Genomic DNA, 72,089 nt, shown 5'->3' on the forward strand with positions numbered 1-72,089 from the left:
AATTTTCAATACTTATGGAGAGGCATCATCTTTAGTTTTCCCTATGTGGGACTAAAGGTTCATTCACAAATAGTAAAAATGATCTAGTGTCCTTAGTGACCAATAGATCCTAAGTTCCAATCCCACCAAGACCAAAAACCAAACTATTTTATAAACTCATTTTCTCTAACGATCCCCCACATGAATGAAATACCGATAAAAAAAATCAGAAAACGGAAAGCGAGAAATACCACTTAGGCAAGAGGTGTCCATGAGGTCTTGAACCTTTTCTTAGTGAGAAATTGCCGGAACTACTTGATGGACAGTGAACGCGATGTCTTGAACTACCATCTTTGGTGTAATCCGCGATAATAACCACGCGTGATATCTCTCTAGGTGCTGTCGAGTTCGTGCCGTTGTGTCCTTTTTGGCCCTGGACAAATCCCGTTTCTCCGAATGCTCTAGAGAATCAGCTCTCTTCTCATAGGAAGCGACCCACTTCCACATTCAGATAGGTGAGTTCTATCAAGAGTGTTTACTGCTACACCCCACTTAATCTAAAATTGAAACTATAGAACTCATTAAGACTTAATAGAAAGTCATCCTCACATGCAGTCACACTATCACGTCTACACCATAGGGAAGGGGCAGAGAATGAATTCTCTGATAGTGTTTACCTTGACCCGCCACAAATTAGTTTCTCATTCGAAACCTTGATCTTGGGATCTCCAGTCAAGGTTGAGTATCCTTCATGGCAAGTTTATTTAATGAGCCTAAGCCCCATCCCCTTAGATGCATTACTAACTATCTCCTTGGACAAACCTTTCGTCAAAGGGTCCGCGATATTCTCCTTGGACTTAACCCAATCAATGGAAATAACGCCTTTTGAGATTAGTTGTTTTAGGGTATCGTGTTCTTTTTATATGTATAGACTTCCCATTATAGTAGCTGTTTTTAGCTTTAGCTATGGCAGCTTGATTATCAAATGTATAGATATAGCGGCACAGGCCTATGCCAGAGAGGAATGTCTTCTAAAAAGCATCTTAGCCAAGCGGCTTCCTCTCCTGCTTTATCTAGCGCAATAAACTCAGATTCCATAGTGGATCGAGCTATGCAGGTCTGTTTGGAACTCTTCCAAGAAACAACCCCACATGCTAGAGTGAAAACATATCCACTCGTAGACTTAGAGTCCTCTGATGATATCCAGTTTGCATCACAAAATCCCTCAAGGACGGCAGGATACCTTTCATAATTCAAACAAAAGGTCAACGTGTATTTCAAATACCTCAACATCTAAAAAGTGCATCCCAGTGTTCCTGCCCTGGATTACAAGTATACCTACTTAACCTACTCACAGCATAAGCAATGTCTGGCCTAGTACAGTTCATCAAATACATCAGACTTCCTATAACTCGTGAGTATTCGAGTTGTGATACTCCATTACCTATGTTCTTTTTGAGTTTACAACAAGGATCATACGGAGTATAAGCAGGTTTACAATCAAAATGATTGAATTTTCTAAGCACAGATTCAACATAATGAGATTGACTAAGACTATAACCGTTAGAATTTCTCCTAATTTTCATCCCTAAGATTACATCTGCAGGGCCTAAGTCTTTCATGTCAAAGTCTCATTAGCATGTTCTTAGTGGAATTAATTACATCCATGTTTGTACCAAGTATAAGCATATCATCAACATACAAGCATACAATCACACATGCATCATTTACAAGCTTAGTATATACACACTTGTCAGATTCATTGATTCTAAAACCACTAGAAAACATTACATGATCAATTTTTCATGCCATTGTTTAGGTGCTTGTTTCAATCCATACAAAGATTTTTTCAGTTTACAAACTTTGTTTTCACAACCTTTCACTACAAAGTCTGAGGATCAGACTCTGCTAGTGTTATGAAGTCAGGTCTAAAGGAGGTTTTGGTTCTAGCCCTTTTACTTCTCCTAGATCAAATTCTACTTCATCTCCTCTAAAGGTAAAGTCTGACTGGTTGAAGGGACATCTAGGGGATCAACACCTCTCTTACGAGAGTCAGATTTTAAAGAAAAAACACAGCATCCATAGACTCCATAATAGTATTTACACAAATTTCAGAAACATCAGAATTCACAACCATAAATCTATATGCAGGTGTATGCTCAGGATACCCTATGAAGACACAGTCAACAGTTTTGGATCCTATCTTGGTTGCTTTAGGTTTAGGGATCTGAACCTTAGCCAAACACCGCCACACTTTAAAGTATGCTAAATAAGGTTGTCTACCTTTCCACAATTCGTATGGAGTTTTATCTGATCCTTTAAAAGGTACTTTGTTCAGGATATAACAGGCTGAGAGGACAGCTTCCCCCCACAAGTTCGAAGGTAATCCTGAACTAATTAACATTGCATTCATCATCTCCTTAAGGGTGCGGTTCTTACGTTCAGCTACTCCATTCGATTGAGGTGAATAAGAAGGGGTAACCTCGTGTATTATGCCATGTTCTACACAGAAATATCCTATAAGAGTTATGTACTCACCACCACCGTCAGACCTAATGGTTTTAATGGTAGTATTTAATTGGTTTTCAACTTCTAGTTTTTACCTCTTAAATTCTTCTAAGGAATCATCCTTACCTCTAAGCAAATATATATGACAGTACCTAGTACAGTCGTCTATAAAAGTAATAAACCATTTCTTACCACCTCTAGTTTGAACTGATTTCATGTCAACTAGGTCTGAGTGAATTAATTCTAAGGGTTTATAATTTTTATGAACATTTTTGCTAAAAGGTTTTCTAGCATACTTTGATTCTACGCATATTTCACATCTGTGTTCCTTTTCCAAACTAAATGCAGCCTACATTAGCTAGTTTAAGCATAGACTTATAATTTACATGTCCAAGTCTACCATGCCAAAGACTCACAAACATAAGCAGAAGAATCATAATTATTCATTACAACAGAGTTCATATTAAGCTTATATAGACCCTAAGTCCTATAACCGTTGCCTGAAAAGTCACCGCCCTTAGTTACGACAAGGTTTAATGATTAATTTAATATCTTAAATCTTTTACCATCTTCAGTAGAACAAGATACAAGATTCTAGCTTGCATATGCCCGGAGCATGAAAATTCATTTAATGTGAGAATGTTTTATATATGAGATTATGCTCGACCTTTCCCTTTTATGCAACCTCTGTCGCAAATGAGTTACTCATATAGAGTTTCTCAACATCCTTTATTCTCAAATAAGAGGTGAACAGGTCTTTGCTTTAACAAACATGCTTAGTGGCTTCAGAGTCCACTCCAGTCTCTCACATAGGTTATCATGCCACAAAGGTCGTTCTAGTTTGTTTTAACTAAATTATCATTATCTTTCTGCTTATTAAGGTTTTATGTTGTCTACATATTTTTTACAAACATAATAATCTCCCTTAATTAAAGTAATGCTAGATTTAGATATGTGAAATGTACCTTTCTTACGAGAGCTATGCGTAGTGTTCCATTTAACATTCTCACCTTTGCCATCTTTGGAAGATTTATTTTCAGCCACATGCGCCTATTAGCCATGTCCCTTGTAGATGACACCTTTATTCACAAACCACAATTCCGAATCAGAAACTAAAATATGAATTTTGAAGATAACATCTAGATTTACAAACTTCGTTTGGACCACCATTTCAAAAAACTCATGGTTGCCCCATAAATAATAATTTATTTAACAACAAATTTCTGCTCGTCAGAATTTTTCAGGAACATTTCTCTGTTTTGTAAAATATCGGAAAAATACTTTTACGACTCCAAAAATTCTGAAATTTTATGTGGGTAACTATCATGATGTCTATTACATTATTTCTAAAAGGGTTTATGAAAATTCTCTCTAGGTTAGGAGATAAACGCGAAACTTTACGGCTGACCCAAAAAATTAATTAATTTGTTTTCCACTCCACAAATTACATCCATGATTGTTGAGCGCAATAGTTAAATGCAAGGAACAATCAAATAAACAAATGTTATTATTACTTATCTTCTTTATGAGTTCCCCAGAAAGTTTTGCTGATCCATCAACATTGTTCTTACCCATTGTTGCAGATAGAAAAACAACTATCGTGTTAAGATTGTTGCGTCTGTAACAATAGAACACTCAAGAAAGATGTTAGAATAAAATTGATTAATTTCTGGAAAGTAAATGAACACTCAAATGGACAGCACACAGAAGACAGAGTCACGTGTTCAACACGCTGTCCTTAACACGATAGTTGACCGGTACGCCTCAAAAATGAGTGATGCTTATACCCTGTGGTCAAGTCGTATCCAGAATAAAACTGCCCATTGCAAGCACTGTTAGCACTACAGTACTTGCCCACTCTTACAACCTCAACAACAATTGCGCACAGAATGAAAACAAAGGACCACACAGGGGGAGAAGACGAAAAGAAGAGGATAGTAGCTCTTCTGGACACCAATTGAAATGAAAAAAATGATCGACTTATATAGGGTAGAGAGGTCTCACTAACGCGCATTAAAACAATTAGAATTAATTTCCAAACGGTTTAAAACGTTCATGCATCATAATGTCGATCTAAAACGTTCATGCATCATAATGTTGATATAAAACGTTCATGCATCATAAATATAAAACGTTCATGCATCATAATGTTGACGTAACGTTCATGCATAATAAATATAAAACATTCATGCATAGACATCATGTCGCCCAAATATTTATTTTGTTTGAAATCTTTTAAGTATTAATTCAAAAATTCAAAAGAAGTTTTTCCAAAAAAGATAAGTCTTGACCCACACCCACACCCACACCCAAACCCGAGCCCGAGCCCCGCCCGCCCGCACGCACGTAGGGACGGCGGCGGCGACGTGCGTGCTTCGATGCGAAGCACCGCGGGTGTGTGAAAATGTGTGATTGCACCAACTAGACCATTGCCTAAGTCCTCTCCCTGGCACAAAAGTGCTAATGACCCAAGGGCCACTCTAATATCAAAATTTTCAATACTTATGGAGAGGCATCATCTTTAGTTTTCCCTATGTGGGACTAAAGGTTCATTCACAAATAGTAAAAACGAGCTAGTGTCCTTAGTGACCAATAGATCCTAAGTTCCAATCCCACCAAGACCAAAAATCAAACTATTTTATAAACTCATTTTCTCTAACGATCCCCCACATGAATGAAATACCGATAAAAAAAATCAGAAAACGGAAAGCGAGAAATACCACTTAGGCAAGAGGTGTCCATGAGGTCTTGAACCTTTTCTTAGTGAGAAATTGCCGGAACTACTTGATGGACAGTGAACGCGATGTATTGAACTACCATCGTTTGGTGTAATCCGCGATAATAACCACGCGTGATATCTCTCTAGGTGCTGTCGAGTTCGTGCCGTTGTGTCCTTTTTGGCCCTGGACAAATCCCGTTTCTCCGAATGCTCTAGAGAATCAGCTCTCTTCTCATAGGAAGCGACCCACTTCCACATTCAGATAGGTGAGTTCTATCAAGAGTGTTTACTGCTACACCCCACTTAAATATAAAATTGAAACTATAGAACTCATTAAGACTTAATAGAAAGTCATCCTCACATGCAGTCACACTATCACGTCTACACCATAGGGAAGGGGCAGAGAATGAATTCTCTGATAGTGTTTACCTTGACCCGCCACAAATTAGTTTCTCATTCGAAACCTTGATCTTGGGATCTCCAGTGAGCAAGGTTGAGTATCCTTCATGGCAAGTTTATTTAATGAGCCTAAGCCCCATCCCCTTAGATGCATTACTAACTATCTCCTTGGACAAACCTTTCGTCAAAGGGTCCGCGATATTCTCCTTGGACTTAACCCAATCAATGGAAATAACGCCTTTTGAGATTAGTTGTTTTAGGGTATCGTGTCTTCTTTTTATATGTATAGACTTCCCATTATAGTAGCTGTTTTTAGCTTTAGCTATGGCAGCTTGATTATCAAAATGTATAGATATAGCTGGCACAGGCCTATGCCAGAGAGGAATGTCTTCTAAAAAGCATCTTAGCCAAGCGGCTTCCTCTCCTGCTTTATCTAGCGCAATAAACTCATATTCCATAGTGGATCGAGCTATGCAGGTCTGTTTGGAACTCTTCCAAGAAACAACCCCACATGCTAGAGTGAAAACATATCCACTCGTAGACTTAGAGTCCTCTAAGTATGATATCCAGTTTGCATCACAAAATCCCTCAAGGACGGCAGGATACCTTTCATAATTCAAACAAAAGGTCAACGTGTATTTCAAATACCTCAACATTCTAAAAAGTGCATCCCAGTGTTCCTGCCCTGGATTACAAGTATACCTACTTAACCTACTCACAGCATAAGCAATGTCTGGCCTAGTACAGTTCATCAAATACATCAGACTTCCTATAACTCGTGAGTATTCGAGTTGTGATACTCCATTACCTCTGTTCTTTTTGAGTTTACAACAAGGATCATACGGAGTATAAGCAGGTTTACAATCAAAATGATTGAATTTTCTAAGCACAGATTCAACTTAATGAGATTGACTAAGACTATAACCGTTAGAATTTCTCCTAATTTTCATCCCTAAGATTACATCTGCAGGGCCTAAGTCTTTCATGTCAAAGTACTCATTTAGCATGTTCTTAGTGGAATTAATTACATCCATGTTTGTACCAAGTATAAGCATATCATCAACATACAAGCATATAATCACACATGCATCATTTACAAGCTTAGTATATACACACTTGTCAGATTCATTGATTCTAAAACCACTAGAAAACATTACATGATCAAATTTTTCATGCCATTGTTTAGGTGCTTGTTTCAATCCATACAAAGATTTTTTCAGTTTACAAACTTTGTTTTCACAACCTTTCACTACAAAGTCTGAGGATCAGACTCTGATAGTGTTATGAAGTCAGGTCTAAAGGAGGTTTTGGTTCTAGCCCTTTTACATCTCCTAAGATCAAATTCTACTTCATCTCCCTCTAAAGGTAAAGTCTGACTGGTTGAAGGGACATCTAGGGGATCAACACCTCTCTTACGAGAGTCAGATTTTAAAGAAAAAACACAGCATCCATAGACTCCATAATAGTATTTACACAAATTTCAGAAACATCAGAATTCACAACCATAAATCTATATGCAGGTGTATGCTCAGGATACCCTATGAAGACACAGTCAACAGTTTTGGATCCTATCTTGGTTGCTTTAGGTTTAGGGATCTGAACCTTAGCCAAACACCGCCACACTTTAAAGTATGCTAAATAAGGTTGTCTACCTTTCCACAATTCGTATGGAGTTTTATCTGATCCTTTAAAAGGTACTTTGTTCAGGATATAACAGGCTGAGAGGACAGCTTCCCCCCACAAGTTCGAAGGTAATCCTGAACTAATTAACATTGCATTCATCATCTCCTTAAGGGTGCGGTTCTTACGTTCAGCTACTCCATTCGACTGAGGTGAATAAGGAGGGGTAACCTCGTGTATTATGCCATGTTCTACACAGAAATATCCTATAGGAGTTATGTACTCACCACCACCGTCAGACCTAATGGTTTTAATGGTAGTATTTAATTGGTTTTCAACTTCTAGTTTTTACCTCTTAAATTCTTCTAAGGCATCATCCTTACCTCTAAGAAAATATATATGACAGTACCTAGTACAGTCATCTATAAAAGTAATAAACCATTTCTTACCACCTCTAGTTTGAACTGATTTCATGTTAACTAGGTCTGAGTGAATTAATTCTAAGGGTTTATAATTTTTATGAACATTTTTGCTAAAAGGTTTTCTAGCATACTTTGATTCTACGCATATTTCACATTTGTGTTCCTTTTCCAAACTAAATGCAGCCTACATTAGCTAGTTTAAGCATAGACTTATAATTTACATGTCCAAGTCTACCATGCCAAAGACTCACAAACATAAGCAGAAGAATCATAATTATTCATTACAACAGAGTTCATATTAAGCTTATATAGACCCTAAGTCCTATAACCGTTGCCTGAAAAGTCACCGCCCTTAGTTACGACAAGTTTTACTGATTAATTTAATATCTTAAATCTTTTACCATCTTCAGTAGAACAAGATACAAGATTCTAGCTTGCATATGCCCGGAACATGAAAATTCATTTAATGTGAGAATGTTTTATATATGAGCTTCTGCTCGACCTTTCCCTTTTATGCAACCTCTGTCGCAAATGAGTTACTCATATAGAGTTTCTCAACATCCCTTATTCTCAGATAAGAGGTGAACAGGTCTTTGTTTTAACAAACATGCTTAGTGGCTTCAGAGTCCACTCCAGTCTCTCACATAGGTTATCATGCCACAAAGGTCGTTCTAGTTTGTTTTAACTAAATTAGCATTATCTTTCTGCTTATTAAGGTTTTATGTTGTCTACATTTTTTACAAACATAACAATCTCCCTTAATTAAAGTAATGCTAGATTTAGATATGCGAAACGTACCTTTCTTACGAGAGCTATGCGTAGTGTTCCATTTAACATTCTCACCTTTGCCATCTTTGGAAGATTTATTTTCAGCCACATGCGCCTATTAGCCATGTCCCTTGTAGATGACACCTTTATTCACAAACCACAATTCCTCGAATCAGAAACTAAAATATGAATTTTGAAGATAACATCTAGATTTACAAACTTCGTTTGAACCACCATTTCAAAAAACTCATGGTTCCCCATAAATAATAATTTATTTAACAACAAATTTCTGCTCGTCAGAATTTTTCAGGAACATTTCTCTGTTTTGTAAAATATCGGAAAAATACTTTTACGACTCCAAAAATTCTGAAATTTTACGTGGGTAACTATCATGATGTCTATTACATTATTTCTAAAAGGGTTTATGAAAATTCTCTCTAGGTTAGGAGATAAACTCGAAACTTTACGGCTGACCCAAATTTTTTTTTTTTTCACTCCACAAATTACATCCATGATTGTTGAGCGCAATAGTTAAATGCAAGGAACAATCAAATAAACAAATGTTATTATTACTTATCTTCTTTATGAGTTCCCCAGAAAATTTTGCTGATCCATCAACATTGTTCTTACCCATTGTTACAGATAGAAAAACAACTATCGTGTTAAGATTGTTGCGTCTGTAACAATAAAACACTCAAGAAAGATGTTAGAATAAAATGATTAATTTCTGGAAAGTAAATGAACACTCAAATGGACAGCACACAGAGGACAGAGTCACGTGTTCAACACGCTGTCCTTAACACGATATTTGACCGGTACGCCTCAAAATGAGTGATGCTTATACCTGTGGTCAAGTCGTATCCAGGATAAAACTGCCCGTTGCAAGCACTGTTAGCACTACAGTACTTGCCCACTCTTACGACCTCAACACAATTGCGCACAAATGAAAACAAAGGACCACACAGGGGGAGAAGACGAAAAGAAGAGGATAGTAGCTCTTCTGGACACAATTGAAATGAAAAAAATGATCGACTTATATAGGGTGAGAGAGGTCTCATTAACGCGCATTAAAACAATTAGAATTAATTTCCAAACGGTTTAAAACGTTCATGCATCATAATGTCGATCTAAAACGTTCATGCATCATAATGTTGATATAAAACGTTCATGCATCAAAATAAAAACGTTCATGCATCATAATGTTGAGTAACGTTCATGCATAATAAATATAAAACGTTCATGCATAGATCATGTCGCCCAAAGATTTATTTTGTTTGAAATCTTTTAAGTATTAATTCAAAAATTCAAAAGAAGTTTTGCCAAAAAAAGATAAGTCTTGACCCACACCCACACCCACCCCGAACCCGAGCCCGGCCCGCCCGCCCGCACGCACAGGGACGGCGGCGGCGCGTGCGTGCTTCGGTGCGAAGCACCGGCGTGTGTGAAAATGTGTGATTGCACCAACTACCATTGCCTAAGTCCTCTCCCTCGCACAAAAGTGCTAATGACCCAAGGGCCACTCTAATATCAAAATTTTCAATACTTATGGAGAGGTATCATCTTTAGTTTTCCTATGTGGGACTAAAGGTTCATTCACAAATAGTGAAAATGAGCTAGTGTCCTTAGTGACAAGATCCTAAGTTCCAATCACCACCAAGACCAAAAACCAAACTTTTATAAACTCATTTTCTCTAACAATCCCCCACATGAATGAAATACCGATAAAAAATCAGAAAACGGAAAGCGAGAAATACCACTTAGGCAAGAGGTGTCCATGAGGTCTTGAACCTTTGCTTAGTGAGAAATTGCCGGAACTACTTGATGGACAGTGAACGCGATGTCTTGAACTACCATCGTTTGGTGTAATCCGCGATAATAACCACGCGTGATATCTCTCTAGGTGCTGTCGAGTTCGTGCCGTTGTGTCCTTTTTGGCCCTGGACAAATCCCGTTTCTCCGAATGCTCTAGAGAATCAGCTCTCTTCTCATAGGAAGCGACCCACTTCCACATTCAGATAGGTGAGTTCTATCAAGAGTGTTTACTGCTACACACCCACTCCACTTAATCTAAAATTGAAACTATAGAACTCTTAAGACACTAAAGAAAGTCATCCTCACATGCAGTCACACTATCACGTCTACACCATAGGGAAGGGCGGTGTTTACCACCCGCCACTGTTTACCTTGACCCGCCACAAATTAGTTTCTCATTCGAAACCTTGATCTTGGGATCTCCAGTCAGCAAGGTTGAGTATCCTTCATGGCAAGTTTATTTAATGAGCCTAAGCCCCATCCCCTTAGATGCATTACTAACTATCTCCTTGGACAAACCTTTCGTCAAAGGGTCCGCGATATTCTCCTTGGACTTAACCCAATCAATGGAAATAACGCCTTTTGAGATTAGTTGTTTAGGGTATGTGTCTTCTTTTATATGTATAGACTTCCCATTATAGTAGCTGTTTTTAGCTTTAGCTATGGCAGCTTGATTATCAAATGTATAGATATAGCTGGCACAGGCCTATGCCAGAGAGGAATGTCTTCTAAAAAGCATCTTAGCCAAGCGGCTTCCTCTCCTGCTTTATCTAGCGCAATAAACTCAGATTCCATAGTGGATCGAGCTATGCAGGTCTGTTTGGAACTCTTCCAAGAAACAACCCCACATGCTAGAGTGAAAACATATCCACTCGTAGACTTAGAGTCCTCTGAGTCTGATATCCAGTTTGCATCACAAAATCCCTCAAGGACGGCAGGATACCTTTCATAATTCAAACAAAAGGTCAACGTGTATTTCAAATACCTCAACACTCTAAAAAGTGCATCCCAGTGTTCCTGCCCTGGATTACAAGTATACCTACTTAACCTACTCACAGCATAAGCAATGTCTGGCCTAGTACAGTTCATCAAATACATCATACTTCCTATAACTGTGAGTATTCGAGTTGTGATACTCCATTACCTCTGTTCTTTTTGAGTTTACAACAAGGATCATACGGAGTATAAGCAGGTTTACAATCAAAATGATTGAATTTTCTAAGCACAGATTCAACATAATGAGATTGACTAAGACTATAACCGTTAGAATTTCTCCTAATTTTCATCCCTAAGATTACATCTGCAGGGCCTAAGTTTTCATGTCAAAGTTCTCATTCAGCATGTTCTTAGTGGAATTAATTACATCCATGTTTGTACCAAGTATAAGCATATCATCAACATACAAGCATATAATCACACATGCATCATTTACAAGCTTAGTATATACACACTTGTCAGATTCATTGATTCTAAAACCACTAGAAAACATTACATGATCAAATTTTTCATGCCATTGTTTAGGTGCTTGTTTCAATCCATACAAAGATTTTTTCAGTTTACAAACTTTGTTTTCACAACCTTTCACTACAAAGTCTGAGGATCAGACTCTGATAGTGTTATGAAGTCAGGTCTAAAGGAGGTTTTGGTTCTAGCCCTTTTACATCTCCTAAGATCAAATTCTACTTCATCTCCCTCTAAAGGTAAAGTCTGACTGGTTGAAGGGACATCTAGGGGATCAACACCTCTCTTACGAGAGTCAGATTTTAAAGAAAAAACACAGCATCCATAGACTCCATAATAGTATTTACACAAATTTCAGAAACGCGCATTAAAACAATTAGAATATTTTATAATATCTACACACCGTACTCTTGAGTGGAGACCCGATCCACTGACAATTTAACAGAGAGTCATACTTTTAACCAACTGGACTAACTCCTGATGGTTGGTTAAACACTTCCTTCCATACATTGTTCTTTGGGCAACCAAAGTTTTTTTTTTATTGAATTGGGTACCCAAAGTTGGTGTGCATTTAGTATTCTCCAAAGTATTTATTCTCCTCAGACAAAGAAAAGAGAAAACAGACAGAAACCTCATTTAAAATTTAATTAGTCGGATTCCAAAAATTTCTTTCACTTTCTGACTTTCTGTCCAAAACCAAAACCCTAAAAAGAAAAGAAAAATAGGAAAAACCCTAAAATATCTTCCTTCTCTATGATCCAAAAAACTCCTCCTACACAGGTATGCACATCACTCTCAATCTCTTTCCATGGAGTTATATAAAACATCAGTTCCATTACTATTTTTGTATTTTCAAGTTTCATTTTTTATTTTTTGATTTCTGAATTTTCCCCTGTTTTTTTTTTTTGATTGATTGGAAATGGCGTGTAAATCACAGAACAAGAATTTCTGTGTAATGGAGGATGTTTATGGACAAATGGTTTTAGTATCTAATGAAATCGACCTCGATAAAGAAACCCCTTCTAATACTACTAGTAGTTCCGGTAGTAATAATGGTGTTGGGCAGCTTCAGTTTCAGTTTCCTGATGTTGGACGAGCCATGACTGTAAGTTTCTTCTTTTCCTTCGATTTATGATATGAGAACTGGTTGAATCGCATTCTGAGTTTTGCCCAAAGTTAGATTTTTTTTTTTTTTTTGACCCTCTTGTTGATGTGATTATGAATGAGTATCTATTTTATGTGGGAGATTGGATTTTCCTTGTTTAATTAAGAAGAGAATATATCAGATTGAGATTCTCAAAGGTTATTCATCCAAATGTTAGGTTGAATTTTGATGGACCATGGGAAGCACATAGGGGAATTTTGGGAAAAGATAAAGAAAGAAAGAATAAGAAAACCATTGCCTTTTTTGGTTTCAGTTTAGGCCTTTCCATGAGGCCTAAAGCAGTATTCAGAGTGAGGCGTAATTGATAGCTCTCTGCTAATCTCTGTTGAAATTCGAGGCAGAAAAGTTATCCGCTTCAAATGCCTCATAGTTGCATCTTTTGGATTGAAGAGAGTCTGAGGATCTCAATTGATGTGGCTGTCTATCCAGCATTTGGTAGACAGGGGTCAAATTATGGTTCTAAGACTGTCGTTTGGGTTACAGGATTGGGTTTGGAAAACCTCTGTGCTTTTTTTGATTTATATTTAGTAGGGGTTTCCACCAGGTTTGGATTATTAAATTGATCTGGAATTTATTTGTGATTCAGGGTTTTGTAAGGACTCGAGAGGTTGGGGAGTTTCTTAGCGGAGCCTTAGCAGGAGCTATGACTAAAGCTGTTCTTGCTCCCCTTGAAACCATAAGGTCTGAATTTCTCTTTCCATGTTCATTCTTTATGTTACCGATTCATGAAAAGACACTCAAAGCTCAGCTATAGTTAGGTTCTGCCTTTTCTCTAAAGAAGCTGTATGATAAAAACAGGCTGAGTGAATATGAGAGTTCCAAATGATTAGCTTTCTTTCTTCAGTATATATTCTTGAGAGCTGCTAAAGTATGCCGTGTTGTGGATTAATGCAGGACAAGAATGGTGGTTGGTGTGGGATCCAAAGATATTGCAGGAAGTTTCATTGAAGTCATGGAGCAACGGGGTTGGCAAGGTCTGTGGGCTGGCAACACGGTTAACATGCTTCGTATAGTTCCAACTCAGGCGATCGAGCTTGGCACGTTTGAGTGCGTTAAGAGAGCAGTGACATCGGCTAAGGAGGACTGGGAGAAGAACGGGTGCCCAAAAGTTCAAATTGGCCGAGTGAGGCTGAGCTTTTCTTTTTCATGGTTATCTCCAACTGCAGTTGGTGGTGCTGCGGCTGGCATTGTCAGTACCCTTGCCTGTCACCCACTTGAAGTCTTGAAGGTAATGACATTTATGGGGGCAGCAAACTTGTGTCTGTATTGCGTCGCATGGAAATATTTTTCTGTTACATTTTTTTATCCTGTGTGTTTCCCCTTTTCCTGTTTTTACCTGCCAATCACAATTTCGTAAGAGTAGTTTGGTTTAATGCCGAAATTGACCAATACGAGAAAGAAAGCCTCATTTTGTTCCTTTCTTTCTATTTACAGGATAGGTTGACGGTCAATCGTGAGGCATATCCTAGTATTATTCTGGGTCTAACCAAAATCTACAAGGAAGGTGGGATTGGTGCATTATATTCTGGCTTGTCCCCAACACTGATAGGCATGCTTCCGTACAGCACTTGTTACTATTTCATGTATGAGAAGTTAAAGAATAACTATTGCGAAAAACAAAAGAAGAAGTCTTTAAGCCGCCCAGAGATGCTTTTGATAGGTGCTATGTCAGGTGAGCTGTTAACATGATGAATGTCTTAAATACTATACCCTAACCTAGTGCAGCCATACAACGCCACTATCTGAATGTCTCATTTTCTGATGAAATAATTGCTATTTTGTCTCGAATTGTAGGTTTTACAGCAAGCACTATCAGCTTCCCGTTAGAAGTGGCGAGGAAAAGGCTAATGGTTGGAGCACTACAAGGAAAGTGTCCACCAAACATGGCAGCTGCCATAGCAGAAGTCATACAAGAACAAGGGTTCAAAGGTCTCTACAGAGGGTGGGGTGCAAGTTGTTTGAAAGTCATGCCATCCTCTGGTATTACCTGGATGTTTTATGAAGCATGGAAAGATATTTTGCTCATGGACAGAAGAATGCCTTTATAACAGCCTACAGCTGAGGCATTTTCAAGCCGGTTTGTCCCACCATTGAGCCAGGGGAACCCGCCATTGAGACATAGGATCCCACTATCTCCTTTGCATTTCAAGGTGATAATAGTTTATCTTGGCAGGGGAGGCTCATTTTTTGTACTAGTAATATGCAATGTTATAGCAATCACAAGATTCTTTAATCACATGGAAAGCTGGCGAAGCTTCACATTTTTATGCATCCTTTTTTCTTTTGTGTTTTATTCTTTCAGCTTCCACCAAAACAGTATAAAAACAAACTGGGAGGTCCTGGAGTGGAATATAAAAGTATTAGAAATTAAGATGATATAATTTCGAATAGGGTAGGTTTGTCTGTTTTGCTTACCAGAACTAATAAACCTTAAATGTTGTTCACCTGGTCAACTGCTCTACCAATTCCACCACCCATATCATAATCTTCATTTCTGGTTTGATCAGATGGGTTCTTCAGGTAAGCCCTTGTCTGTCAGTGACAATTCCGGTGATGGCTTTTGGCAGGATCTGTCAATGTTGTCTTCATCGGTAATAGCCAGCAATTGTGATATCTTGGAGCAGATTCTAATATTTTTGCCAGTGAAAACACTGCTTAAATTGAAATTGGTTTCGCAACAATGGTTCCGTCTCATCTCTGATCCAATTTTCATTCAAAATCATTTCCTTCCAAACTATCCTTCAGTTCCCCCAATTTTCTTACAAAAATTATCCTTCGTTGTCAACCCAGAATTTGAATTCATCTTCCTTGACAAAAACCTCAGCGGATCATCCACTGTGCCATTTCAAACCTTAACTTTTGTAAATGATCCTGCAGGTATAAAGATTGAACAATCTTGCAATGGTCTACTAATTTGCAGTAGCTTCAGAATGAACGGTATTGGGCGCACTTATTATGTCTACAATCCATCAACAAGGCGTAGCAAGAGTATTAGCGGGTCATCTCAAGTTGTAGGAGATGAGTTTCATTCTATCTGTAACGTTAGTTTAGCGTTCAATCCTCTCAAATCACCTCACTATGAAGTTGTTCGTATTTGGGGAAGTGACTCAAATAAATATCAAACGGAAATCTACTCGTCTAAAACAGGATCTTGGAGGGCTCCTGGAGTTATATTCTGTGCACCCAATGATGCATTTGGTAGGTCTGGTGTATATTGGAATGGTTGCTTGCACTGGATCAGTTTGAGAGAATCATCTCTTTATTACGATATCAATCAAGAAATGTTCAAAACATTGCCAATGCCACCGATTCCAAATGGGCGGGATAGGAGGAGGATTGAATACTTCGGAGAGTACAAAGGTCATATGCATCTCATTGAGATGTATGGTCCATTCAGTACAAGTTTCGATATTTTGCATATGGAAACTGATTATTCAGGATGGAATGTAAAATACCGCGTTAATTTGGAAGGACTGGCAACTGCATATCCGGGAATGGTTAGGGACATTGTTGATGTTTCAGAGTACTTTTATCTTCTTGATTTCTCCATATTGCTGGTAGCTGAAAATGAAGAAGAGAAAGAGGAGCCCTTGTCACCGTCGCTAGTTATAGTTGTACCGGATAATAAAGTTATTTCTTACAATCTCAGGGAAATGAGTTTCAAGAATATTCACACATTATCACCAGGCATTCATGCACGTTACCGGTGGTTTGACGCTTACCGACACATTGAAACACTAGCTCATGTTTGATTGATTATAAGCAGGTTCGCTTCTTGCCTCCTCTTGTGCATCTACTGTTTGTTGTGAAAAGTTTACCGGTCTTCCTTTTAACATATTTGAAGGTCCTGTAACTTGACATCTTTGAATGCTGTCTCCTATTATCTAGTATTGTATGCTGTTGTCAGGCATCTACTTAATACCTGAAATCTTGTTTCTAGTTCAACTATCTTATTTTGCTAATTGCGATGCTCTGAACGTTCGTCTTTACACCAATCTTTACAATGGTTGTACAAAGACAGAAACAAAATCTTTTGCAGGACAATTTCCAGCTGGCTCATTCAATATAGAGCTTCATTTCTGAACATTTATTGAGTTATCTAATCTAGTCAACACCAGACTATTTAATTGGTGGTCTGAATCAGCCTAGTTGTGCACTGGGCAGTGTGACATATCAAGGTGGACTATCATTTGAACTTTGAAATCCAATAATGGGAATGGGAAAATTAGTCCAACATCTACGCACAGATGAATATGGAATGCAAGTTGTTACAAAATGCATAAACCCCGTGCAGTTACTCTAGCATATATATATAAGTAAGGGACAACTCTGATCTCTTATCTTCTGAAATTTAATACAACTCCTTATCTTTTCACAACTTCTTCTCTCATTCTGTCAAAAACCAAGTACACCATGAGAATCCAGCACCAATTTCTTGTTTACTGCTCGCTATTTCTTTTCTGGATAGCTACTACTATCTTGATATCACCTTCTCATGGGGATTTAGGAAAATGCAATCCCAGTGACTACAAAGCTCTTATGAATGTCAAGAACTCTCTAAGCCCTCCCGAGTTCTCTTACGAGTTAACTTCATGGGTTCAAAATACAGACTGCTGCGACTGGCACGGAGTCACCTGTGATGACAAAACCAACCGTGTACAAGAACTCGGCATCTTCGCAGCTGATATCTCTGGCCGAATTTCATCCTCAGTAGGTGACCTTCCTTACCTCGTATCTTTAACTTTCAGGAACATCAAAAATATCACCGGTTCGATCCCGCGATCCATAATCCTTGATCTACAGCTTAAAAAGAGTTGTTTATTCTAGCATCAAGGAGTAATCCTCAGTTTTGTATAACAAATCTCAATAAAGGTAGCAGTAGCACTATACATTTTGGATCAAATGTAAGTTACGAGTCCTTTGATAGGAGGTCTACAGACGTTGGTAGGGCAAGGAGGTTTACAGCTACTCTGGAAATAAGATCTTTGGTTATAATCCATATTCAATAAAGCATTTATATTCAAATCACTCGACACATTGCTCCTTGCAACGGAACCTAAATTTTACTTTTTATTATAAGTAAATATATGTATTATTACTGTGTTGCCTGATAATTATAATAATGTTGGTTCGTAGAATCACTTTTTGTTGGAAAATGTCTAAACAAGGTAAATTGGGAAAAACTTTATCACAATGTATTAGTAGTGTCCAGCAGCAACATTAAAACATGAACTGGGTTGTGGTACCAACCATCAATTGATTGAATGGAAGCTCACTTTTGTACGTGGTAAAACGATGTGCCAAAATGAATAGGCGGTGGCACATGTCATGTCAATGAGACTAAACTAAGTCTTGGGAGGTTTCTTGAATTTGAAAAGTATTTTTTGCTGTTTTTAAAAGATTTTTACTGCACTTAATTATGTTTTAATTGCGCTAATTATGGCATGATTTATTTGCCCGTTTTTTTGACTATTTCGAATGGAATTTTAATTGCAGCAATTAATCCAATTTATTCTCCGTTAATCTGCATTGACTGCCTGGTTATAAAAACAGTTTTGAGAACAGAAAGAAGATACAAGTTTTTACACTATTGTTTTTCTGAGAATCAAGAGACCAAAAATACTGAGTAAGAATAGAGAGAGTAAAAGTGATCGATTTCTCATTGTGTGCGTGAGAGATCGAAAGAGAGTTTTTCTCGGCTGTTTTATCCTGGGGGCGTTGTGACGGAAAAGAACTGCTTGTAAAAAATTCAAGGCAGAGCCACGAAAGGTCCTAAAGAGAGCGACCTGGTCGTGACTCAGCCGTCACTTTGTTTTGTGTCTTAATCTCTGTTTTGCAGGTGTGAAATCGACAATTGTTCCAATGAAACTACCTACCGTAAGCATAATCCATGAATGCTAAATTGTTGAGAAATGATCTTCAGCAACAACTAAAGCTTCATCCATGTACCCGTGAAGACTCCACGGGGGCAGTTACTTTTGCTTTCCCAAGCTTTGGCAACCCGCTTTCGAAACCAAAAGGGGGCATACATACATCATACAAAATTACAGAGTTTGCAAAATACCATACCCCTTACATCCCAAGAGTACTTGCATACATTTTTATAAAATTCATATACAGAAGTATCATACATTTCTATGAGAATATTTCATACATTTTTATAAATTACATACATTTTGCAAATTCAGTACGTTTCATACATCCTAAATAACGCATACATTTCATTTCAAAAATGCAAACATTCCTAGAAGTTGCATACATTTTCAGATACTAATGCATACAACGGAGAACCAGGGAAAGCACCATCGGTCTCATATCATCATACTGGGGAAAGCACTTACGTGCAATCTCTCCGGACTCCCCCGTAAGCGTCTATGAGTGTATGACTAGGGGGAAGTGAAAAAGCGGGGGTCTAACAACACCACCCAATATTTCGCTTAGCAATCTGTATGGACAAATTCGAATATACTTTTGAGAGAATCAACAAGACTCAATCAATTAAAAGTACATCAACGAGTTTATATCTCTCTCTCTCTTGATTTGATTTCCTCAAAAAGAAACTTCGAGTACTAATCAAATGCAAGGAATAACTTGGATGATACCAAAGACCAATATCCAAGGATCAATCAATGACAATCAACAACCAAAGGTTGGATTACTCTAATTGATGATCTAACGCACAACCTGTATTATTTCAATTATAAAGATAAAACAATATAATGCGGAAACTGAAATAACACAGACACCAGAAATTTTGTTAACGAGGAAATCGCAAATGCAGAAAAACCTCGGGACCTAGTCCAGATTGAACAAACACTGTATTAAGCCGCTACAGACACTAGCATACTCCAAGCTAACTTCGGACTGGACTGTAGTTGAACTCCCAATCAGTCTCCCGCTGATCCAAGGTACAGTTGTACTCCTTACGCCTCTGATCCCAGCAGGATACTGCGCACTTGATTCCATTAACTGGTCTCACCCACAACTAAGAGTTGCTACGACCCAAAATCGCAGGCTTTGACAATAAACAAATCTGTCTCACACAGAGAAGTATATCAAAGGATCAATCTGTCTCCCACAGAAAAACCCTAAAGTTTTTATTCCGTCTTTTGATAATCATCAAGGTGAACATGAACCAATTGATAATCCGGTCTTATATTACCGAAGAACATCCTAGATAAATCAATCACCTCACAACAATCTTAATCGTACGGTAGCGAAACAAGATGTTGTGGAATCACAAGCAATGAGACGAAGATGTTTGTGACTACTTTTTATATCTTGCCTATCAGAGATATTAATCTCAAGAAAATAAATCTGATTGTACTCGTACGATATAAGATGCAAGATCAGATCACACAACTACGATAAAAGTAGTATCGATCTGGCTTCACAATCCCAATGAAGTCTTTAAGTCGTTAACCTGGTTTTAGAAGAAGAAAACCAAAGGTTAAAGGAAAATTGACTCTAGCACGCAAACTAGTATCACACATGAAGTGTGGGGATTAGTTTTGCACAATACTAGATGTCTCCTTTATATAGTCTTTCAAATCAGGGTTTCGCCTTGGTCACAAAGCAAAAAATATCCGCCGTTAGATGAAAACCTGATTTAGATTAAAACTAATATTTCTCAACCGTTAGATCGAAAACTTAGCTTGTTATACACAAATGAAATGCACGCTTCTAGGTTTGTTAACCGTACCCAAACGTGTACGTTTGTTGGTTCAACAATAGTTAACCAAAAGGTTAGCATATGAGCATTTCATAACAACCATATGCTTCTTCACCATAACTAGTTCAAATGAACTAGTTAGAGAGTTGTTCAATTGCAAGAAAATCTTATGTACTACATAAGACACAATTGAAGCAAAGATGATTTGATTCACTTGAATCGGTTCATGAACTTTTATAGGAACGGTTTGCAAACTGCATTCCTTAGTCTTTATAAGATTAAGTTCAGAAATCATCTTCAGATATATAACCTTCTTAAGTTCGCACACTAGGTTCGCGGACTTAAGCAACCGGGCAGAGTTTACAAACTCCAGCAGAAAATCTCGGCAAAAACTTTCCGCCGGTTCGCGGACTGGTACCCACGCAAAAAGTTTGTCAACTTCAGCGGAATTTCTCGGGATGAGAAGTTCGGCAGTTCGCGGACTTGGCAACAAGACATTCTTCCGGTTTCTCTTGATCAACAAAGTTCGCAAACTTTGGTTTAAGGGATTGGACTTATGCACATATGTGTTTCCACAACAATACTTATGTACATCATTGGTTATGTAATCTAAACTCTCATTCCAATCATTGAAACATTCTTAGAGGACGTTATGTAGTTGTTACACCATTTCTCGTCAAAGCAATTTTCAAAGTGATTGAAACATATCATGATTTTTGTCACTAGGTAAAGATAAATATGGTCGAAGCGAAACGCTTACCAACACATATTTCTAGATATAGATAGGTGAGGTATACTTGGCTCGAAATACCAAATGTGTATAATCTAAGTCTATATATAGCATACGACTTTTTGTCTCAAGAAGTAGGAGATAGAGTAGATAGACTTTTGAGTGACAGATAAGTTCAAGTCTTCACATACCTTTTTGTCGAGAAGTTCCACCGGTCCTTGAGTAGTTCTTCTTCTTGTATGATGAATCGCCATGAAGTACTTGAGCTCAACTACACTTTCTATCCTAGTTCGAGACTTAGCTATAGTAGACTAGAAATCAAAACTTATAGTTCTGATCACTAACATTGACAAACATGCTTGAGATAGCAATGCATGCGAGTTCGACCGAGCAATGCTCTAACAGGAAGGCATCCAATAGAAAAAAAATACCCATGTAAACTATAGACCTCCACCGTTCGTTAATCTCTTGGCTCGGGATTGGCCAACGGGGTGACAGGTCCCAAACATAGCACAAGGAAATCCCTTCGTGACACTATGGTTCTAAACTCTAGAACCCCGCCGTTCGGTAATTTCCTGATCCGGGATTAGCCAACAAGGTGACAGGTCCCAAACATAGCACAAGACAATCCCTTCGTGACACTATGGTCCCAAATCCCCACCGTTCGGTAATCTCCTGCCTCGAGATTAGCCAATGGGGTGACAGGTTCAAACACTCGTCTTGCCTCTACAACGATGGATTTACATATTCACACAATGCAAGGGGCAAGAGCAACCATACAAATACTTAATGAGTTGCTAATGCTTAAATAATTCTACATTTATTCACTAACACTTATCAATTATGCCATGAATTCTTCTTATCAATATAGTGAATATTTATACCACCGTTCTTTTGCTTTTTATGTCAACTGAGATAATACAAGGAATCAACAAGCAAAAATTCATTGCTCTTATCGCCGAAAGCACAACACAGTCTACCAGTTGAGGTCATCAGTATAAAGCTACTACTTCAGCGGATTCTTGCATCAGGAAATATCATGCAGCTTCGGTCCCACATTCCAGAGATGTAGCTTCGGTCCCCTGGCATGAACGAAGTACTCCAGCTTCTTTCTTACACACCAACGGAAGACAGATTCAAAACAAACAACGCACGAAGATGTTTCGCACAAGCTGATGCTACTGTAAAAGCCTCTGACGCTGTGATACACAAGTTTCTGCCACTAAGTCTACAACGAGAAGGATGCGGATGCTCCAGATCACCAACGGAAGCGGACCAGTCGACGCTAGCATAGATGGAGCCACAACTGCCATTGTCGCAGCCAACAAACCAACTGAGCTACGACGATAGTCCATACCCGAAGTAGTTGCAAACAAGGAGTAGCTGCTTATGCTGTTATCGTGACAAACCCGCTGTCGATGCTGATGTACAGTCGAAGCAACGTTTCTGCATATGAGAGAGGGAGCATCCCAGGGGCAAGAGAAAGACGACATGATCTCCAATTTTCAACTTCCTTCGATGAATTTCAACTACTGATGTTGCGGTGGCTACTAGGAGAATGGGGCATTGTCGGACAATTGCATCTGACATACTTGCTGCTATTACTGCATCAAGCCTAAAGCTTCCGTGGAGCGTAAGCCAACACATGAATGTTCAAAATTACAACAGGGGGCAAAGTCCAAATACCGCTGATGCTGCTGTTAAGTCCCGAACGGACTCTATAATTTCAATTTCATGAAGCTTCCATTTTACATGCTGCCGATGGTTCAATCCAAAGAAGATAAAGAAGATGGAGAAGAGCATACAACAAGAGAAAGGAGACATACCCGAAGCTGTTGCGAACAAGATGTCGTTGCTGACATGTTTTTACCGTGCCAAACCTGATGTCGGTGCTGCTGTAGAATCGAATAGATGTTGCTGTCCTGGAGCGCATCCAACTAGCTACCACGATCCATAAATCACAATGAAAGCTGACTGCTAATGCTAGTGTACCACGAAAAGGCGATCATGATCTCAAAGCTTCAACTGCCACCAATAGATGGCTCGATATAAAGCAGACGAGACATAAAGTTGCTCCTCACGCTGTTGCTGCATTCAAAGCTGCTTATGCAGTGAACAAGTTGTTGCTGTTGCAGCCAATAATCCTGTTGTGAAGTATACTTCTATGAGAATGGGGCATCATTTTCCACCTGCCAACTCGTACTATGGTGAAAAACTACGATGGACGATTGCATGGGACATACCTGATGCGGAAGGGACGTATGAAAGCTGTGCATTTGCTGTCGTTGCACGCATTGCGCTTGCTGAATGTTGATGCTGTTAAACTGACGCCAAAGCAATAGAGCATGATTCAAGAGAACCAAAGTGGGATGCAGGTGAACCAAAGTTCAATGATAACGAAGATGTAAAGCTGCCGCCTCCGATGATGCCCCAATTCCGATGCTAATGATCATAGTATCCCGAAGATGCAAAGTCCCCATGACGACGCTGTAAAGGAAACCCGGAACGCAGGACGATGACGTTGCTGCTGGACCCAAAGTGCAACACGATGCTGTTGCTGCTAAAGCTACTGGACCCAAAGTGCAACACCTGGTTTATGTTTCGATTAGGGATAAGAACAACGTAAAGCTGCTAAAGGAGAACAGACGCAAACCAGTTCAAGACAGGTGAGAAAGCAATTCAAAGTCGAAGACTGCACCAGCATCACAACGAAAGAGCTGCTGACGCTTGTTACCCGCTGATGTGCTGTCAATGCTGTGGTCGAGGCACTTCCGCTAAGTGATGAACATAGCTATTGCTGCCCTTTGGAGTTGTCAATCATCGTTTGCTGATTACTTCGTGATGGTCCGACGTGAGACTCACCTTCAACACGGAGCGCGTATGGAACAATCTTCTCAGTTAAACCAATAAAAGCGGACCTGCCAACAATGATGAAGACAGTCTTAAATACCTTTGTTGCTATGGGCAAGTCTTACTACGACGTACATAGAACTGATGTCGGATGATGTGCGGAGTTCTTCATGGGGCATGCATGGGGGAAGTACACAACACAACAGAGAAAACTCCAACGAAAAAGGGTAAGATACATTTGAAGCTTCTTGTTTGGAGGGCATTTCAGAATTTCGGTAAAGAACAGGGGAAAGTATTAATACTTCGACGTAGTATATTCTTCACCGAAATTCCTCCACAAAAAACATAGAAACCATAAGAAGGAAGCACTATTATAAGCACGAAAGCGCAAGGCAAAGTGAATTTTCTCAAGTTTCGTTCACCAACAATCCTCAAGAAAAAGGACAAATTGTATATACCATAAAATATCTTGACACGTGGAGAGCGATCAGAAACCGCAGCCGGATACGAGCATACACCAGGACATACCAAATTAATTCTAACTCTACTTTGAAACTAAGCTAAGGATAATTTAGTAAAAGACTTATAACCACGCTCCCTATAAAAAGAAAACGTTATTAGGTTAGAAGGGAGCGGGAGAGCCTCCTTTCTTCTCTACTTTTCTCACTCAACTTCATCTTTAATGGAGCTCCATCACATTTGTAATGTAACCCATACTTAATAAAACTTATACCATCATTATCCCGTGGACGTGGACTATACGGAACCATGTTAAATCATCTGTGTCATTTAATTTCTGTTTATTTATAATTTCATTTGTTATTCATCTTGATCTATAATCTTAATCAATTGGTTGTGATACCAAGAAATGGTATTCACAAAGTGAGTCATGCTATCCAGCCTCTAACAACCATTTCTAAAGTCAACTGTGGTTTAGCTCGATTGTCCTATCATGAGGTACCCTTTTATACTCGCTGAAGTAGTCGCCTATTACTTCTTAATATTCCAACTTTATCTCTTTGTTGTGCTTAATTTTTGGACAACTTGATAAAAAGTACACTCGGCTTAGGTTTACTATTATTACAATGTAATTAAGGTTTTTAGACCACTGGCTACTAATTAACTTTAGATGCAGGTAAACCAGTGAAGTTAGTATGGATCTGGGGTGAAAATAAGGTTAAAGAGGTAATTTTGACCATTTAAATACTCCCTGCGTCCTAGTTTACTTGTTTAAATTGGAATTTTTTTGTCCTAATTTAGTTGCTAAGTTTCATATTTTCTCCTATTTTAGCCTAATGTACCCCTATGTTGGAATCGGGTAATTCTATTTTCCATGCACATCTTAAATACTCCTCTCTTTACTAGACCAAAAAACTAGATGCATCTTAAATACTAGTGTGGGGATAATTATTCTCCCCTCTCTATTTTCCTTAATCTGTGTGCAAAAACCATTTTAAGCAAATAAAGTAGGACGAACGAAGTTGTAAGCAGGCAAAAAGCTCTAGCTGGAAAACAGAGGACAGATGGTACTCCGCGAAGCATCATCAGGTAGCAGAGAAGGAATGTGGACCTCAACTCATTCCACTTAATGATCAAGTTTGTACAATAGTTCTGGTGAACGGTTGGGTTCAATTCCCCCATTCCTAAACCGTTTGTAAAAATCTTTTTCTTGATTAATATTACTTCGTTTTCCTAGCAAAAAGGAAAAAAAAAAGTTTGTATACAGTTTGATTCTTAATATGATTGTGTACTGGGTAGTAAATTAGTGATTAACAGGATTGGCGAATTATGAAGAAATATTTGCATGATATAAAAGATTCATGTGGTAGATTTAATGGCCGTGAGTTCAATAGATTGTGTTGTCTTTGACTTACTTTGAAACTGTAAAATGTGGTTCGAGTTTGAGCAAGGAAGACTAAAAGAGGCTTTACTACAAGAGGCTGGAAAAGAACCAAAAAGGGACTTCAGCTCAATGCCACGACCGACGGGTAACTTGAGCAACGGAAATTGAGCAAGGAAGAACAAGAGAAAGTTTCACTAAAGTTTGAGAGCGAATAAACATCATCTTAGGATGGAGAATCAAGTGTCTGACTAGGCCGTAGCTGGATTTAACTAGGGCAAAATCTAAAAGGAATTGTTTCACGGTCAAGCTTCCGTATGGAAACTTCATTGAAAAGGGATAAAATATTATGTTTGATGGTTGTTTTGCAGATATTTTAGTGATTATGATCATATCATTCAACTTCATCGATACATCTTGAATTCCTTGCACGCAAAATAGAAATTAACAGACAATAATTTCTCTTCCTGATTATTTTTAAAACCGCCTTCTCTTACTGGCATGGACGAATTTGTTACAAAATTTAGATTCATTTAAGATGCATAAGTGAAAACCGGTAACAAGAACTAATCAAAGCCCGTGAAGAGGAAAATACAAATTTAACACATGTTAATTTGTAGAACATGCGTGACTGTAACAAAATCTTTTATGATTGGGGTTCATTTGATATTCCATTCATTAACTTATTTTTATGGTCTTACGGAAAATCCAATGATACATAAATTGGTGGTGTCTATTATTAAGTTATAGGTTCATGATTTTGATTCTTGAACCAACCATGGAACGAGTATCCAGCAGCATTATAGAAACATAGAATAAAATCACACTTCACGATAGCAATAACAATCCCATATATTCATGACACGGGTCATATCCTAGTAACTACTAAATAGTTTAATATGATGTATGTCCAAGTCACTTATGCACACAGACATATATGGTGACATGGTGTCTACGAAATAAGGGCGACAAATGAAAACATAAAAGAGAAATGGGCAAAAAGAAAAGAGTTTTCATTTTATTAACTCTTTTTGTGTCTGCTTACAACTAACCTAATATAGTTATTAACTAACCCAACACGGCTCTTTCAAAACAAAAACAAAAAAAACCTAATACGGGTATATATATACTGATGGAATCTAGTGATTAGTCGTCACTCTCACTTCTTTGAGTCCCCACAAAAAATTTTTTTTTTTGAGTAGTCGCTCCAAATTAATAGGATATGACATGCTCATTCCTTTGAGTCGTCACTCCATATTTACGGAATATGACACGCTCATTCCTTTGTGTTGTCACTCCATATTAACGGAATATGACATGCTCATTCCTTTGTGTTGTGCGGTTGTTATTAAAAGTGGGACCCATAGAATGTGGATTTGATCGCTGGTGTCATTATTATAGTATAGTGGTAAAGTCATTGGATGATAATATCAGTTACCTAAATACGAAACTTTTTTTTCTATAAAAGAAATTTTATACTAAAAAAGAAATTGTCAGAGACATAATACAACTGGTTCGAAAGAGATCACTGGAAAAAAACCAAAAAAACTAAAGACAGGAGAACCTAATTATGAATTACAGCTTCCCAATTGTGTATAACCTGGCTGCTATCAACTCCCTGAAACGTATTCGAATCACAGCTCCAAAGGATCAGAGACTGCTTAACAAGATCAATGACTTCTTCGACATCTTTAGGTCTTCCACCAAAAACTCTAAGGTTACGTTCATTCCACACATTCCATACGATAGCAAAATGAAGCATTTTCCAAATCTCTTTACACTTACCAGTTAAAACGTTATTGTCCCATGCTGCTAACAATTGCAAGACAGTGCCAGGCAAAGTCCAGGGTATGCACATCGAAGATAAGAAGTAATCCCATAGTTTGAAAGTGAAAGAACAATGCAACATCAAATGACCAGATGTCTCCAAGACTTCATTACAAAGAGGACAAGCCGTAGTATCTAGATGAACACCGCGATGCAAAAGCATTGTGTTGGAACAGAGAAGAATATTTGGTTGTTTCTCTATTTATGGTTGGTCTATACAACAAGAAAATATTCTCTAGATATGCTCTAGATATGCTGCTATCTATACGTAAGATATGTGTGGTATGTGTAAGCTATATATAAGTCTTGTAAAACTCCATTGATCATAATACGAAACCCTAAGTCATTCTTCTCCCGTGGACGTAGGCTATAGCCGAACCACGTAAATCTGTGCTCTTTCTTCTACCTGTTTAGTTAACAACATGGTATCAGGGGATCGTTAACGATCCTGGCCATTACTCTGTCGTCAAGTTTTTTTTCTCTGTGTGTTTCCTATGGCACAATCAGATCATAATACTAGTTTGCGATTAACTTCTGTTTTGTTGAATGATGTCAATTATATCAGCTGGTCAAGGGCTGCTGCTCTTGCTCTTGGGGGTAAAAGAAAATCTGGGTATATTGGTGAGAACAGTACCTGTCCAGATGCTAAAGATCCAAAATATGATGATTGGATTGCTGATGATCAACTAGTTCGCACGTGGCTTCTCCAGTCGATGGAACCACATATTTCAGAAATTTTCTCGTTCTCAAAATCTGCGAAGGATTTGTGGAAGTTTGTTGCTAGTCTGTATGGCTTACAGAATAATGCTGCTCGGGTGTTTGAGCTGAAACGTGAGATTGCTGAGGCTGAACAAGGTACGAAAAGTTTTACTGAACATTTTGGTTATTTAAAAAAGAAGTGGGATGAACTTGATACATATCGTCCTCATACAACTGATGCCAAAACTCTCTTGAAGAGGATAAAATATTTGATGTGCTCAGTAGCCTCAAACCAGAGTATGAATCTCTTAGAAGCACTATTCTGATGAGTGCTGAATTGCCAAGTCTGTCTAGTGTCTGTGCGACTGTGCAGCGCGAAGAGACGTGGAAGAAAGTTATGAATCCTGTTTCTAAAAGAACCGTAGACCTGGATGCAGCTGAATCCAGTGCTCTTCTGAGCTACAAAGATGATAAACGAAGAGCCGTGCCATTTGATAAGGACAAGAACTCTCGTGCTAAGGGTAAGAGAGAAGTTTTTCATTGTGATCATTGTAATAAAACTGGTCACATCAAGGATCGTTGTTGGGATATTTATCCTCATCTTAAAGCTAATTTTGACAAAAATAAGCTTGCTCGAGCTGCTGTAGCTGATAATTCATCCTTCACCATAGACCAATTGAAGGATTTCTTTCAACAGTTGGGTAATAAAACATAACGCAAGGTCACACATGCTTTAGGTAACTTACTAGCCTTTCTTACTACGCATGTTTCCAACCGTCACATCTGGATTATTGATTCAGGAGCTACAGATCACATGGAAAATGATCCTTCGTCAGTTCATACATTTATTCGCAGCTCTCATAGAGATGTTTCTGTTGCTAATGGCTCTACTGCTCTTGTGATGGGCAGTGGGAAAGTGAATTTTTTTCCAGATTGTCCGTCCTCTAATGCACTTGTTGTTCCATCATTTCCTACTCAGTTGTTATCTGTTGGACAAATCACTAATTCTATGAATTCTGATGTTACATTTTCCCCTACCTCGGTCATCTTTCAGGATCGAAAGACGAAGAAGACGATTGGTAGAGGCATATTTTCTCATGGATTGTACCTGTTACGCTCCAGTGACATGGCATGTCTCACTCAAAGCTCTACTCCGCAGTTTCTTTATCATAAACGACTTGGACATCCTTCCAGTCGTGTTTTGTCTAGGATTTTTCCCACAATTCCTGTCCAGTCTCAAGTCTGTGATGTTTGCCAATTTTCTAAACAGTCTCGCTTTCCATTTCCTAATTTTGTGACTCGAGCTATAATGGCCTTTGAATTAATTCATTCTGATTTATGGGGTCCTGCTCCAATTGATGCTTATGATGGGTATAACTATTTTGTTATCTTTATAGATGATTGGTCACGTGCTACATGGATCTACTTTCTCAAATCCAAAACTGAAGTTTCATCTGTATTTGAGGATTTTCATTGTATGATACGCAACCGATTTGATGCACAGGTTAAAATTTTTAGATCAGATAATGGCACTGAGTTTGTCAAAGGCCTTCTTCCAGGTTATTTGCGCAGTCATGGCATTATACATCAAACTAGCTGTGTTGGTACCTCGCAGCAAAATGGTGTTGCTGAACGGAAACTCCGTCACATTCTGAAAACAACTCGTGCTCTTATGATTCAGATGAATGTTCCAAAAAATTTCTGGTCTCATGGTTCTCGGACGGCCACTTATTTGATCAATCGTCTGCCTAGTCGTGTGCTTGAGTTCAGATCTCCATTGGAGGTATTAAAACATCATCAGCCTAGCATTTCTCATCTTAGAGTTTTCGGTTGTGTCTGTTATGTACATTTACAGGAAAAGCATCATGATAAACTGGATTCACGGGCAACCAAATGTGTGTTCCTTGGTTACTCATCTACCAAAAAAGGGTATATTTGTTATCACCCACCCACTAGAAAGCTACATATTTCTCGTGATGTTGTGTTTGATGAACCAGTGGCTTACTTTCAGTGTGACTCTGGCAGTCGGTCTCAGGGGGAGTGTTACACAGATTTGGCACCACTTCCAGTTATTAATGAGATACCTACTGCAACAGATTCCCACATAGACAATGGTGGTGGGGTAGAATTGGTGGACTTACCTAATGCAGTGTTGGATGTGCATAATGAAGCAGTTCATGAGGAAGCTTCAGACAATAATGTTAGTGTTACTGATGATGATACAGGATTACAAGATGTGCCGCATCAAGTTCGAGAAACTGAGGTTATGGTTCCACAAGATCACCAACCAATGGTACCAATTGTCAGAACCTCAAGTCGTGAGAAGAAAGCTCCAGAGAAATACAAAGATTTCTTTACATATCATTCCGCTGCGTATCCCATACAGGCACATTTAACCTATGATCATGTAGGTTCTTCACACTCTGCATTTCTAAGTGCTATATCCAGTCATCAAGAACCTAAAAACTACAATGAATCAAAGTCTGATCCAAAATGGAGGGCACCAATGGAGAATGAGTTACGTGCCTTAGATGCAAATAATACATACAATATTGTCAAAATTAAATACAAAAGTGATGAAACTGTTGAGCGTTATAAGGCGAGATTAGTGGCAAGAGGTTTCACTCAAAGATATGGAGAAGATTACACAGAAACTTTTGCACCAATTGCAAAGATGAATACTTTTCTTGTTCTCATGTCTCTTGCAGTTAATAAAGATTGGAAATTGTTCCAAATGGATGTGAAGAATGCATTCTTACAAGGTGATCTAGAATAAGAGGTATATATGAGTATACCACCTGGACACTCTCGAGAAGGAGAGAGCAATATGGTTTGCAAGCTTAAGAAGGAAATATATGGTTTAAAGCAATCACCACGTGCGTTAGACTGCCAATATACAGAGCTGCTGATTTTGGGTGGGGAGAACCATTTTATGTAGGCCCGGGTATTCACCGTTCTGTGGGTCGAGCTCTTCTGATTCCAAACCCACTCGGAAGTGAGGGTGGCTTCTCCTTGGTTATTTGTTTGGAGTCTGAGTACCATATGAATCTTTTCAAAGAGTATTTTTATGATATCCGATTTGATCAAATTCTGATATCAGAAAATAAACAAGTGTTGTAAGCTACTTAGTTTGGATCGTTTGTGTGCAAATGATTTTGGTTAGCGTGTTTATCTTCATTTTCCATGTAAGATAGAATCACAAAGAATAGATTAATTCTAATTTGATAAACGACACACACAGCTTCACAATCACACCCGGCTTCTACGCCTCTTTTGCCAAATCCAGGGGGTCCGTTTCTTCTGCGCCAAAAGAAATATGGGCCACCTGTGCCAAGCCAATAAAATCGCGCCACGTATTCCTCTTTATTTTTAATATCAAAACCAGATAATCCACTCCTCTCGGTTTGGAAACAGTATCAAAACTGATTATTATTTAAATGGTTATGATTATTATTTTAAATTAATAATTATTTAAGATTTATAAGGTTTATGATAAGTATTAGAAGGAATAACAAATTTTATCATATGAATCTAGTTGTTTTCTTGGATTTATATAGATGGGGGAAGTTATTAGGATAATTATTGTGGATTTCAACCAACATCTTCCCATTTGCCAACAAGAGTCACAAGACCTCTACTTTTATTTCTGGAGTCTTGCAAATTCCTGGAAGCTCATCTCTGCTCACAAGAATAAAAGTGTTGGTTAATATGAACTTTGTGTTTTTTCCTTTTTCCGCCCTTCATGGTTTTGCTGCTTTTGCATAATTGATGTTCACTGGATAATAACTTTTTGAGTTTCATGTGTATGATGATGATGATAAAATTACAACTTTTAGTTAGATACAAAACAAAATATAGGAAGGCAAGATACAAGATAGCTAAACAACGTATATTGATACGTGGAATTTTAATGAAGAGTGAGGAAGTACAACAAAGGCGCAACACCAAAAATACAGTTTAGTATACTTTCTCTAGCGTAGAACAAGAAAAAGAGACGAGACTTAAGAACAGACATATAATCCAACATGTATTGCTTATACCAACATGCTAACAAGTAACAACACTAGAAATTCCCAACTCCTCATACCATTTTATGGTCCTATCATCAACAATAACCCAAAGCCCGTGCCGTCATACCCTAGTAGATATATATAGGACATCTGGACCTTATTATGTTGCTAGACTGAAAATTTTCCTTCACCTGGCCTGTCTATGAAATGCAATTCAGCCTAAAGAATAATCCCCTGCAGAAAAAGAAAACAAATATCCACCGATTCTTAAATCGATCCTTCCATTGAAATGGAAAGTTTGTTTAATTATTCTCATTGGTGTGATACATCAATTGTTGTTGAGACTCTAAACTTAACCCAGGCACGGAACCTGTACTTCGGATATGTTCGCCAACAAATCTCTACAAGTTTACTTCTTCCCTAGGCATTATCCCCAAAAAGAATAAAAAGAAAAGAAACAATAGAGCTCTTTGTCGTTGTAATCAACTTACAATTACATCGTGTGGCGGAGAGGTAGATAAAAGAATTTCTCTTTCCACCAGCTCAAAAATTTCCTTCAGCCTATTGGAGAATTTCTCCGTTATGTTTCGAGTAATTCTCTGCTGAAACTTGGTGCTTCTCACCCATGCTATCCCCAAATGAACGTCACACTGACATGGTGCAGAAGAACCAGCATGGACATTCTCGATCTGATACTTCAGATGAACCTGTATTGAGAAAACAACAAAATCAGGAAATGTAAACAGCTAACAATGTTACCTATATTAATTGTTGGGTGAATGTAAATATTATCAACGAACAGAATGATCTAGTTTTTCATACACGGAAGTGATCGCCGAATGGGACGTCATGGAGGGTCATAACCTCGTCCACAATCCACCCTTTACCGATATCTGTAGGGGATTTTTGCTGGGTGCTAGTTACTTCTCCTCCAAATATCGAGACATGGCGATTAAACTTGTAACATAAATGTCTTTCAAAAACATCTGGCTTTACAGCTTCCCATTCTGTAGTTGCATAATTAACACAACCAGACTTCAACATTACTTTGTATTCCAACTGACCCCCGTCAAACATTTGCATCAATAATGTAATCTGCCATCACCAAACACAATCCACATATATGTTCAATCACAAAAGAGACCGAGTAAAAAACATATAAACGGATAGAAAGCCAAAAACAATTGTGTAGCAAAGGTCATATAGATTACTCACGTTTACCGGAAGTTCTGAAGAGTAAACTCTTGACATAATGGCATCATCATCTTCCACACCCAAAAAGGATCCAGTATCTTCAATCTGAATAGCTTTTCCATCTTCATCTTGATGATCTTCTGCCATCTTTCCTTTCTGCTCGGGGGTTAAGGTTCTTGTTCTCCACAATGCCGTGATTGTTCTGTTAGTATTACGAATCAGCTTAAGTTTAAGGAAGTACAAGCACAAATACTTAGAAGACTCTATGTTCATAATTTACCCCTGTATTCAGAAAGAACATATCACCTGCTGGCCACATTGAAAGACACAAATGATTGGAACTGAAATCTAAGTCTTCCATTTTCGTCCTGAGATTTCGCACCATGCTTCGCATCAAGACCACGGCCTGCTCTAAGAATAATAGCCAGCGAGGGACTACCCACTGAAGCTAGAGATGGGGGGACTACTAGAACATCATCAATATCTTCCCAGAGAAAGAAGAATTTTGTCTTATGTCCAAACAAATTCGCATAGAACCCGACTATTCTGGCGGATAGAAAAAGGCGGCCCTGCAGCAGTACAGATTTCAGTAAAAATCATCACTTTTGAAGAAAGACAAAAACTTATAAAGCTATGCAGACTAATATTGCTGGTCTTTTATTGTAACAGTCATACTCCAGTTATTTCTCAGAAACATCGTCAATAGCTAAACACAGTCTGAAATAGGTAGGTCAAAACAAGTTTCCGTCACGGGAGTTATTACAAAAACCTGAATTGGTGAAGGAATAATTCGCACCTGCAAAGGCATCTTTCTCTTCAAGGAGCACGCAAAATCGTTGATAAGAAACTCTTCTGGTGGCAAACCAAACAATTTCTGGAATGCTGAATTCTTTTGAGGTGATCGGAGATTTAACTGCAAAGGATGAAGCATGAGTTATACATTAAAAAGTAAATCAAGGGCCATCTTCAATGATGACACAACCTAAGAAAAAACCACTGACCAATATTCTGGTATGTGAACTATCAAGGATAACCAACAGTTCAATAGCTATACTGTGAGTACGGTGCAAGGGAATCCTTAAAATGATTGAAGAATAGTTGTTACCTTCTTACCAACTTCCTTCTCCATCTTAGTAAGATACTCTTTAATGGTTTCAACTCCATTATTATTATCTAAAAAGATCCTCAAGTGCAACTTGGACTGAGAGGCTTGTGCAAGTTTTCCCTCAAGGTTTACCCAAATGTCAGCTAGTTCTGTAGATGTGTGCTTCAGAAAATTGATCTCCCCATGCCCAAGTGAGGTAGCTTGGTCAAAAGGGCCATCAAAATCAAAAACTTCGACATCCAACACTGAAGGTGGTTCTTCCATAGCATCAAACTCCAGTACCTCTGCATAATATTACTGGTCAGCTACGCAGAAAACTTTCAGCTAAAAATAGAAAATCCAAAGCAACTTGATAACTCACCGCTCCATTGAGGATCACATGTTTGAAGCTTGACCGAGCTTGTTCTAGTCTTCCCATTGCATGTGAAAACTACATAGGGGTCTGAAAAACTGTTCGAATCTGCAGATGGGATATCACTTCCTTCGATCAAAGCGACTGTGAGCATCCATCCATCACCTTGGGATTTGATTCCATGATCACTTCCTAGAGAAAACACAAATATGTACACAATCAAAATATATTTATCATCAATAGTAAAGATGGATATAGCTATATACACTTGAATTTCACTCTCTAAAGTTGTTAGAAATGTGAACCTTTTTGCAATCTAGCCTGTACAAAGTGTGTTACCATATTATATACATGTTCAACTTGAAGAACCAAGATTCCTACGGTGAACAACTCCCCAAAGGTGTCTGGTAAATCCAACCCATTAAATTCCAATCCTTTAAATTTGCCACATCCTGATAATAGGATGTGCAACACAACATATAATACCATGAAAATAGTGAAAACGACATTGAAGTTACAGAAATACTCGATAGCCATTCGCCAATCCGACTGTTGCTCAGTCTGCACTGTTGCCAACACTTGGTCCTTATCCAATATTTCAGTGGAGTTCAGCAGTTTAAATTTCTGAGCCAACAAGTGGGCAAACTCATCAAAGCTTTCCTTGAGACCTTGTCGAGCCCCTCCTTCAATCATACTTCTCATCATTGTGCTCTGCTGGAAGTTAACATTCCAGGATATTACAAGACGGGCAGATTCTTCTTCTGAAGACAACTCTGGTCCAGGTACTATCCGGTAAAGTATCTCTATGTTAAAACAACTACCATATGGAACATCAGGTGTCTTCACACTTACAAAGACAACAAACTCCTTTCCGTTAGCTTTCAGATAAGTTTGTTCCTCTGTTGCTTTGACCGCCTTAACTAACTTTGTCGCAGCTTTCAAATACGTGACCGTTCTGGTTAAACACGATGTTTCCCCTAATTTCCATTCCCATGAGCTCTCCTGTAAATCTGTGGCTCCTTGTCGATCTGCTAATTCTCTACGAAACTGTGAATCTGGCATGAAGAGAAACATGTTCAAATCTTTAGGCGAAACCATATATGTTTGATCAAGCAGAATTCCCATGAAATTTGCTGGCACATCCCGCTCTTCGTTTCTAGATTCCATCAACTCCATGCTATCTTCAAAAGTATTCATGGTAGAAAGAGGTTCATCCATGCAGTCCTCATAATCAGAAGTTGTGCACGATATATCCGATGGATAATCCTCATTTCTGGAATCAGATTTAAAACCATCGTCATGCTTATGATTATGGAAAATCTTTTCTAACCGATTAGCTATCGTCTTCATCAAATGTTTGCCTTCCGGGATTTTCCGGGAAACAGGTTTAGTGTTTAAAATATCATGAAATGATTCCGGAGAGTTAACATATTCCCTTGAATGTGAAGGACAAGGCAGAACAGGACTGTTGTCTCCTCCGCGCAATGACAGGGTGAGAAGAACCATACCTAAATTTGTTCAACAAAATAATGCATGTTTACAATAGCATTGTATTGAAATTTAACTATTCAAGTTCAACTACAACTTAACATGATTCACATTCATAATTATTTTGTTCTTTGAGTACAAACTACAAACACATTACAGGATATTTCGATTAAGGAACAGTGAACCAAACTATCTACACATCCGATTCTTAACATGATTCCTTAAAGATACCCGTGCCCAACATAATATCGAATATAGAAATGGCCATTTCGAAACATCATCACATTGCATAGAAATTGAATATAAAAAGACCCAAATGAATTCAAGGTTTTCAATCCTAAAATGTTCGAATCCTATATTACATTAAAAATTAAACATGAATATAATTATAACTTAAAAGAAAGAGGAAAAGGTAAAGTGAAAACATACCAGAATCCTTGCCATTGAGAGATTGTCGTTGTTCATTATCATTATCCCTCTCTAAAGAAAACCAAGTAGGAGGCAGAGTTTGTTTATCTTCATTAATTACTGACCATAGTGGAATCCTAACCTTGCCCAACAACTCACCATGAACATTATTAAAAAACCCATGATCTTGTTCGTTGTTGTATTCATAAACAGAAACAACAAGCTCATCATCCATATCATGAACCCTAAACACAAACTCTTCATTCCATATTGGATTCACATTCTTCTTCAAAACCCTTGTTTTCGATTTGTATTTACCAACTTGCAACTTCACAAACGCATTTGTTGCTCCTCCTTGCAATGTTGACAACTCCTTAGCTTCGAGTACATACACATACAGTCTCATTTTATTTTGTTCTTCTTCCTCTTGAGTTTTGATCACTTGGTTTTCTTTTATTTATGATGAAAACCCAAATCCTAAGAATCCAGAAGAGATTGAGATGCGGATGATGATGATGATATCAAGCTTTTAGAGACGTTTTGCAAATGGTTTGGGAGTTTGGAAGTGTTAGGGGGTGGGGGTAGTCCATTAACAAACGTGGAGTATGGCATGAAATGACACGTGGATAAATGAGTTTTGAAAGTAAAACTGACTCATTAAAGCACTATCAAGACGGTGTGGGGAAATATTTAAGACAAATACTATACTGCACCGTTTTGCGGGCAGGTATGTCGTTTAAACGGGTTTATTTTCCGTTAGATGATCAAATTAACGGTTAGATTCGAATTCAGTAAAGAATCCATCATTTTTTTAAAGAATTCACCATTGTTAGATTTGGATTTTAGCATGATCTAACGGTAAAGAAGCCGCTTGAACGGGATAGCTATTCGTAAAATGATGCAGGACGGCATTGCTAAATATTTAATGAGGTTGTTATCATTAAAATTTCAGATCAGATAAATTCCGTTAGAAACAAATATACTCGTATTGATTTAGAAGATGTTGAAATTTCTTGGTTTATGTTTGGTAGTTTGGTGAGAACTAAAGACTTAGCGAGGTGGTTTCTTACTCGCGTGACTGCACACACACCTAGAGGAGTGACTAGGAGGTAAAGTGCAAAGTGTCGTACATGCAGTGCTGTTTGTCACTCACGTGACGTGCACACATGTAGAGGAGTGACTCCGAGGTAAAGTGCAAACTGCAAAGTGTCATGCATGCTGTGCTGTTGTTGTGACAAAAATTAAAAAGAAAAAATTAAAAGGTATTTCACATGGAATTAAAAAAAAGAAAAAAATGATGGTGGTGGCGGAGAATGGCTGGTTTTCAAAATCTGGCATTTTTGAGGAACGGGCAAATGAGAATTTTTTCTTTTTGGTTTTCTTATGCTAAAAAACCTTTTCATTAATGGAAATGCATAATTATAATGAGTTTAAAATTAGAATTAAGAAAATATAAACAGATGCGCCGTATAAGTATATCAAAATATCTGATAAGAGAAAGAAAAGGGTTGTCGGTGTGGAACCAATACAAAATTATGAATAAGAACCGGTCAAGTCGGAGGAACAATGGTTTTTCTCGGAAGTGTATTCAACCATTTTGTTTTTTTCTTCTTCATAAAGATGTGCTCCAAAAGTTGGAGTAATTTGTTCAAATTTCTTAAACCTTGTGATGGAGATTTCGTCGTCAAAAGCTTCAATCATGAAATTTCCGTCACTAAATAAATAGATGATGAAGATTCTGGTGAAGGTTCCGTCGCCGGATTTAACAATGATGAAGTTTTCGTCGTTGAAAATCATCTCAAGTGATCTTAAAACCTATAAAACACAAAAACGGCCATTAAAACCGAGATTAACCTCTTTAATTAGAGCTGGCAAACAAGCTGAAACCCGCGGGTTAACCCGTGCCCGGCCCGTAAAAACCCGAACCCGACTCGGCTGGTTTCTAAACAAGCCGGGTTCGGGTTGGAGAAATGCCGGCTTGTGAATAAACGGGTTAACCCGTCCCGGCCCGTGAAACCGCGGGTACAACCCGTAAACCCGTCCACAATAACTAATTAGTAATTTTTATATAATCCTGTCCGTCGGATTATCTAGGGTTAATCACATCCACACGATTAAGGTATAAAAGGAGAAACCCTAAAACTAAATGAAGAGATATCTTTCTTTTTTATCTCTCTCTTTTCTTCTTCTGCTCCTTCCCTTCTTCTTCGTTCTTCAGTTGTGAATTGAATCTCGGATAAACAATGAATCTTTGGTAAAATCAAGGCACATACTGTTTGTTCGCTCAAACGGAGAACCGGAGTTTATGTTTCTTCTCTTTCTTTTCTGGTTTTTCTTTTCTCTTTCCATTTTTCTTCTCCACCGCACGAACTGCGAGTGAGTGATTCACGATTCTTCTGAAATTTGAATAAACTTAATGAATAAGTGAATCAAGGAAAGAGTTAATGAGTCTGTGGAGTTAATTTTGGTTAGGGTTTCGTGATGATTGAAGAAAGAGGAATCAGTAAAATTAGGATTAAGGTTCTAGAATGGATTGAAAATTTTATATCAAATTGAGAATGAAATCAAGTAAGTAATGATGGGTATTGGGTGTTAAGTTTAAGGTTGAATTTTTAGTTATAGATTTTCAATTTAATTCACATTGAAGAATCAGTGAGTTAGGGTTCCAACATGAACTGGAAAGTTGATTGGTGATGAATACGATGAAATTGAAAGATGATTTTATTAAATTGAGGTTTAGATTCGTATAATAATTGGATGAACTCCATCGATTCGGGTTCTTAATAGAAAAGAGAATTCATGGTTCACGGGTTTGAAACTTAGTTGAAAAAAAAAAGAAAATTGACGGTTTAGGGATATGATGGAATCAAGTTGAAGATTAAGCAAAGGGTGAATCATTTGTTTCAATTTGGAATTAATCTGAGAACCTGTTATATGGATATTAGGTAAGGTTACTAGTTTGGGATAAAGTGTATGTGAGTTGGATTAGTAATATGATGGGATGAAGATGGGTTTGCGTTTTTGTTGTTGTTGATTAATGTTGCAAATTAGTGGTAGTGATAACGAGAAGATTTATGAATGAAATTGAGATGCAGGTGATGAAAGTGGTGGATGTGAATTGATTTTAGGTTAGTAACAATAATCCTAGGTTAGGGTTTGATTCTTTACTGTTTTTCACAGTAGACTAGAGAACTTATAATTGTGTTTTTTTTCTATGTAATCCTATGTTTTAGTATTATCCCCAAGTTATGTTCTGTGGTTTGGTCTCTGTTTTGTCACAAATTAACTTAATGAAATTATAATTTTATTTTTAATTAAACAAGTCGGGTTAACCCGTGAACCCGCAAGCTTTACCCGTTACGGGTGCGGGTTGAAGAAATGATCACCCGTGAAGAATATCGACCCGCGGGTTTTGACCCGTGTTAACCCGAACCCGTTTGCCAGCTCTATCTCTAATAGAAAAGATATCATAAGGGTGTATAAAACTTACCAAAAGGTAAGAAAAAACCATAATAAAACTAGCCAAGAACAAAGATCTAACCTAGAACAAGAAAAATGAAAGAAGATCCCGCCCAGATCCGGCCCCAAAAGACCAGATCTAAGCCGGAAGTATTACCTATGAGAAACTTTTTCTTTTAATTCTCTGTAAAGAGGGGTGAAAGAGGAGAGAGGAAAAACATGCAAATGGAAATACTTAAACTAATTGGGCGATACAACAAAAAGACAAAAACGGAATTTAAATAGTAAATCAGAGTCACCCTTTATCCATGTATTTATACTAATTTCTAATATATTTCTCACTAATCGGGTTCAGTGGTTAATTATAATTAGTTAATTTCATAGATATTAATTGAGAACTTTCTGGTTTAGTCCAGTAAACCCGACCTGGATTAATGGCTAGTTCAGTAATTAATTATAATTAGTTAAGGCCATGAAGTTGTTGAAGTTGATATATACCTGATATAATTACACCATCATTGATTGAATTTGTTGAAGGTGAATTTTCCTTTTAGATGTTTAAACTTGTAGACATGGAAGGTCAGGTAGAATTCTGAATTCTTAGCGAGCAGAATCTTTGAAATATTAGTCTTTGTAATGATTGTGAATTCGATGCTAACGAGGATTTTTTTTTAAAATAAAAATTTAGTAGGTCAGTGTAAATGTAACTCGATAATTAGTGTTTACGACTCTTCGAAAATTTTGGTAGAATTTTGAAGATTGTACTCATACAAATTGTGTTTTCTATTACCCTGCATGTATGAGTCATTTTCATGTTGTTGAATTGAATGTTAGGTCCTATTGTGTACTTATACCTAATCTATTTTGTGATTTCAGCGAAGAGCAGTTTGTATTGGAGACGCGTTGAACTATGGATGAACTCCTGCCTCGATGGTTAGGCTAGGTGTGTATGTATCCATCTCCTTTTAGTTTTAAGAGCAAAGTTTATGGGTAGTCTCTATTTGGAGACTAACTCGCCCATATGAAGGACCCCTCGCTCATATGAACGAGCAAAGCCACTATGGACAAAAATGAAAGAAAACGCTAGACGAGAAACTATCTCCCGTTTATTAAAAAAATTGAAAATTTTATAATAAAATAATAAGTGGAGGGAAAATTTAATTTTAAAAAAATTAAAATTAAACACTCACGGTGGACAGTCCCCCGTGAAATAGTAAAAACAAATATAGACGGGGGATTGTTCCCCGTCAAAAGGAAAAAAAAAACTTAAAAAAATTACTTAGACGGGAGACAGTCCCCCATCTAGTTCAAAAATTTGCAAATTTTCTTGACGAGGGACTGTCCCCCGTCTAGTGTTACACTCCCAACCACTCGTTCACATGAACGAGTGTATGAACGTGTTTGGGAGAAAAGTGGGTTAAAGACTACCCATAGCAGCCTCTAATCTGCTCAAATTGGTAGTGCACTCCTTCATTTGAAAGGGTGACACCAATCCTAGGATTTTCTTTAACACATCTTGACATTGAAACATGCTTATGGACTTTGGTTTGTTGCAGGACCAATTGATATAATTATAACCCTATATATATCTGCGTATTTTATCACGCCTTCAGTTTTATTCAGTTCGAGTTATGGTGTTTTTCTGGTTTAAGTAAATAATTTTGCTTGCTCTCTCTGTTGCTGCTTTGGTCTTGGAATCATCTCTGATACATGTACCCTTGCATATTATCTTTATTATCTTTTTCGATTGCCTTGTGCACAACTGGATAGTAGTTGAGGATGTAATTTTTATTCCCTATAGTAGAGTTCATGTATTTCCATTCAGTATTAGCATTGTTGTTCTATGTCATATGGATTTCTTATCATTTTGGTTGATCTTATTCGTGCTTGCTTATATATAATTATAACTTGTCCATGTATGGTTAACTTAGACTAAGGGATCCTATAAATACTTTATTTATATGTTTAGAGGCGAAATAATAGGATCATCTAAAGTAGGGATCCTATAAATACTTTATTTATATGTTTAGAGGCGAAATAATAGGATCATCTAAAGTAGGTTGTTAATCTCCTTGCATCTTTACTGCATAATTTGGGTTCATTCATGCACAATATTTTACAGAAACAAACTTATGCAATTTACCATATGGCTGGGAGATAGGAAATTGATCAGCAAATTTAATCATCACAAAAATTGAAGATATGATTGCTTGTATACGGTCATTAGAAGCTGCATTGCTTTCATGCTTGCCTACGAGAGAGATGCAAGCAATTAATAAATCGTTATCCTCATCCTCATCAAAGTAAATAATCCAATCTTGACTCGTGCACAAATACATAAATTTAATTATTTTAAGTCACCATTATAGTGGTGCGTAACTTGTTTTCAGGTTCTTAACTATGTTCACCGCCTGTGATTGGTGTATCAGATTTGCTTTATATTGTTATTAGGGCTTAACCCGCACCGTATCGGTGCATACATAATTTTTTATGTAGTTATATATTTTCCGGCATATGAATATTTTCCGACATATGTAGTTATAATATTTATTAATATCAAGCTTACCCTTCTTATCATTAAAAAAGTAAAGAAAAACCTCGATAAATATTTTTATTCTTCACTCCAAAAATCCTTTCTAGCATTTTCCGCCTTGACATTCTCCCAAACTATGCCTCTTCTTTCTCGATTTGTATCCTCAATCCATCCATGAAATTATATCGGAATTAATTTTTGCATATTTTTCCCAAAAAATAAATATTATTTCATATGTTTTTTAGTTTACAAAGATATCTTATTGATCCTTTGAAATGGTGTTACCTTTCGGCATCTTTCTTATTTCGATGAACGATGTCTCAAGCCAACCATAAAACTATATCGGAATTAATTTTTACATATTTGTCCCCCCAAGAAAACATTATGTGATATGTTTTTAGTTTACAAAGATATCTTATCGATCCTTTGAAATGGTATTACCATTCAGCATCTTCCTTATTTCAGTGAAGGATGTCTCAAGCCAGCCATGAAAGTATATCAGAAATAATTTTTACATATTTTGTGCCAAAAAAAAACATTATTTGATATATTTTTTTAGTTTACAAAGATATCTTATCGATCATTTGAAATGGTATTACCATTTTGCATCTTCCTTATTTCAGTGAACAATGTCTCAAACCAGCCATGAAATTATATCGGAAATAATTTATACATATTTTGTTCCCCCAAAAAAACATTATTTGATATATTTTTTATTTTACAAAAATATTTTATCGATCTTTTGAAATGGTATTACTTTTCTGCTTCTTCCTTATAGCAGTGAACGATGTTAGGATCTTCATGGAAGATATAGGAACCTACTATGGGCCCGACCACATAGCACCGATGATGTACCTATTCTACCATCTTGGGATAAGAGGTGTGCGGTTTTAATATAAAATGTATCGGTGCTACGTAAGGATATGCCAAAGCTTATTAAGATCCACATGTACTCATCTTTCTTCCATGTGGGACTATCCCTAGCTATACATATGTGGTTCATCGCGCCACGTACTCCAACAATCTCCACCTTGGCGAGATTAAACCACTTCATATGTCCAATCAGACTCCACCATATGATTACTATCTGTATATGCTACCCATTGATCATGATTAGCGTCACTATGTGCCCTGGAATCCTACTCCATGTTGAGTTAATGAGAAGGAAAGAACTAACTCCACCTTGACCATTTCCTTGCCCACCTAGAACCTTTCTCCAATTGATATTTAACGTGTGAGACACTAACTCCACCTTGAGCGCCAGTTTAACCTTGAACATTGACTTTCCGATCTAGAACCCTGCTCCATCTGAGTTAATGGGTGAGACACTAAATCCACTTTGAGCGCCAGTTCAACTTTTGGCCTTGCCTGCTCCACCTTGAGTCTGACTCCAGTTGCACCCTAAACCAGGTACCATCCACAACCACTTCTACATTCGGACAGTAGCCCCAACCACGGGATTTGATACAAATTGTTAGGATCTTCACGGACCACAGACACTACTCAATGCCCGACCATATAACCCCAAACCCCACTTGACCACCTTGGGATAAGAGGTGTGGGGTTTTTACCTAAAAGGCTTTGGTTATGTGTATAGAGATGTCCAAGCTTATTAAGCTCCACATGTATTCCTCTTTATTTCATAAGGGATTATTCTATCTATACATATGTAGTTTATCGCACCACATACTCCAACAACCGAGCGGAACCAACACATTAAACTATGTAAGTTGTATAAAAATTACAACACCTGAACTCATTTGCACAAGAATAATTGTGTAGATATTAACAATGCTCGGATACTTGTTGCTTTTTCACCTTTAAGAATAGTCTGAAAAGGGTAAACCTCAGAATTGACTCAACGGTACATATCGTATTGTATGTTCTTACTATATCAATAACATAATGAAAATTTAATTCATTCACTTAAGCTATTATATTTTAAAATGTTAAGTCATTTCCGATAGAAACTATTTTACTCACATACGATGTAGTTGTAGTTTTTCAAAATTCCAAAATATATTATGTACGTAATTCAATTCGGTAGGAAGAGTTCATCGAATGAAAGATAGGTAATTCCTTGTCCTTTCGTAACATTGTGCCCGTTTTAACATAATTGGATCCAGAGTTAGTAAAAAGCATTGTATTTATGTGTTCTCGGAAGAGAATAATCTAGGGATGGGATGCCTCCCAGAAAACTACTAATTGATGACCGCACTAGTGTCACTTGAAAAATCTCACACTGTCGGATAACCGCAGTGACTAAGCGGGGACAATATTGGTGGTGGATCAGGTGCTTACAAATGGTATTAAAGTCGACCACGGGGAACCTATCGAGGGTGAAAGTATGCTTGAAGGATTGTGTCGGGAAAGGGTTTCATGAGTGAGAAAAAATGCCAGAGTCTAGGATGGAACATATTCCAGAGCCAAGGACGGATCCAAATTAAGTTGGTGGTATTATAGTACTCCAACTCGCTAGGTAGGATTCGTCAAATGGAATATAGTTAATGGTTTTTCCTTTCCTAACACCGATATGTTTTCAGCATAATTGGCTTCATCAGTTGGCAAAAACTCTTTATAGTTAAGCATGCTCTGTATTGAGTAATCCTGGGATGTGTGACCTTCTTAGAAGATGTTGTTGGATGACTGCAGGGTGACCATTCAGAAACCCATACTATCATATGACCGTAGTGCCTTTGTGAGGACAATATCGGTAAAGAGTCAGGCATCAACATTGTACGACCTTAAACTTTCAAATGTGAGGTTATTCGTTGCATAAAAATAATAAATCATGATTAGTTAGTAAGTCAAACTGTTAAGTACTTAAACCTAATGACGATATGCTCTACTAACAATAAACTTTTTTATCCATCATCATTGAATAAAAATAATGTTAAAACATTTATCAAGAAATACGTGAGACGATGCGAAATTACTCACTGGGCATCAATACTTTCCACCGTCAATATGGTCCACTTATATAATTGGTAGTAACTAAGTTTGGTGCTGCTTTTTTTCTTTCAAGAAAAGGTACTATAAAACATATTTATACCAATATTTTTTCATCCGAGTGTTTGGTAAAGATGTCATAAAGTGATTTTTATGCAAAACACTTTCAAATCTATCAATTTTAAAAATGGGGGAGAAGGAGCTTTTAAAAGCTTCAAAAGCAAATGCTATAGTTCACCCTAATCTCATATTTTATTTTACAATTCTCCATCTTTTTTTATAACGGACAAAAATTATTCTTATATCTATATATCACCAATTTCTATTCGTTATATTTTATTCTTTAAAGATATTATTTTTTATTTTCAAACTACATTTTATGTTATACAATATCGCTGAAATATACTTTAATTTAATAACAATGAATATTAAGCAACTATTGAGTTTTTAAAATTGGTTAAGAAAAATAGTACTTTTTAGTAATGATACTAATTAGTAAATTTAATATTACATACATGTACTCTAATAGTAGAAAAATTTACTTATTTTAAGCACAATAAAATAAATAAATAATTTTAAGAGATATGCCTTCTTTTGTCATTTTCTCACTAACTACAGCTGAACCTGATATTTTTCCGAACACAATTTGATTGTTTTTTAAAATAGTTTTAGCTTTAGTTTATAATTTGCAACCATTCAATTGCTTTATTTTAAGAAGCTCGGCACAGTAACGTACATCGACGACCATTCAAATTTTTTTTTACATAACTCGGCACAATAACATACATAGGAAAAACAATTTTGTAAAGCTCGCAGCAATACCAAACTAATCCCAATTTTTTTTTTCATTAGTATAACAGTTTATATATTATCATTTTTAATTTGATATTTAATAAAATATTATCATGGAAAATTAATAGAGTATTTATTATGAATAATTATGGAACCTTAATGAAAGGATAATTTTTTTTCGTTAGATGCATTTCTAATCCCAATCACAAGCATCACTTATGACAAACATTACATCCCTAGATTTATCTCTTGTGAGGACAAATCTAAACCACCACTTACATAGGCAAAATTATCCAAACTGTGTTTTATATTTTTGATAAGATATTTCTTAAAATTATTTTAGTGGTTTAAATTTTTTGATCTCATCTATGGAAATAGATCTGTGAGGCTTATCCATTCAATGAAATCCCATGAATATTACTCAAAATTTATTTGAATCTCTTCTATGTTCTAAAATATTACTCAAGATTTACTTGTTTGTTTTTTCTGTTCAGGCTCTCTCCGTTGTCGGGATTCTTCAAGATGATGTTGATCCCATGGTGTCTGTTATGAAGGTGGAGAAGGAACCTCTAGAAATAATGATTTCAGACATGTAAGTTATCATAATTTAGATTTCCAATATGTGATTTGTAAACTTATTCTGAAGCAGGCATAATTTGGATTTTAGACATTAGGTTGTTTTAGCTCGATTAATATCTCTTTTAGCTACTTAAGTTAGTATGATTTGGTCTGAATTTAACCAGTAATTGGCCTGAAAATGTTGTTAGGGGACTCTTGACTAGGTCAACAAAAGATGGACTTGACCTTCTTTTTTTAGCTGCAAAATTTACCAACGCCGACTAGCTATTGCTAAATTTTGAACCAGAATAATAAATTTGGTCCGGTCTAGGAGGACGGGGTTAAATTTTTTTCCCCAAATTTTACAACGGCTAAAGGGCAGTTGCAACAAAAATTTAACAACATCGGTCAGCTGTTGCTAAACCTGTTAACAACGGTAGAAACTTTGAAAAGTACTCCCTCCGAACCTGTTATATAGGAGAAATTTTGGATTTTACTTGTCCCACTAAATAGGCGGAATTCTATTTCCAAGATAAAAATTTCCATAAATGCCCTTACTACTATATAAATAATTGTGTTGGGAAACATATGGTAAAGCAAGAAAAACATAAAAACTTATGAAATCCAATTAATTTTCTTTATATAGGAGAGTTGTCTCTCTCCGCATATATATATATATATATAGCACGGAGGGAGTATAAAAAAGGACAGTTGGGTGAACCAAAAACTGTTACAAAATAAATTCAAAATGGCTTAGGAGTTGTTGCAAAAAACTGGAACGCCACTTTTCGTTACAACTAGATGTTGTTGCAAGTCCCGATTGGAACTACATACAGCCGTCGCTAAACCCCAAAAATTATGTTGTGGTTTGAATAATCATTGGTGTTCTTTTGAAAAATGGTAACATGTTTTCTCCATGTCGATAGCTTGATTTTCAAAATTTGTATGGGCAAGTAGATATAAACACTGCTTCAAAAATTAGATGTTATGTAAATATTGTTTTTTTCGGGAATGGATTTGAGATGACTCGGTTTTACTCAACCCTCCCTATTATTTCTTCATTTCTTCTCTGTCATAAAAACAAAACCTCTATTTGAGAACAAAAGAAAACCCTAGTTTATTCTCCCATGCTCTACCAGAAATTCGCAGGTGAAGGAGGACTGAAATGATGTCAAGTCTTCCAGAAGAGATCTACCTCGACATTCTTCTGAGAGTATCCGCGAAATCTACATTTGTATGTAAGTGTGTCTACAAATCATGGTTTTCGTTAATTTCTCATCCTGATTTTGTTAAATTCCATCTCAATCGTAGTACACAAACAAAAAACTGTAGTCTATTGATTAAGAGTGATAACACTTATTTAAGATATGATTCATTATCATCATCGTCGTCAAATGAGTCTGATGTTGTTGTTGTTGTTGTTGAATTGGATTTCCCATACAAATCTTCAAAATTGATGGGTTCATGTAATGGATTAGTATATGGCTGGGACGATCAGTTGAAATTATTTTTCCTGTGGAACCCAGCCACAAAGAAAATTCAAAAAATTACCCAGATCAAATACACTTTATAAATATCTAGGTGGATACCATGGATTTGGTTATGATTACTAGACCAACGATTAAAAGTTGGTCAAGATTTATGGAATAGGGAGGACTACTTTTGTCCAAGTCTATTCTTTAATATCAAATTCATGGAAAAGCTTTCAATCTATCCAATATGAAGTGCGTTCAGCTGGGGTGCTTTTGAATGGAGTTCTTCATTGGTTTGGGGTTTCGATAGGGAAACATTCCTCAAAAATAATCTTAATGGATATTAGTGAAGAGAGATTTGAAGAACTGCAATTAGTAATGACACTACCAACTTGTCAACACTACATGAATATGAGAGTGTTGGATGAGTGCCTTTGTGTACTTGCGAAATTTGAAGACAATTTTCAAGTATGGGTAATGTCAAATTATGAAGTTACAGAATCTTGGACAAAACTTCGTACCATTATGTATAAGAGCATTTTTTGTATTTGTTGCTGGTATGATGTGGAGCTTATCGGATCTTTCAAGAATGGTGAGATTCTATTTGGGTTTGCAGGTGAAGTAATTTCTTATGACTCAAACTGTGGAACTACTAGAAAAATAGAAGTCGATAATATACCCAGGGAAGGAGCAGTGAAATACTTTGAAAGCTTAGTTTCCCCGAACTCTAATACTCATTGATATGGGGAGAAGGTAAAAGTGAGAAGTCGCTAGAATCTTGAAGAAGAGAAAAAGGTTAATATGCTATTTAGTCCTTGTTTTAGTACATGTTATTTCTAATTCTTCAGTAACTTTTTTGTTTTATTCCATATGCTAGTGAATTTTGTTTCGCATACAAAATTTGAGTTATCTTTTTCGTCACAAAATATGTGCTTGAACCATCCAATTTCTTGAGTTTCGGTAACAATAGTAAGAGTCATGTTTGTATATGCAATAACTATCTATCCATGTTAACAATCGTTAGTATTAGACTTTCTTCAGCTGATGCAAGTCGTAGAATGGGTTTCTCATTTCCCCTTCTTATTCAGAATAGGCTGTTGGAAAAAATCAGTTTTGTGAATAAATAAAACATGATGTCATTTTGTTTGGTTTGTGAGAATATTTTATTGTCTCCCACATGTTTTCATGGCACAACTTTTATTAGGAATTTTTTTTACTGCAGATGCATATCACTACTTTTCTTACAAAATATTATCACTTTTGAGATAAATGTCTTAGACAAATTCTGTGTCTTATTTTTAACGATAACAACACTAAATAAGAAAGACATCTACTCATTCTTTTTGGGGACAGATGCATGAGATTCTCTTTATTGTTTATAACATATAGACTATTTTCATTGTTAATAAAGTTTGAAAATTAAAGAAGTAGAAGAAGATGAACTTAACTCCCCTCCTGTTTTTGAAGAGTGATGGAGGAAAGCAAGAAAACTATTTCTTTCTTTATTTATTTTCTCAAAAGACTAAGTAGACTCAAGTAAGTTTTGCTTATTTATTTTCTCAAATTGAGAGAGTTACAACTTAACTAAAATTCCTTTACTTTTAGTAGAAAAATAGAGCGCGAGAGAAAAAGAGAAAACAAGTTTTCTTCATCCATTTTTCTCCATGAGTTTTTTGTGTGAAACAAGGTGGTTTCACTGAGTTGTTTTTCACTGCCAAGTTCTTAGAGCGTTATCTTGCATGCTACAAGAAGGAATGCTAGCGATATTTGTGGAGGCAACTCGTCAAAGAAGTTATAGCATCTCTCTGTTTAGAGGAGTAGCAGGCGACATTTTCTTTAGGTCAGTGTATCCAATACGTGCTTCTATCATTTTGGTTCAATATGCTACTCGAAGTGATTCATCCACCAAGTTGCTGCAAATAAATCTAAGTATCTCTTGTTTTTATTCAATTTATTTTCGTTATTGTTGTTACTAACCCTGAGCAGTTTAAGTATCTCTTGCTTACTTTGTGAGTAGTTTGAGCAGGTACACTTGCAACCCTGAGCAGGATCACAAGAATTCTCTCAACAGAGTTTTGCTCTACTTGAGAGGCACTTCAAACTTTTTCTTAAGTTTTGGGAAAAATCCTGCTGCAAGAGAAGGGTGTTGTGATTAGGGCTGCACAAGGTACTGGACGGTACGGTTTTTGCCTAGATCAGTACATGTACCTCCCTATGGCCGGTACCTGTACTTCATACATGTACCTAGTACCTGTGCAGTACGGGACGGGACGATATCTGTACATGTTTAACTCGGTACGGGATGGGACGGGTTCTATGCATTATCAGGTGGGAACGTGGATCTTTGATCGTCAGTGAAAAACATAAGCCATCGAGATTAAGACTTAAAACAAGGCCAGGATATGTAAACTTGTTTGTATTCATTCATTAACAAAAATTCATTCAATAAAGCACTACTTATCCTTGAGACTGTGATTTCAAAAATGAATCAGCATCACCCCTATGGTATTAGATTTCCTACTAAACCACATCATGCCTTATTCCATTACCTGACATGTGGATCTTTTACTTATTTTTCCTTATAAGTTCGTTACTACCAGAGCATACAAAAATGAACAGTAATACAAATAGATGCACAAAATACCAACCAACTTGACCTTTACACCTAATGATCACTCAGCAACAAGGAATCAACCACCTGACGCATTCGTGTGAAAATGTAACTTTTCTGAGCTCATTATATTATTCAGGAAAACTAAATTAGTGAATGAGACTGAAATAAATGCACATTGCACACATTAAAATGGCAAGTACTAAAATGTCAGATGCAGACATTAAAATGCCAAGTACACATTCATCGGACAGTGTGTACAAAACCAGAAAAAGATGAGTGGTGGGCATGACTCAGCTTAGTGGCACCAGAAACGGAAAAGAGCTGCGCGGACTTGTTCTATTTATTCTACCTACGTAGAGAAATATCTTAATTCTGCTGACTTAACTCATTCAAACACTCCATAAATTTCTTGATAAGTAAGAAAGAGAGCTAAAGTTAGCCTACTTGTTATTATCAAGCTCTGAGAAAACAAATACTATGAGCAAATATGGATGCAAGAGAAGAAAAATGTGCAATAACAAACCTGCATTTAGTCTATGAATAATCCAAAGTCTAAAGCCACCTGCAAAATGAACCACCACCAAGGTTACTGTTTCTTCTTCCTCAACACCTGATCAAAACCAAAACAAAGCTCAATTTCTCCCCCTTTCAGTTCACCCCAACAATAACCAACAAATACATTTAAATCAAAGATCAAATTGATTTACAATAGTAAACAAATTATGCATCAGAAAGACAACCACGAGCAATCAAATTCAGGGAACAGAAAGACAATGGACATTAAGAACCACAAACAATGGTCATAGCTCCTAATCTGCCATTAAAAAGGATACAAACCCTAACCCTATATTGAAGAACAACTGAAAATCAAATCCAAGTTAAAACAAAACCCTAGCTAAATTCAGAATCAGAAAATGAAATCGAATACCTGATGTTTGTACTTTGTATCAACTGATGAACAAACTGATGATTAGTTCTTCCAAACACCAACCCTAAAATCGAAAAAAGGATCATATTAGAACAAGAAAACTTATAATCGATCATAAAATTGATATCCTAAAAGCGATTTTGAAACCCTAAAATTGAAAAAAAAATCATATTAGAATAAAAAATCTTATACAGATGATGAACAAACCCTAAATCGATTTATAAAATACTTACCAGTAAATCGATACTGAAGTCCTTATACAGATGATGATGGCTTACTGCTAAAGGAAATCAAAATTGAAAGTCGACGATGGCATTAGCATTATACAGATGATGATGATGGCTTACTGCTAAAGGAAATCAAAACTGAAAGTCGACGATGGCATTGGCATCTTCTCTTCTCTTCTCTAAGAGGAAACTGAAAATATGAGAGAGGGAAGAAGGAGAAGGAAACGAGGAGAATACGATGGAGAAACTAAGAAAAGGGTATAACCTCTGCTATCAACGGCTAGGATTTAATCCTAAAATCAACGGTTACATATTCTCGGTACTAAGGGACGGGATGGGACGGGAATAGCCTAGAACCGTTACTTGTACCTACTCTAGGCACCATACCAGTTTCTGGTACTTGTGCCTGTCCCTTCTGATCACGGTTCCGGGACGGTACCAGTACGGTTCCTACGGTTCCGGTACGGTTCCATGGGACAGGACGGTTCCTGTGCATCCCTAGTTGTGATGCCAACTGGATGTAGGACTCAGATGAATCAAAATCCACTAGTGGGTACATCTTCACACTTGGAGGTGCGTCTGTGTCATGAAAGATATACAAACGGACAAGTATAGCTCGATCCACTATGGAGTCAGAGTCTATAGCTTCAGAGAAAGAACGAGAGAGTGAGACAACTACTTTCTACTGGTATTATCTCTCTTGACTTTGTAAGGTCCAAGGATTATATTGCAGTTCCTTTACGAAAGGTTTATAAAGAAAGGTAGTTATCTCTACATTGAAGGGGGTGAGACTTAAGCTCATAAAAAATAAATCACCATGGAGGATACTCAAACTTGTGAATGGAACTCCAAGATCAAGGTTCAATGAGACAACTAATTTATGGTGATATCGAGACAACACTATCTTTGTCCCTCCCTATGGTGTAAATGTGTGATAGTGCTACCTGCATGAAATAGGATGATCTATTGAGATCTTAATGAGTTCCATGGCTTTGTTTAAATCGGGGTGTGGTAGGACACTCTTTATGGACTCACCTATGTGGATGATGGAAGTGGGGCCGCTTCCTATGAGAATTTGAGCTGATTCTCTAGAGACATTCATTAAAATCGGGATTTAGCCCATGGCCAAAGCGGGCACAACCGCAAGAGCTTGGCATCTTTCGTTGGAGACATCAAGTGTGGTTGTTATTTATGAATTGCACTCATTGTTGGCAGTTCAAGACATCGCGTTCACCGTTATAACAAGATGTTCTGGTAACTTCTCACTAAGTTAAGGTTCAATCTTTACGACACCTTGGCCTATTTTGATGCCTTCTGTTTTCTCGCGTTTTATCGATATGTTTTATCATTCATGTTGGGGATTGTTGGAAAAAATCAGTTTTGTGAATAAATAAAACATGATGCCACTTTGTTTGGTTTGTGAGAATATTCTCTTGTCTCCCACATGTTTTCATGGCACAACTTTTGTTAGGAATCTTGTCTAATTTCTCTCCTTGTTTTGTGCAAATGCATGTCACTACTTTTCTTACAAAATATTACCACTTTTGAGATTCTTGTCTTAGAAAAATTATGTGTCTTGTTTTTAACGATAACAACAGTAAATAAGAAAGACATCTACTCATTCTTTTTGGGGACACATGCATGAGATTCTCTTTATTGTTTATAATGTATAGACTATTTTCATTGTTAATAAAATTTGAAAATTCTATAAGTAAACTGTCTTCAATTCATTTTAAGAAGTAGAAGAAGATGAACTTAACTCATCTCCTGATTTTGAAGAGTGATGGAGAAAGAAAAGAAAACTATTTCTTTCTTTATTTATTTTCTCAAAAGACTAAGTAGACTCAAATAAGTTTTGCTTATTTATTTTCTCAAATTGAGAGAGTTACAACTTAACTAAAATTCCTCTACTTTTAGCAGAAAAATAGAGTGGGAGAGAAAAAGAGAAAACAAGTTTTCTTCATCCATTTTTCTCCATAAATTTTTTGTGTGAAACAAAGTGGTTTCACTGAGTTGTTTTTTACTGCCAAGTTCTTAGGGCGTTCTCTTGTATGCTACAAGAAGGAATGCTAGCGATAGTTGTATCCTGGAGGCAACTCGTCAAAGAAGCTATAGAATCTCTCTGTTCAGAGGAGTAGCAGGCGATATTGTCTTTAGGTCAGCGTATTCAGTACGTGCCTTTATCATTTTTGTTCCGCATGCTACTCGAAGTGATTCATCCACCAAGTTGCTATAAATAAAGCCAAGTATCTCTTGTTCTTATTCAATTTATTTTCATTATTGTTGTTACTAACCCAACATAGGCCTGCTTAGTAAAACTATCTTTCGACTTTTACATGTATATTCTTGATTGTAGAAGTTTTGCGTTAGGTATGGAAACTTATGTTAAATCAAGAAACTAATTCTCTGAGTGGCCACACTGAAATACATCAATCGATTGTATTCAAGTCATTATCATAATGAAATACGAGATACGGGTCTGAATCATAATGTTGTTACAGTCCATTGCAATTTATTGGAAAGCAATGAAAAAGCAATGAAGATTACACCGGTATTGTGAGAATTTGTTGTCACTCACAATAGTGATCTAATAGTGGTTGGCTGACTCAAGTTCTTGAGACAGAAATTCAGAAAGCTTCTCTTAAAGGACATTCAATTGCTGTATTGTGCATGTAAAGCCTCTTCTAAGAATAATTCATCCATCTCATGTTTGCAGGTTTCAGTATTAAGAAAAATAAGTTTTGATATGGTTGTTTATCCGTCATAAATCATAAATAATGATGGACAACTCACAACTCACAAATTCTTTTGTAATACAGGAGTGTGCCCAAGAGGGAATTGCTAGACTTGAGGCGGTCAGATGGGATGGAGAATTGAAACAGGAGAATGAATTTAAGGAATAACAAACATGGTGTATCTCACTAAAATAGCGTAATAGAATTGTCTTGGATTGGGTTGAGGTCATGTTTAGCCAAGTTAATCTCTTGTCTTCCGGATATATTCGAAACGAATGTAACTATATTTCCCTAAACCTCTTTATATAAGTTGGTCTCTAGTAATAGTGATATGATAATATGAGTTAGAAACAGTTCGGATCCGTTTGGTGGTTGTGAGAAAGCTTAACAGTTCGAATTGATTTTTATTCATTGGTTGCAGACATGCATAATGATTTTGTTTGATGTCAATTTGGTGGTTGTGAGAAAGCTTAACAATTTTCACTCACACTGACGTAACCAAGTTTGGGGTTTGCTTCAAAACCATGAAATTATCGACTTCATTTTTTTATAAGAACTTGCATTTCATATACTTTGGTTTATTGGGTTTTCAAATTTCAAATGCATCCTGATAGCTAGTCCACCTGGATGTCACAACCCAGTGCTCCACTAGGCTGATTTAGAATTCACCCACTAAATGTTCAGAATTGGAAACTGGTATTGCAGTCTATTTCTATAGTGAATTTGAAACCTGTTTTGAGGCATACTCAAATGTTTTGAGGCATACATCTGTCTAAGTTTGATTGAAAAATTATCAGCCGAACCTTGAGTTATCAGCCGAACCTAGATAAAAACATAGGTATCAGCGAACCTTGAGTATGCCTCAAAATATGTTTCATGAATTTAGCTGCTGATATTGTTATTTGAATAGTTTTGTTTCCTAGTTAAAAGGCCAGATATGTAACTTCAGCTATCTTTTCAGATCAAAGTAATGGAGGTTCGTGGGTTTGTAGACTGGAAAGGAAATCCTAGCAACGAAGTACAAACATGGTGGATTTAGAGCTGCAAGACTCCTCTACTGTAAGTCACGAGTCTTTTTTTGCACATGGATTTTGCAACATTTTCGACCATTGTGACCAACTTCATTGGTGTATCTTGCGCGCCTGTGTGAACACGTAAATCACGAAGGCATCTATATGTTCACAAACAATATTCACACTCTAGGTACGGACTCGCACTGATAATACAATGGCATTGATTCCTTGTCTCCAAACCTTCGGGTTTATCATAGCCTCATCCAATAACATCGAGAGGGGTGTTTACGTAGGGGAAGATAAAGAAAACGAAGCATAAAAGTAAAACTCATGGAGCGTTAGGCAAATATAAAGTGCTGAAATATAAATAAGACTGGGATTTACGTGGTTCGGCACTAAGGCCTACATCCACGGGGTTGTTGTTTCACTATCTACTTGATGGTTATAAAGATAGTCGAGTGACTTTGGGGTTTACATAGATCTGTATATTGTAAAGGACTAACTTACACTCACAATCTCTCTCTCTCCTTCCCTTCCTCAATTTTCCGATCCCCTTACTCTTGGTGGAGAGGGGGTATTTATAGGGTTAGAGTGTGGGACCCATCTCTGAGGACCGTTGAAACCTTATCTTCTTGTGTTTTGTGTCCATCACGCGGGGGTCTTCTTTTATTACTTCATCACGCAGATTCGTCTTCGTTCGTTCCACGGGTTGATCGATACGTATGCTGCTCAGAGTGTTTAATGCGGGTAGTTGAGGTGCCTGCTCGTGTCAGGCAAGTGTCTTCTGCCCCTGTCACATCCATGACAGTTCATTTCTCTCCACCGTTGATCTTGGCTTCTTTTGGGGATGAGATAAAGTAACTCTTCGGGAGTTATCTGGTGCTGCGCAGTACATCGTGTTACCGGTACTTCTTTTTAACTTCTGCCCTTAGATTTGTTCGGGCAAAGATCCAACGTCGGCGGGATGGGCATCTTAGCTATGGGCACATGTCATCATTCTTTGATGACTTTGTCCGCATGCTCTCCACGTATGTTCCTATATACACGTGTTTGATGATGAAATATGTGCACACAATTTGCCCATTTTCTTCGGGCTTGAGTGTTTAGTGGGAGCATTGAAGAAAATAGTCGTTACATATTCTTCCTCTTTCCTAATAACTTCTCCTAGAGACTTGTGCATGTTTCTTATTCGTGCATTAACTGCTCATTTAATGGGCACGTTTCCCATTCCTTTCTTAACTTCCTTCTCTTTCTTTCGAGTATATTAAGGAGGGGAGAAAAATTAATTTCATTCTCCTTCGACAATTAATTTCATTCTCTGTCATTCTTTGTTCTTCAACCATTAAATTCTCTGTCTTAGCATTAATCACGCTAATAAACGAAGACCCCCGCGTGATGGACACAAAACACAAGAAGATAAGGTTTCAACGATCCTCAGAGATGGGTCCCACACTCTAACCCTATATATACCCCCTGTCCACCAAGAGTTAGGGGATCGGAAAATTGAGGAAGGGAAGGAGAGAGAGATATTGTGAGTGTAAGTTAGTCCTTTACAATATACAGATATATGTAAACCCCAAAGTCACTCGACTATCTTTGTAACCATCAAGTAGATAGTGAAACAACAACCCCGTGGATGTAGGCCTTAGTGCCGAACCACGTAAATTCCAGTCTTATTTACATTTCAGCACTTTATATTTGCCTAACGCTCCATGAGTTTTACTTTTATGCTTCGTTTTCTTTATCTTCCCCTACGTAAACGCCCCTCTCGATATTATTGGATGAGGCTATGATAAACCCGAAGGTTTGGAGCCAAGGAATCAATGCCATTGTATTATCAGTGCGAGTCCGTACCTAGAGTGCGAATATTTTTTGTGAACATATAGATGCCTTCGTGATTTACGTGTTCACAATTTGGCGCTAGAAACAGGGACTTCGTCTCGGTAAAAGATTTATCTTATCCTGTGATTTCATATTAAATTAGCATATGATTGCTCTATTTCATCAGCTCTAACAGTATTTACCTTTTGTTAACTTTACTATATTCAAAAACGCACCCGTTATCTTCGATGGTCCTGGCAGTATCTGTCGAAGCAATTTAAACTGGTTAAAAGATTTATCGCTTAGATCCATGGATTTACATTTCTTAGATCTCGTACGGACCTGGCTTTCCAGTGGGTCGCTTTCAAAAAATTTCAAAAAGATCTACGTGCATTTTCAAGGGAATCCTTTCACGTTCCCGCGTACCTTCAATGAACCCGCATTTTTAAAAGTTCTCTATGGCCCTCAGGCAGTTTTTCCTGGTCTTGGAGTAAGGAATTTTGTAAACTAACCCGATCCGCACGGACATTTCTGTTTCTCGCTGTTTGAAATTCCCTTGTGCAGGAAGAAAACGAAAGCGACAAAAGGACCCACGATGGAAAAGATGCAGGAAGCAGGAAAATCCAAAGTCACGTCAAAGGAAGCACCAAGGACAACCCCGATCATCACCCGGAGCAAGCAGAAAGGAGACAAAGCCAAAATGACCAGTCAGAGGCAGGACACTGCATAAATCACTTCGCCTATGAACGCTAACTCCGTCACAGCCGCGGCCCTCAGAGCAGCGACAACAAAGTATAGTACAACAACGGCTTCCCCAAAGGCTGCGGAAGCCAGCAAAACTTTTTCTACGAATCAATTTCACCAACAAAAAGAAAGGGTGGATGAATCCAGAACACACCAACCCGCGCACCCGCCGACCTTCGGAATGCCATCAACAAACGAGCAAAATCAAACTGTGCCGGCGGCTCTAACGCTGCAGATGGGCACTTCGCCCGATCTGGAAATGCCGACAATCGAAGCTGAATCTCCCCCACCGTTAGTGCAAACCATAGAAGAAGGCGGCACCATTGCCTTAGTAGCACGAGCTGGGACTCCCAATCAGGGGTCGAACCAATCACATCGATTGATGGCCGAGCTTGAGGAATTGAAGAAGAGACAGAAGATTTACGCAGATGTTGTAGCTCTGTTGGCCAGAGAAAACCAGGATTTAAAAGACCGGATTTCCCTAAGCACAAAAACGAGCCAACAACTCGATGAAGCAAGTTCAAAGGCACCAGAACCAAACAGAGACCGAAGAGTCATCGTAGCAGCAAATGTAAAAGCGGCAAGGGGTAGTAGCGCATCCGACCCGGATTATAACGACGGAGATTCAAGCTATCACGAGCAGAAGAGCGTAGGGAACCACCACGCGATGGAAGAGCTGCGTGATGAAATGATGGCAGAAATCAGGCAGTTAAAAAGTAGACAAGGCGGGGGAAGGTTAGAAGAGGTCATGAGAGAGGCTAACTCCACGCCCCTAACTCATCGGCTGGCCAGCACCCTTATTCCACTCAAGTGCCCTGTCCCGACATTTGAATGCTATGACGGATCCAGTGATCCCGCTGCACACATTCGGTATTATAACCGTGTCTGGGCTAGATGGAGTCAAAACGACGCAGTTCTCTGTAGGTACTTCCCGTCGATCCTGAAGGGATCGGCATTGTATTGGTTTGATAATCTGCCGCCATACTCCATCCACTCTTACGACCAACTCGCGGAAAAGTTCTTAAGAACTTACATGTACAACAAGTCTGTTAATACTGGAATGGATAAGCTCTTTTCGCTATCAATCGGCTATAAGGAAACCACGAGGGAATACACTAACATATGGCACAAGGTCTGCCAAGCCATAGGGAGTGTGGACCCGGTGGTAAGTATCAACTGCTACAAGTGGGGATTAGACCGAATAAGTATCAACTTCTACAACTGCTAAAACTTAGGAGTGGTAAGTATCAACTCCTAAGACAGAGGGAGATCTTCGAATAATTATTGAAAAGCACGCTCGTCTTGAAAAAATCCAGCGTGAAAACCCTAGGGCATACACGCAGAAGTCTCACCGTACCAATTCAGCAGAACAAACCAATGGGGACAAAAGGAATTGTTCAGCGGAGAGGCCTCACGGAGACAGGAAGGAACGAAGGGACGAGCGACGAACAGGCGATCGAAAATTCGAAGATCAAGTTTACACGAAGCTCAATGCTAGCTATGCTCGGATCCTGAGAGAGATCAAAGGAAGGGAAAACCTGGAGTGGCCATGGTCTAAGGGAAAACAGCCCTCGAGAACCGAGAAATCTAAAGATTATTGTGAATATCACTGCTTCAACGGACACCAGACCGAAAAATGTAAAAACCTCAAAATAATGATCCAAAAATTAATCGATGCTGGCGAGCTCAAACAGTACATACGAAAGGATGTCACCGAGGATAGATCCAAGCCAGTCCAGCTTCCATAAGGGAACCGCACAATCAACACCGTTTTGTGTTCTGAAGCCGAAGGGCCCTCACTTACAGCACATATAGGAAAGAGGTTACGGAAGCAGTTCGAAGACCGCTGTGAATTGTATAATATCGATGGGATAGAGGTGGACGATCACGAAGAGTGGATGGACTCGCCTATTATTTTCGATGCTGAGGATATCGAAGAGGACATGGAAGACCATAACGACCCCCTGGTCCTCACACTACCAGTGGCCGGATGTAACCTCAAAAAGATCCTCATAGACGGGGGAAGCTCAGTAAACATTATATTCTGCGACGCATTCAAACGAATGAAACTCCATGAAGAACAGCTGATGACCTCTTATTACACCATCTACGGATTCAATGGATCACCCACGAAGCCATTGGGAGACATCGTGTTGCAAGTTAACGCCGGACCCATGAAAGTAGAAACACGATTCAGCGTGGTTGACGCCCCGTCCCCCTACAACGCCATTATCGGACGAAAGTGGCTACATAAACTCAAGGGAGTGGCGGCAACGTACTACCAATATCTCAGATTCCCTACACCTGAGGGAGTAATGGAAATCAAGGGAGATCGGGTCTCTGCAAGGGAGTGCGAAGCCACTCAGGATCGCATCAACAACGAACAAGAAGAGCACCGAAAAACCCGAAGAATTAAAAATAAAGAAGCCGCGAAAGAGAAGGCCATAGACCTGTTCCTCAAGGAAACTACAAGAAGGGGTTTTACCAAAGATGATAATGTCCTAAACACAGAGACAAGTACTTCAGCAGCCAACGAAGGACAGAAACATACTAAATAGCAATCAAAGAACGTCCCAGTTCTCAGGGATCCGAAGCCGGTGTTCACGCCAGTAGAGCCCGTAAAAGAAATCAACATAGGAACGGAAGAAAACCCGAAAATGATCAAAGTAGGGACCATAATGGACGAAAAAAGAGAAGATTCTCTAACCAAATTACTTAAAGAATACGCGGATGTATTCGCCTGGAAATTAGGAGATATGCCTGGGATTGACCCAAAAGTAATCCAACACGAGCTGCGCATCAAACCAGGCACACCACCTTTCAGGCAAAAAATAATAAAAGTTGCACCGGAATATCATAAGGCCGTGGAAAAAGAACTTCGGAAACTATTAGACGCAGGTTTCATCAAGGAAGTCAAGTACCCTACGTGGATCTCCAATATGGTCGTCGTTCCTAAGAAAAATGGAGGGATTAGGATATGCATCGATTTTACTAACCTCAAGAAGGCATGTCCAAAGGACAGCTATCCCTTGCAAAGCATAAATCATCTGGTAGAGGCGGTAGAAGGATATGAAGAGCTGTCATTCATGGATGGACATTCTGGCTACAACCAAGTAGCCCTGGCAGAAGAAGATCAGCCACACACAGCGTTTTACACCCCACATGGCCTTTATTGCTACACTAGAATGCCCTTCGGACTTCGAAACGCAGGGGCAACATACCAAAGAATGGTCGATGCTATCTTCAGGCCATGGATTGGTAGTACCTTAGAAGTTTACGTTGACGATATGCTCGTCAAAAGCAAGCTGCGCAAAGATCACCACCAGGATCTGAGAGATATCTTCGAAGCAATGAGAAAACATCACATGAAAGTGAATCCAGAGAAATGTACTTTCGGCGTCACCTCGGGAAAATTCCTCGGGTATCTGGTAACAAAAAGGGGCATTGAGGTAGACCCAGTAAAGATTCAGGCCATAGTAGAAATGTCGTCCCCGAAGAATTTAAAAGAAGTGCAGAAAATCAATGGGTCCATCGCACCCTTGGGAAGATTTATTTCCCGATCCTCGGACAAATGCAAATATTTCTTCAATATTCTCAAAAAAGGGAGTAAGTTTGAATGGACCGCAGAATGCGAAGAAGCCTTCCAAAAAATCAAAGAACACCTAGCTTCAATTCCGATCCTGCAGAAACCGGATCCTGATGAGGTTTTGGCATTATACATAGCAACAACAGAAGACGCAGTCAACGCAGTGTTGGTCAAAACCAATACGAAGATAGAACAGCCTATCTATTACGTCAGTAAGACCCTCAATTCTGCGGAAAGGAACTAGACAAAGATCGAACAGCTTATCCTAGCATTGGTTTGGGCTACTCAAAAGCTGAGAACCTACTTCCTAACTCACTTCGTCCGCGTCCCATGCAAAGCACCACTGGAAGCAGTCCTCAAAAGCGCGAGAAAAGTGGGTAGAATAGCCAAGTGGAACACCCACCTGGACCAATTCAACATCATTCATGAAATTCAATATTCTCGAAAATCTCAAGTTTTGGCGGATTTCTTAGCAGACCTCCCCCTGGACAACGACGAAGAGATTAAGGTAATGCCAGAAGCCGAAGAAGAAAGCAAAGATCCAATGGATATCCTCGAACCCGCGAGTCAAAGACAATGGGAAGTCTTCGTCGACGGTTCCAAAAATAAGGAAGGAGCAGGAATAGGCATTGTCATCACCACCCCAACCGGAGAAAGGATTGTACAGGCACTTGATGAGTGCCAAATATTGTATATATTTATCCCTTTTTGTTGGCATTTAACTCATCTTTTGTGCATTAATTCTACATTTTATCCCATATTCTGCATTTTCATTGTTTTCAAGAATAAATATTTTTATTAATTAATTTTTTATTTTTAGGTAATAAATAAAGTTTGGATGACTTGAGCAGAAAAGTGGTGAAAAGCCGGGAAGAATTACGCAAGGAAACCGCGAAGAATATTGTGTGCAAGACCAAAGGCTAGAAAGTGGGCTTAATAAGGAAGATATTTGTTCTTAAAGAAGAAGTGGGCTCAACATATCCCAAGCCCAAACTTATTTCCCAAAACTAAACCCATTTTCCAAGCCCAGAACTCCAAAACCCAAACCCATTCTTTTGTAGCCGTCAGATTGGATCCATCTCATCATCCAATGGTCGCTTCATCATCGTGCATCGAAGTCTGAAGCTCCTGCTAAACACTACAACACCTAACTCCATCTGGAGCCGTCAGCTTAGTTGTATCTCGCAATCCAACGGTCTCTCCAAGATTCATCCCATCGCGCCGTTCATTTAAATCCAAATCTGGTCATCCGATGATTTCCCTCTCGCTGTGCATCAAACTCGCTACACTTGCCTCACACCCTAGCACGAAGCACCTATGCCCAACCAAACACTCCCTACATCCCAAAACACTCGAGTCTTCTCCTCCCTCTCAACCTCTCTGTCTGCAACTCCCTCTCCGCCTGCTCTCACTGCCACCACCACCATACCCTGCCGCACCACCACCCTGCCATCGCCACTTCCTCCACTGTCACCAAACACCACCTACACGCCGTAGCTTCCTCCCCTACCTCTATAGCCATCTAACTCATTGATTTTTCACCACTGAAACCTTAGGTGATAAATCAATAAATTAGGTGAGGCTATAAGACGCAATTGAAGACATGGAGAGGAGCAGAGAAGAGAGAATAGGCATGGGTCGACATCAATTCAGGGATTAGGTGAGTGGACTTTTCAATTCAAAAATTAGGGTTTGCAAGTTAGGGTTTCGAAATTTGGGGATATTTTGTAAAACTATAAAAGGCAACTGATGTGTAGAGAGAAGGGTGTGCTTGGGTTAGCCGAGTCTCCCCCAATTTGGGATAATTTTTAGTTTAATTTTAGTTTTCAATTTTAATTTCAATTTCAATTTATGCTTGTTACTGTTTTAATTTAATGTTAATTTCTTATTTGCATGTTGTTTTAATCCCACTGATAATTCCATGTTAATGTCTAATTTCAATTTCTTTTGATTTTCAACTTCAATTTCTTTATCAATTTCACTGTCTTATATACGCTGTCCATGTTTAGTCTAATTTCTAGTTTCATGTTTAATTTGATGTTAATGCACTGTCCATGCTAGGTTGTTTTGTATCTGTTAATCCTCATTGTTTTGTCATTGTTAGTGTTAATATAATCCCCTGTTTTGTCACTGTTTTGAATCTCTTGTTTTGTCAATTGTTAGCTTCTCAAATGTTAGGATTAGTTTACTGTTGTGTGTCAATGCTAGGTTAGAGCCTTAGAGCATTGAGTTGATTGAGCAGTGGGGAGAAACTAGTGCTCACTAGTGACTGTGAGCAAGCTGGTTCTCTTCCCACTCTAGATGAATGCCTAAAGCCATTGCCTTGGCTTTGCTTTTTTTTTCCTTTTTTTCCCTTCATTGTCAGCTTATCTCCACACTCCTGCCCTTGGCTTGTAGCCTTGGTTTGCAACTATCTCTGTTTTGTTATTACTTGGCTTGCACTGTCACCATTGCTGCTTTCTTTCCTTTCCCTTGCTTTGCACCTGCTCCTGCTGTGCCAGCCACCACTGCTGCTGCAACCTGGTTTCCACTGCTGCTGCTGCAACTGAGCTTGGCTCACAGCACAAGCCCAGTTCAGTCCACAGTTAACTCCAAAGGTCTAGTTACTCTCAGGTCAAAAGCTAAGCCCAGGAACAAAGCCCAAAAGCCCAAATCCAGCCACTGTTTGGTTTACAAGCCAACTGAGTTCAAGGCTCAGTTCAGTTCACTTGAACCCAAATTCATTACATTTCCAAAGGCCCAGATCCTTGACTGAATCCAAAGCCCAATTCACAGTTGAACTGTTGAGCCCAAGCTCAGTTCACAGTTCATCACCAAAGCCCAGTGCAATTCAAAAGACCAAAAGCCCATAAATTCACAGTCAATCCAAAAACCCACTAAGCCCAATAGCAATTTAGAGCCCAAATAGCTAGAAACTCCAAACACCCCCAGTCTCTGTGGATCGACCCGTACTTGCACGAGCTACAACTGACGACCGTGCACTTGCGGTATTACTGTAAGCCCGTTTCATTTCGCTTCAATTTTATACGCTTTCCCGGGCCCACCAAGTTTTTGGCGCCGCTGCCGGGAAAAAAAAAAAAAAAAAAAAAAAAAAAATTTGCTCCTAATTCCAAAAACCAAAACTTTTCTCCCATTCAAAAACCAAATTTTACTTGCTCCCATTTTAACAACCAAATTTTTTCTTCTTTAACCCATTAAAACCAAACTTGCTCCCAAAATTTAAAAAAAAACCAAAAAAATGTCTCCCACCAAAACCAAATTTTTCCCAAAAATCCAAACCCTTTAAAAACCAAATTCTGAGCTTTGTAACATAGTTACTTAGCTTTTGAGCCAATCATGTCTAGATTTTGGCCTGCTTCGGGGAGTGGAAACAAAACACTTAGAGAACTTGCTTACGGGCCAAATTCACATTGTGATCCTCCCCCATTCCATGATGTCAATAGTTATAGGAATTATAATGGACATTTTCAAAGTCCTGAGCCTCGATACATGAACCCTAATGACTATTCACACATGCATCATTCATCGCAACGTGAAAATGAACATTCTGCTAGAGCCTCACTCACACAATCGTCACTTATGGATCAAATAGAAGCTCGAATCACAGCTTTAGAAATGCAATCACATGAGGAATCTGTCACATCTAATTTTCTTAGGCAACCTGAAATCTATGCATGTCCCGCATGTGGTAGTTTAGACCACCCTGTTGAGAATTGTCATATTTTGCATAATTTTAGGCAATCTCGAGAAAATCCAAGGTATGAAATGCCCATAAATTGTGAGAATGGTAGTCATTGGGACCATAATCAATCCTTTGAGGGTTGCGATCAATATTTTGTAAACCCTAATGACCATGCACACATGTACCATTCACCACAATTTGAACATGAAGAATTTTGTACTCCCATGAATTTAGACTCCACCACAGAAGCTTTAAGACTCAGTAAGCAAGACTATGATAGATCTACATCACGAATTCATGCATATTTAGATCAGATTTTGCTTCACCTACAAAAGGAGGAAATTCATGAGGAAATGTATGTTGTCCCTAATGAAGTGTCTAGTCCCATTCATGTAAATGATGTTTAATATGAACCTAATTTAGAGGAACATGAATCGACTAATGACACCACCACTGTTAATGAGGACCAATATGCATGCTACCATGATGATGATTATGATGATATGTTAGAAGAACATGAAAATATTGTGGAACCCGTTGGTTCAAAAACATATGGCTTCTCGCCCTCGACCTTCATGCATGTTGTTCTTTCTAATACTCATTGTAATTCATATGATTTTGATATTGACATGGGATTCGTACAATTATTCTGTGAAGATGAGCATGACGTAGGAATAGTTGAATCTTCTGTAGACACTAATATGTATGAAAATATATTCGATGTGTCTGATTCTCTACCTAGGTCACATTGTGATATTTCTCCTGATTTGCCGATGCATGAGAATAAATTTGTTGATGATGTTGATGACTCTGATTGTGATCTTGCCAATTTGTTTGATGATTGTGAGCATGTTGTGACACGTGTAGAAGACTTAGGAGATTTTGATTTGATTAATAATGATGTGCCTATCGTCCTACATAAGTCACAATCTGTTGGCCTTCCACCCAACCTAGATTTGTGATGTATTTTCAAATGTTGTTGTAGATAGTGGTAAAAACTGGGGTTCTTTTCAGACTTGTGAAAGCAGATTTTTTAGATTTAATAAAAATTATATACACAAAAATATTAAAAATGGTGCAAGAGGTACTGGGGTTTAGGATTCCACCGAATTCATTTCTTAAGGTTCAAATAATAATTCTTTTAACAATTATAGCTCAGTAAATATATAAAATATATTGACTCTTATTTTTGCCAAGATAAATTCTCCAAATATTAGATGTAAATGTTAAGCATGAGGTATAAAATCATCTAAGCTAAGCATGCCGCATCAAATCAAATGACAACTAATTTTTTCAAATCATAATTTCAATTAAAATTAGTGCAAAAGTCATGAGAAGAATTAAATATAATTACCCAAGTGTGAAATAAGGCTTCCTCCATCACCCCAGTGTTGGGGTTTAGCTCATCATAGTAAAAATTCTCTCAAAATATTTCATTGATGCTCAAAAGTGTTTTACAATGAAGAGAAATACAAGAAATTGATGTAAAACAGAACTCTGCGACCCACAGGAGGCGTCCAGAATCAACGACAGATCTGAGGTGCTGTTTCCGTTGAAGAACTACGACCCACACGGGACAGTCGATGTTTCTGTTGATAAACGACTAATGCTGCGAGTCCGTTCTTCGTGTTCTTCAGGCGTGTTAATGGCAGCAGCAGCAGCAGCAGGTAACTTCTCTGCAACTCCTCCTGCGCCTCTCTGCTCGCCTCCAAACCTCCCCAAACTCTCGACCAGCCCACTTATGCTCGACACTAGGGACCTATTTATACACAAAAGGTCACTCCAATCCTTGTAATAACTCCAAGAATATCCGGCCATAAAAGAATATTTTCCGATATTTTTTTTCTTTATTTCTCTGATTTGTTACGGATTGTTTCCTGGTTTATCTATTTCACGCATCATCTCTGAGTTGTAGGAGAAGTTTCCAGCCAATAGAGTTAACCCATGCACGTCTCTTCCATCCAACAATTCCAAAAATAGAATATCTTCCCTATTTGAGAATATCTTCCCTGTTTTGATTCCCACCGATTATCTAACCAAATTTGACTGAATCCAACACCCATACCAGCTCCGTCTAGGCCCTAGGAATAAACCCATTTAATTTAGGCCATTGAATCTCACTGGAACACCTTCGAATCATCAGCCCTAGTCACGGCAGTTCAAGACAATTTTTCCCGCCAAAACTGTTCTTGATGTTTTCATCACCTGGTGATTATCCAGCCAAATCCGATCGAATTCGATGCCCAAAATGTGTTTCTTAAGATATATCACATCTTCCTACCAAGTTTGAGCCATTGAATCGACCTACCACTACTTCATTTCTTCGATCGAAAATTCTCCTGTGTGTGAACATTTTTCCCGCCAACTTTGAGAATTTGAATTGTTGAAGAAGGTGCCCCTTATCCTGGACTGGGGTGCGAATATCAGATGCCTTGGGGTGACCTGGGGGTGCCCCTTAGTAATTAGGTTACCCCTTATCCAAACTTCGGAGTCCGAATAACACGTGTCCTCCGGGTACCAAAATCAACTTTTCGAGCCAAATTTTCCGAAAATGTTTATTTCCTAAAAATACATAAAAACACAATATTAGTACAAAAATAGAGTTCCAACAATACTGACATTGAGGACAAATTAGACACAAAAATGTGTCTATCAAATACTCCCAAACTTATTATTTGCTAGTCCTCGAGCAAATTTATTCTTGAAAAGTGACCGAGTAAATCTCAGGTGGGTTTATAAGAGGTGTACCCACAAAAACCAATACTCCAGACCCTAGCTATCTACGCAGAACCTTGGAAAGCACTAAAGAACCTCCTTGGTTGGCATACAATTATTGACTTTAAGAGGAAGAACCCTGATGCGAAATTCCAATTGCTGTACACGAGTTTGCACTCAAGCATACTAAAATTCATATAAGTGACAGAGCTCTACTAAGATAGTTTCACGATGGACATCATACTCGGAGTCAGACTAATCACATGAAAAGATTAAGAAGATGGAAAAAGAAAAATGTAGATGGTTGAAAAGTGAACGGTGTTTCCCATATCTGTCTGAAGGCCTCTGCCAAGATGAACCTAACCTAAATGACTGAGATACCGGTCTGACTAATATTAACACACTGGCATATACAAGGGAACCAGTGGTCAATAACTTAAATCTAGATCAACAAACTGGCAAATACAAGGGAACCAGCAGTTGACTACACATAACCATTTTTTTTTTAACTTAACGGCATGAATAGATCTTTTTGATCCAAGCGCATGCTTCTTGTCAGCAGATTACACGATAGTTCCCACGGGTCCTGCATTCCACGCTTGCTTAGGCGACGGAAACAGGGAGAACACACGCATATTGCTATCCAAGTGTTAATACTTATTCCGATTGGTCTAACTGGTCCGGTCTAATTTTTTTTTTTTTTTTTGAAAAGGTAACTCAGTCACTCTATTTCACCCTAGCAAAGGTAACAACTTGAATCGTGTGCCCCACCAAATCACTTGAAATAAAAGAAAACTAAAAATAGAAAGTGAAAAGGACTCGACGAGATATGGCGAAACTATCATGTTATTTCTAACACCTGAGCTCTGTGCTTTTATGAATAGACTCTATAGATGTTTCCATCTAGTCAGATTGGTCCCTCAACTCCTAAAACAAAAATGTTTCCATCCACTTAGATTGGTTAGTGCTATCCTTAATACGCATAAATTTCTAGGCTCTGGAGTTTATTTATTACGCAACTAAAAATTTTCTCCCCATACCCCCAAACTTAAATCTAACATTGTCCTCAATGTTCTAAAGATAAAATTAAAAACATGAACAAGGAGAAACGGTTACTATTTGAAGTAAAAGAGTTAAGGAAGGATATTACCGTGTTGCGTGAGATTGGGTTACCTCCCAAGAAGTGCTAAGTTTAAAGTCTTCAGCCAGACTAAGAAAGGTTTAATCTCCTCGAATCATATAGCAATAGCCGAAATAATTGCGGGTTATCGAAACCAAATAGAGCTATCACAAGTAAAAGGAATCTGCAACAAGCTAAGAAAATGAACATGTACTGCATACCCTTATCTAGTTTCCTGATTAAGATACCTATGTCCCATTGTGGTTCAGGTTCTATGAAAGGATCTTGATAGAAAATTTTCATTGGATGCACTTCCTCAGAGCTAAGATCCAACAGTTCAGGTTTAAAAGTCTGGAAAAACTCAATTAAAAATAATAACAACCTGAATAAACGGGGATCCTTAAAGTCAATCAGATTTGACTTACATAATTGACCACAGTCAGAATAGTGGTCATTCTTAAGCAAATGTGTCGATTCTAATTTCCTAAAGCATTTAGGTCTAGTCTCACAACTTAATATTCGACACATTTGGAATATAAACGTTCCCACAGTTGGAAGAAAACTATTTGGTGGGAAAACAAAGTCAATCTGGGGATCATAGCCTGGGCAAACCACATCAACCAGAGGATGGGTTTCTAACGACTGAACTCCTTCATGGACATCATTAGGCTCGGGAAAACGAGTATGAAGGTAATCTTGTAAAATGGTCGAGGCACAGATATCAAGTCCTAAGTGTGGGGACTTTCTGAGAGTTAAAGGTAAGGCACTAGGGAAGTGATAATCACCCCCAAACTTAGAGTTTTCAGTGTCTCTAGATAGACCTCTAATTATTTCTTGAATTTCCGTATCTTCAGAGTCCTTAAAATATTCAAGAGATTCTTCTAAGTTATTATCAGGTAGTGCATCTTTACTCATCTCTACGGGTATATCTTCTTCATCTAATTCTATTGTTTCTAAGTCGCTAGACTCTAAAACAACATTTTCGGAAAATACCCGTTCCTCTAAACCACTATCGGCTTCGTAATCAAAAGGAAAAACTACATCGTCTAAAACGGTGGTATCCCTAATCAAATCCTCGTCCTTTTGAATAGGTGAATAATCATAAAAATTATTTGGATTTAAACTAGAAATAATATAATCACTATACAACTCAATTGGATTACTAGACTCCTGATCACTATGCCTACATATTTCGGATTCTTCATTACTGCTATCCTCATCATCATAGTACGAAAATGATTGAACCTTATCTAAATAAGTAGTGTCCTTTATTCTAACCTCGTCCTCTAAATTAGGCAAATATTCACTATTGATATCAAGGGTAGAATTGGAAACACTATTTTGGAAATTTAGATTATTTCGAGCAGCATTAGCTAACTGTTCATTTTCTTCCTCTAAACGTGCTTGAATTTCACTGATCATAACACTTATACTTTCACAACTCTCATTGAATATTTTAGACCGTTGTGTACTCTCTTCTCTTGAACTAACTGCACGTTCATACTCCCTTCGAATTTGTTGGTAGGTTTCTTCTAGAGATTGAACAGGTTTAGAAATGTCATAATCAGGACTAGTTTTTAAGTAATTTTCCGAAAACGCATGACTAGTACTATAATATTCCTGATTTTCTTGCTCGTAAGACCAATTCGTGTGTGGATAGTAATTGGGCTCACTATGGTATGAACCATAACCTTGAAAAGGTTGGCGTTCCCAACTACTATTCCCACCATGGTCATAAAACTGATGATGTCCATATTCAAATTCAGGTCGATATTCATTGTATTGGCTTCTATCATACCAGCTCGACATTCTTAATTGCAAGGGAATTCTACACAATCACAAACAAGGCCGACTCGACTCCACCAAAACAAACCTAAAGATTTCTAGCAAAAAAAAGCATGATGGCTCCACTTAGATTGTTTCTAGACCAGCTTCTATCTTTCGAAAACGAATTCGTTGCAATTTGAGCAAACCCCTCTGGAATCAATCCGAGTCAAAGTAAGTTGAATTGAGGCGAGGGAAGCTCAGTGGAGCTTTGATACCCAAGGCCTCACCGGTATCACAAGGCGGCGCAGTCACGCATTCAACTCAAAGAAACCATCATGAACTTTGG

At 37.9% G+C, this 72,089-nt stretch overlaps 4 protein-coding genes across 5 annotated transcripts; 2 read left to right on the top strand and 2 right to left on the bottom strand.

Moving 5' to 3' along the window:
* Nucleotides 1-12,324: 12,324 nt before the first annotated feature.
* LOC113358811 (probable mitochondrial adenine nucleotide transporter BTL1) lies at nucleotides 12,325-15,137 on the top strand. 2 transcript variants are annotated; one of them, XM_026602499.1, is made up of 6 exons: nucleotides 12,325-12,468; nucleotides 12,626-12,793; nucleotides 13,440-13,534; nucleotides 13,748-14,081; nucleotides 14,288-14,525; nucleotides 14,648-15,137. In XM_026602499.1, exons 1-6 carry the CDS (start codon nucleotides 12,442-12,444, stop codon nucleotides 14,899-14,901), a joined length of 1,116 nt encoding a protein of 371 aa, XP_026458284.1. In that variant the 5' UTR covers nucleotides 12,325-12,441; the 3' UTR covers nucleotides 14,902-15,137. The 2 variants fall into 2 exon arrangements, with proteins under 2 accessions (XP_026458284.1, XP_026458286.1); XM_026602501.1 differs by lacking the exon at nucleotides 12,325-12,468 and adding an exon at nucleotides 13,011-13,342 and having other exon boundaries at nucleotides 12,654-12,793; nucleotides 14,648-14,990.
* A 19-nt stretch (nucleotides 15,138-15,156) lies between these two features.
* Nucleotides 15,157-16,688, top strand: LOC113358810 (F-box protein At5g07610-like). Its single transcript, XM_026602498.1, has one exon. It carries the CDS (start codon nucleotides 15,361-15,363, stop codon nucleotides 16,603-16,605), a length of 1,245 nt encoding a protein of 414 aa, XP_026458283.1. The 5' UTR covers nucleotides 15,157-15,360; the 3' UTR covers nucleotides 16,606-16,688.
* Nucleotides 16,689-27,509: 10,821 nt separating this feature from the next.
* LOC113360742 lies at nucleotides 27,510-27,935 on the bottom strand. Its single transcript, XM_026604211.1, has one exon. It carries the CDS (start codon nucleotides 27,933-27,935, stop codon nucleotides 27,510-27,512), a length of 426 nt encoding a protein of 141 aa, XP_026459996.1.
* A 4,413-nt stretch (nucleotides 27,936-32,348) lies between these two features.
* Nucleotides 32,349-37,571, bottom strand: LOC113358812 (C2 and GRAM domain-containing protein At5g50170-like). The gene is made up of 10 exons (XM_026602502.1): nucleotides 37,050-37,571; nucleotides 35,438-36,640; nucleotides 35,142-35,324; nucleotides 34,781-35,064; nucleotides 34,472-34,588; nucleotides 33,982-34,244; nucleotides 33,697-33,877; nucleotides 33,304-33,576; nucleotides 32,973-33,188; nucleotides 32,349-32,715 (listed from the first exon to the last, which is right to left on the bottom strand). Exons 1-10 carry the CDS (start codon nucleotides 37,432-37,434, stop codon nucleotides 32,701-32,703), a joined length of 3,120 nt encoding a protein of 1,039 aa, XP_026458287.1. The 5' UTR covers nucleotides 37,435-37,571; the 3' UTR covers nucleotides 32,349-32,700.
* Between the last annotated feature and the right edge of the window lie 34,518 nt (nucleotides 37,572-72,089).

The sequence above is a fragment of the Papaver somniferum genome, chromosome 3 (assembly GCF_003573695.1).
Source record: "Papaver somniferum cultivar HN1 chromosome 3, ASM357369v1, whole genome shotgun sequence".
Classification (NCBI taxonomy): domain Eukaryota; kingdom Viridiplantae; phylum Streptophyta; class Magnoliopsida; order Ranunculales; family Papaveraceae; genus Papaver; species Papaver somniferum.

What these genes read in the sequence shown, in the direction of transcription:
- LOC113358812 (XM_026602502.1), bottom strand. Translation starts at nt 37,434, where the DNA reads ATGAGACTGTATGTGTATGTACTCGAAGCTAAGGAGTTGTCAACATTG. An exon ending in TCTCAATGGCAAGGATTCTG is followed by an intron (nt 36,641 to 37,049) that starts GTATGTTTTCAC and finishes GAACAAATTTAG; the next exon opens with GTATGGTTCTTCTCACCCTG. An exon ending in CATTCGGCGATCACTTCCGT is followed by an intron (nt 33,189 to 33,303) that starts GTATGAAAAACT and finishes TTCTCAATACAG; the next exon opens with GTTCATCTGAAGTATCAGAT.
- LOC113358810 (XM_026602498.1), top strand. Translation starts at nt 15,361, where the DNA reads ATGGGTTCTTCAGGTAAGCCCTTGTCTGTCAGTGACAATTCCGGTGAT.
- LOC113360742 (XM_026604211.1), bottom strand. Translation starts at nt 27,935, where the DNA reads ATGCTTTTGCATCGCGGTGTTCATCTAGATACTACGGCTTGTCCTCTT.
- LOC113358811 (XM_026602499.1), top strand. Translation starts at nt 12,442, where the DNA reads ATGATCCAAAAAACTCCTCCTACACAG. An exon ending in ATGTTGGACGAGCCATGACT is followed by an intron (nt 12,794 to 13,439) that starts GTAAGTTTCTTC and finishes TTTGTGATTCAG; the next exon opens with GGTTTTGTAAGGACTCGAGA. An exon ending in ACCCACTTGAAGTCTTGAAG is followed by an intron (nt 14,082 to 14,287) that starts GTAATGACATTT and finishes TTCTATTTACAG; the next exon opens with GATAGGTTGACGGTCAATCG.